At 40.0% G+C, this 66,822-nt stretch overlaps 1 long non-coding RNA gene across 1 annotated transcript; it reads left to right on the forward strand.

Moving 5' to 3' along the window:
• Window positions 1-38,487: 38,487 nt before the first annotated feature.
• Window positions 38,488-48,817, forward strand: LOC105378484 (uncharacterized). Its single transcript, XR_946319.2, has 3 exons — window positions 38,488-38,577; window positions 43,291-43,362; window positions 48,717-48,817. It is a non-coding gene; the product is annotated as an uncharacterized LOC105378484 (long non-coding RNA).
• The last annotated feature ends 18,005 nt before the right edge of the window (window positions 48,818-66,822 follow it).

Consider the following 66,822-nt stretch of genomic DNA (forward strand, 5'->3'; position numbering starts at 1 on the left):
TAAAGCGACTTCAGTGCACATTAAAGTTTAGGAAGCACCCAGATGGAACACAGGAATAATTTTTCCTCAAGTATCTAATTATCTGTCTCCTGGTCTTCTTGACTGTTGTAGTACACAGTACTAAGTGGTTAACCAGTTGCCCAAGCCATTGAGATTAAAAGATACAAATGAAAGAAAAGATTCAGAGAGTAATTAGGATCAGGAATAAAAGAAAGAGAATGAGAGTAACAAAGGAGAAAGCTATGAATACAGAAGTAGGCATAAACACACACACACACACACACACACACACACCTGCATTATTAGAGTACTATAATGGAGCCCTAATTAGCATTCTGAATCAAGTACAGTGCCCTGTACATCATTATTCTAACAAATATTTATGAGCCCTTACTGACTAAATCAAAAGTTTGCCTATGGTTGTGATTCAGCCTCTTTTCTTTTTTTCTTTCTTTTTTTTTTTGATGGAGTCTTACTCTGTCGCCCAGGGTGGAGTGCAGTGGCGGGATCTCGGCTCACTGCAACCTCTGCCTCCTGGGTTCAAACAATTCTCCTGCCTCAGCCTCCCAGATAGCTGGGATTACAGGTGCCCATCACCACAACCTGTTAATTTTTTGTATTTTTAGAAGAGATGGGGTTTCATCGTGTTGCTCAGGCTGGTCTCAAACTCCGGTGCTCAGGCAATCCACCCACTTAGGCCTCCCAAAGTACTAGGATTACAGGTGTGAGCCACTGTGCCCGCCCCAATCTCATTTTTAAGGAGGTAGAGGAGTTTGTCTCAAAATGAAAAGTGATGTCAAACTTAGGATTCAAATACTTTGAAACATGTTAAATGTGTGCTAAATGAATTTTCTCAAAATCTAAGATTGGCCACTTTATTCTTAGATAACTGGCACCTTACAGCCCTACCCATGCCCACACACCCACCCCACCCCACACACAAATGAGTAATTAAAATTTTATTTTAATTGACCTGAAACCTTTTCAATGATCTTAGAAGAAATAAGGGAGACAAATAGGGGGAAGAAAAACAACAGAAAAATATTTCTTAAAATATTGTTATCAGTTTTTGCTGTTACTTGCTGATCTAAATTTATGGATGAATATGATAATTGTATTTCCTAAATAGCTACATATTATAGACCATCTTGAGATAGTCTTCAATATTCTGTGGCTTCCTTGTCTGAGGATCAGGAAGCCTTGAACAATCAATAGACACCAAGCATTGTGGTCCCATCTGTCCTTGGAAGACTTTCAAGACCTCAGTTCCGTGTGGCTTTGGGGTGCAGTCTGCAAGGTCTGTGTTAAAAGCTTAGAGATAGAGTGCTCCTGTACACATATACGTAGACAATTCCACACAAAGAAGTGCCTCATTTGCCATTTTAATCTCCTTGCATAGCTAGTCACCTTGTCTCTTTGCGAGTGTGCCTTTGTAACTGGGGAACTAGCTCTATTTTTTATTTCAATATTACTGAGAAAATATCTTAGATAAAAGCTAAATAGTCCCAAAGGTTCAGGAAAGCTGCTAAATATAAAACCCGACTTTAAAAATTGAGGATACAAGACCAATATGTAAAAATCAATTGTATTTCTGGGATTTATTCCATTCCGTTGGTCTATGTGTCTGTTTTCATGCCGATACTAGACTTTTTTATTTTTTAAAATATATATAGCTTTGTAATATAGTTTAAAATCAGGAAGCGTAATGCCTCCAATTTTGTCCTTTCTCAAGATTGCCTTGGCTATTAGGGGTCTTTTTTGGTTTCATGTGAATTTTATGATTCTTCTTTCTGTTTGTGTGAAAATTGCCATTGGAATTTTGATTGAGATTGCATTGAATCTGTACATCTCTCTGGGTAGTATGGACATTTTAACAATATTCTTCCAGTCATAAACAAGATAAATATTTTCATTTATTTGTGTCTTTCTCAGTTTCTTTCATCAATGTCTTGTAGTTTTCAATATACAGACTTTTCACTTACTTGATTAAATTTATTCCTAGTAATTTTTATGCTATTGAAAATATGATTGCTTTCTGATTTCTTTTTCAGATAGGAAATTGATCTTAGCAATGATTTTTGGGGGGATATGACACCAAAAGCAGAAATTAACAAGTGGGACCACATCAAACTGAAAACCTGTGAGCAGCAAAGGAAACAATCAACAACAGGAGAAGGGAACCTAGTAAATGGGATAAACTCTGTGAATGAGATACATATGTGTAGAGGAAAATTGTGGGGACAAGAGAGAGTCCTCTGAACAAGAATATGGGACTAAGCTTGCCATCGGTCTACCAGCGGCAGGTTAGAAACAACTTACAACTTCAGGAGAATGTAACCATTGTGAAAACTCTCTCCTCAGTGCTTCAAGTGGTATAGGACGTACTCTTGGTGTTACCTCTCTTTTAGACAGACTAGGGGAGAAAACCTTGTGGCTGTCTCTTTGGACTTTGTTTAGAGATTGAGAATTATGGGAATTACCCAGTATGCTTTGCAACCATTGCCCAATCTGTGGGAGGGTAGCTTTTCCCTTCACTTACACCTTCTCAGGCTTCTGTATTCCTTAAGGTGCTTCTGGCTTCCCTTCATCAAAGATACTTTACAGGAAGCTGATTTAAGCAAAGGATGACAATTAGGTATTTTTTTTTGCCAATTCAGATTGATTGATACTGGCTGAGGGATGAGTTTGTTAATTAAGAAGGATTCCCGGGTTTGGTGTCATTTCATAAATAACATGTGTTTGCGGCATAGGCGTGAAGCATGTGTGTTAGATATTTACCATTCCTACTCTAGGCTTAGAAGGTGGAAGATCCCTTGACAGACTAGTGGGACACTGGTTTATTAGTCCTAAACCATATCACCACTAGAAGCAGCCCCACACACAGTTTTCCTCTTCCTCCCTTTGTTCAGCACCTCTATGTCACATTTGACAATGATGTGCAAGTTTTGGCCTCAACAGTTATTTCTAATTACCTCATCAGATATGATCTTGTTTGATGCCTTGTCATTCTTATCATCTATGCAGTGGGCATCTCTAAAAAGTCAGTGGTTTCCTAAGTAAGAAAAGAGCAAGATGTGTTAGTTTGCCTGGCTGGCTTTCTTTTGAAATAATCAGGTTGTCTCTTCCCTAAAGAGTCTCTTCCCAGCTGGGAAGTCATCACCTGCCACTTGAGTCAATTATTGAAAAACACTTTGTCCTGCTCATGTTGTGAACTGTGATATAACCCAAATTCCCGTGGTGTAGAGACTTTCCAACCTTTCAGTAAAATCCTCCTTTGAGATTGAAGCTATGGTCTCTAATTACCAGCTTGGGCCATTTTTGCAGGATTGTTTTACTTTGGCCTTAAGAAAAAGTGACAACCCTGTCTCTACTAAAAAAAAAAAAAAAATACATATACAAAAAATTAACAGGGCATGGTGGTGGGTGCCTGTAGTCCCAGCTACTCTGGAGGCTGAGGCAGGAGAATGGCATGAACCTGGGAGGCGGAGCTTGCAGTGAGCTGAGATCGCACCACTGCACTCCAGTCTGGGTGACAGAGCGAGACTCTGTCTCAAAAAAAAAAAAAAAAAAAAGAAAAAAAGTGACAAGACACAAAAAGATGAGTTAAAACCCTAATAAGTTACACAAGTCAACTCTAAAATGAGCTCCGGGTTTGCTGGCCTTCAGTGAATGGTTTTGTTTAGTGGGAATTGAACTGGTTCATCCAGATAGTCCTAGGTCAGAATTCTGTCACCAAGTGGTGACCTAGAGCAAGTCATTAGCCTCCCTAAGCCTTTATTTTCTCAGTTGTAAATTGGAAACAATAATAACTACTTCCTTGCGTTGGTGTAAATATTCCGGGTACTCAAGATCTCCCTTGATAGTTTTCAAACTCCTAATGCAATAGGTACCCAGCAAATGCACTTTACCTTCTTCTTCCCTTGTGTTTGATGGAAGGTCTTATTATGTTTTATTTTGATTTGATTTTAATCCTAATAATTAAATTGTTCTCAGGTATTGTACTGTTGCCATGAGTTTTTCCAGGTAAAAATCAAGTGTTAATAAAACTGAGGAGAAAGTGAGGCCTTAGTGACACCAGGACCCAGAGATCAGTTGGACAGAGAGGTGGGTACAGTTCACAAGGCTCCAGGTTGCATGAATCTTTAAGGGATTGCCAGATTATTAGACTCAGGGCCTCATTTAGGCAGCTGAAATATGACAAGAGAAAAGGTACTTGGGAATGTTTAGAAATATGTCCTCCAAACAAGGTTGGATTCAAGCCAAATTGGGATATAGGTGATATTGCATTCATTCATTAATCTATTCAATCATTCATGTCCCAAATATTTACTTAATGTTTCCTGTGTGCTAGGCACTATATCAATTCTTGTGTCAAAGAGCTCGTGATAGAGTGATGGAAGGGTAATTAAAATACCATGTGGCATGTATCTCTATTTAACTAAAATGGTGAAGATAAAGCCACTTTTACTAAGTATTTTAGGGCTCTAAAACCAGCCTTCTCTTATTAGTATTTGCCTCCCACCACCATCTATTCTCTGTTTTTTCTGGATGTAAAAAAAAAAGGGGGGCATCCATAGAGAGATTGCATGTTCCGACAGTGCTTTCAGGTTGGTGTCACTGAGTTCTCCCTACTAGAGTTTGAGCAAACATGATGAGTGCAACTTCTGTGTCTTTTATTTAAAAGGAAATCCCTGGCTACAGATTTCCACTATTTATTCTCCACTGGCTGGAAAGGCAATGCCAAACAACCTTGGAAAGCATATGTTGAGAATAACAGGGACTTCCTATTTGCCTGTTTCCCTGGATAACTTCGTGGAGCAGAGTTGGCCAGCTGCCCCGGCACATGAGAAAACAATGACCTTCTAAGTACTTTAAGCCACTGAATTAGGGGGAATCTCTTAAATAGCTTCTACTGTAATAGATTAATCATAATTTTTTGAGGTAACGTGGTAACTTAGAAGAATATGAACATCATTTGACTAGTAGAAACTTAGATTTTGTTAACCACATCAAATTCCTGGGTATATAGATGTCAAACTCTGGGTCCAAGCTCCAACTCCAGAATGATTTTATATCTAAGACTTTATACATTCCAAAACTGAAATAACTTCTCAAGTTTCCAGGGTATAAAAGGGTCAAGGTTCAGTCTCTTCCTAAGGCTTTATCTCTTCACTAATCTAAGATTTGTAAAAGCAGTGAAGAAACAAGTGAGCATGGATTCTCTTGGAGGGTTGGGTATTGGAGACAAACAATTTAAGGGTGACAATGGCAGCAACAAGAAAGCCAGGATCTGACAATTCAAAGTGATAGTTGAGAAGACAGTGCCAGTAAAAGAGGAACGGGGAATCTCTTCAGGGTTCATCTTGTGTTTTCAACCCAGGCAACCCAGGAACTACCACCTCTAGACATGAGCCTCATCCTAGCCCCATTCAGCTGAAGTCTCCTTGTTTGCACTATGTCATATCCTCAGAGTCAGCCTTTCTGTGACTGTCAAGAGTCAATGGCCATTGTAATCTGTATGAATGGGAGAAGATCCTTTCCCTTTATGCACCATTCATTTATCAAATAGTTACTGAGTGTGTATTTTATGTCAGGAATATTTAGATATCTGTTTTAAGAGGGGACATGACCAAGAAACCCTGTCCCAGAAATACATGACTAGAATGTGCAAGAAGCATAAAACCTAGGTACAAGGAAGGTAAGAAATACAGCAGTAACCAACAGGAACTATGCAGGAGTATGGAGGCACAGCACAAGGCAGGTGTCTGCGGTCAGTCAGCAGCTTGTATCTACTGTAATAAAGGCACATGATTAATTACACACGGAGACTGTATGTATGTTCCTTCACTTGCTAATTGCAATTAGCTGCAGAAGCAGTGAACATATTGCTCTTGGTGAATGTCAGGACATTTCACTGGATTTCCCTTGGTTCTCTGTGAAGCCACAATTAACTTCACTAATTATTCCCTTTACCACATGTGCTTCACTTAATGAAGAACCAAACTAATGAATGCTGATCTTTTTAAAAACTTTTTCTTTCCAAAAGCCAACTTGGCTACCATCCAACAATGGCTCCTTAGACAAAATTATGAGTGTCAAATTCATCCAAAGCTGGGAGGAGAGAGGAAGCAATTTTCAGTTTCTAGAATTTTGTTTCTTCAGGGAGAGAGAGGCTCTCTGCACTCACAGTAAGCCATGTTGCACTTTTGGCTGGATGTGTTTTAGAAGTTAATGTAGCTGGCCAGGCCGTCATCTCTGCGGCAACCCATCCTTAGCAACTGGTAGTGGTGGGGAGTTGACACACCATAGATCGCCAGCATGCCAAGGAGTAGGTTAGGAATGCAGGCCCTCTACAAATGAACAAAAATCCTGCTCTGATGCCAGCAATACACCCATAGTTGAGCAGGGTGCCTTCCTGTCTCTTATGGTATAGATAACATTGATTTAAATGTTTTCCTCCTTGAACTTTTATGACTTTTCTTAAGATGGCTGCAAATCTCTTCACCTGCCTCGTTTCCCTCTGTATATGTGTGTGTGTGTGTGTGTGTGTGTGTGTTTGTGTCTATGTATGTGTATATATATGTAGCAAATGGCTTGGTGTTTGGGTTCTTATGTCCACATATCTTGCTTTTATCCCACATTATGCTGATTCAGATGTGAAACTCAGCACCCTTTATGACTTACATACACATGTGCATGTGTGCCTGCACACACACACACACACACACACACACACACACACACACACACACACATTCTTACATTCCCAAAGCATTCATGAAAACCAGAATTTGGGAGCAAGAGAGTAGATGGATATATTAGTTCATTTGCACATTACTATAAAGAAATACCTGAGACTGGGTAATTTATAAGAAAAGTTTAATGGGCTCATGGCTCTGTAGGCTATACAGGAAGCATAGCAGCATCTGCTTCTAGGGAGGCTTCAGGAAGCCTCCAATCATGGCAGAAGGCAAAGAGGGAGCAGGTAAGTCACATAGTGAAAGCAGGAGCAAGAGAGTGAATGGGGAGGCGCTACATACTTTTAAAGGACTAGATCTCATGATAACTCACTATTGCGAGGATGGTACCAAGAGGGATGATACTAAACCATTCATGAGGAACCCACCCCATGATCCAGTCACCTCCCACCAAGCACCACCCCCAGCATTGAGGAATACATTTCAATATGAGGTTTAGGTGGTGACGTACATCCAAATTGTATCAATGGATTCTTAACACATCATCCCAAACCAGCTCAAATGGAACTGTTGGCATCGCTACCTTAAGAAATCCTTCAGACTCCTCACTCCATGGTGCTCTTTATCCCATTGAGTTTCAACTGGGTCCACCTTGTAAGGAACAGCATATTTCCTTCTTTTTCTTCTGCAAAGCAATTTAATAATTCTCCTCCGAAACCTTGGTGATTCTGCACCTCAAGTGTATTCATCATTCCCCCCCACCCCACCCAGAACAAGGAGGAAGAGAGAGAGGCAAGAGAACATTCTCTTCTTCAGAAATTCTTGTGCCAGTTGCTAGGACAATACTTCATTTAATCATTACTGCAGTGTATCCTCCTATTATTTAAAATCCCTGGAGCCCCAGAGAGTCTTCCAATACACCACCACCTCTGTTGAGTGTTGCGATAGCCTTGTGAGCCAGGCTGGGTAGCCACATTTTACAGATAAGGAAACTGAGCATTCAGATGATGAATACCCAAATGTGCATAGCTTATTTTTGGTGAAGTGTTCTTTCTCCCTTGTCTTGCTCTCAGATGGCTGTTTCCTGGGGGTGTTGGAGAGATCAGAAAGTGGTGACCCATCTAACTGGCCCCTTCTCTCCCTTGTTTTCCATCTTGCCTTGAAGCAATGCTCTGAAATATGATTTGTGAAGCAGAATGTGAAAGAAGCCAGCCTGCATTGGGTTATTTGCAATGCTTCTCAATCTTGACCCTATGGAAATTTTGTTGCCAGATGATTCTTTGTTATAGAAGCAGGAGGGTGTCGTATATGCCATGTAGATGTTTAGCAATATCCCTGGCCCCTACCCACTAGATGCCAGTATAACCCCTGCTCCCAACTCCATAGTTGTGACCATCAAAAATTTCTCTAGATTTTGCAAATGTCCCCTTGGTTGAGAGCCACTGGATTATTGTTACACACTCATTGTGATGACTGTTTACTATCTTTATGACTTGGACTGTGGATAGTCAGTTATGTTGAACATCTCAGAAATGAGATGCCAACCATGTCCAGCATAGAGAGAAAAAAGGAAAGTTGGAATTTTGTGTTTCCTTTTCACTGGAAAGAGGTGACATGCTTTCACTTTGGTGGGGCAAGTAAAGAGAAATACAATGACTCTTTCCCATGGCATGCGCTGTTCTGATGGGTTATTGCTGCTGATAGCCCTTGTTTTTATAACGAATAGCCAAAGCAATGTCAAGCACCACCAGTCAGTCCCTTGGGGGAAAGTCGGGGCATTTGAATAGCATACCACTGTGAAGGCATAAATTGTTGAAAGAGCAAATGTAAGCTGGACAGATTTGTAAATGTGGCAGACAGTAATCCTGGTATTTCATGTTAATTGTTCTTCCCAGGCAGGAGGCCTCCTGTGATTTACATTCTGGAGCAGGATGGGGGACTGAGCCAGATAGCTCTTACCTCCAAAGAAGACCAGTGGGGATGTGACAGCTGCCTAGCAAATGAAAGGGGAAGAAGGGTGCTTTGCTGCCTTAGAAGCTCTCATTTATTCTAGAGCACTGGGGTGCTGTCACATGCCCTAGGGGAGGCCAGGCAGAAGAGAAGAGAGTGGATAGCTGAAGGAGGACTGAAGAATAGGTGGCAAAATCCCTTCCCATCCAAGTGCTCAAGAACAACTTGCAGGCAAAGAGCAGGGAAGTCACCAGATAAGCACTTGAGGTTTGGCTTCCCTGGCTCTTCCTGTAGCTGGGACTTGGCCATACCTAGTGAGGACAGGATTAGGAATTAGGGAATTCAGAAAGTTATTTTTTTCTTTCTTAACTTTTATTTTAGGTTCAGGATACATGTGCAGGTTTGTTGTAGGGGTAAATTGCATATCACTGGGTTTTAGTGTACACATGATTTTATCACCCAGGTAGTGAGCATGTTACTTGATAGGTAGTTTTTTGATCCTTGCCCTCCTCCTACCACCCACCCTCAAGTAGGCCCTGGCATCTATTGTACCTCTCTTGGTGTCCATGTGTACTCAATATTCAGCTCCTACTTATAAGTGAGAACATGAAGTGTTTGGTTTTCTGTTCCTGCGTGACCTCCAGCTGCATCCATGTTGGTGCAAAGGACATGATTTCATTCTTTTTTTTATGTCTGTGTAGTATTTTATGGTGTATATGTATCACATTTTCTTTATCTAGTTTATCACTGATGGACATCTAGGTTGATTTCATGTCTTTGCTATTGTGAACAGTGCTGCAGTGGACATACAAGTGCATGTGTGTCTTTTTGGTAGAATGATTTATATTCCTTCGGATATATACCCAGTAATAGGATTGCTGGGTCGAGTGGTCATTCTATTTTCAATATTTTGAGGACTCTCCAACCTGCTTTCTACAGTAGCTGAGCTAATTTACATTCCCAACAGCAGTATATAAACATTCCCTTTTCTCTGCAACCCCACCAGTATCTGTTATATTCTGACTTTTCAATAATAGGGATTCTGATTGATGTGAGAGAAACAATGAAAAAAGAAAACTTCAGGTCAATATCTCTGATGAACATAGACACAAAAATCCTCAAAAAAATACTAATAAATCCAGCAGCACTTCAAAAAGCTAATCCACCATAATCAAGTAGGCTTTATTCCTAGGATGCAAGGTTGGTTCAACATATGCAAATAAATAAATGTCACTCGTCACATAACAGAACTAAAAAACCATATGATCATCTCAATAAAGGCGGAAAAGGCCTTTGATAAAATTCAACATCCCTTCATGTTAAAACCCCTCAACAAACTAAGCACTGAAGAAACATACGTAGAAATCATAAGAGCCATTGATGACAAACCCACAATCAACATCAAAGTGAATGGGCAAAAGCAGGAACCATTTCCCCTGAGACCCAGAATAAGACAAGGATGCTGACTCTCACCACTTCTGTTTGACATAGTACTGAAAGTCCTAGCCAGAGCAATCAGGCAAGAGAAAGAAATAAAAGGCAACCAGATAGAAAGGGAGGAAGTCAAACCTATCTCTTTTTGTAGATGATATGATTCTATACCTAGAAAATCCCATAGTCTCTGCCCAAAGACTCCTAGAATGGACAAACAACTTCAGTAAAGTTTCAGGATACAAAATAAATGTAAAAAATTATCAGTAGCGTTTCTATACATCAAAAATTCCCAAGCTGAGAGCCAAATTAAGAATGCAATTCCATTCACAATAGCCACACAAAGAATAAAATATCTAGAAATAAAGCTAAGTAAGGGTGGGGAGAGGTAAAATGTCTCTACAATGAGAATTATAAAACACTTCTCAAAGAAATCAGGACACAAATGGAAAAACAGGGCTTTTATACAGAACAGGGAAACTTTTGATCTGTAAAGAGTGCGATTTTTACCCTTGCTTAGCTGGTACATCTAAGGGATAGTTGTGAAGAGGAAACAGGAAAAGATTGGTTGTCTCCCAAGTTATAGGTTCCTTTGTCTTTGTTTCAGTCTTCCTTGGGGCACTTTGTCCAGAAGCTATTCCTCCTTTCTCTAAACCACAGGGATGAGATAATCCGCTTCTGCCCTTAGTGGGGCTCTGTCACTGGGTTACCTTTAAACTTAAGCAGAGAGGGACATGGTCAGAGGAGGCCCTGGCAGACAGTCATAGAAGGTAGGAAAAGAAGTTTATGTGTGGACAGGATTGGGCCAAGGAGCCATCAGTGTCAGCAGGACCCTTGGAGAAGCTGTAGCGTTGACAAGGCAAGGTTAGCTCATTAGGCAGTTTTGTGTCAGCTTGGCAAAAGCTAGAGCTATTTTCAGAAATCTCATCACTGTAGGGTTCTGGGTCAGAGTGGAACCAAAGATGGAAGCAAAGAGGACTTTGTGTGGATTTAGAAGATGGCAGTGAAACAGCTGCCATTCCTTGTGGAAAGTCATCATGGCCATCTGTAGTGACAGAGGGACCCTTGTGCTCATGGGTCGTGGCTTGGCCGTGCTGTCTTTCTCCCTGCTCGGCTCATCTTGCTGATGGCCAGCCCCTCTCATTGGTAGTGCCCCAGGTCCACAACCAGCCACTTGGTGTTGACCCCCAAAGGCAGCAGCTGCACAGACTTCTCTATGAGCTTCTCCTTTGAGGCCTTTGAGCCACGCATCCTTGGCCTCTTGAACTCCCCTGTCAGCTCCAACTTGTTCACCTGCGTGAGGTAGACTAGGCAGGCTGGTTAGTAGCCATCACTTTGATTCTCTGAGTTCACTTTCCCAGCTCCTCCCATAGCTGCATAAGGCCTAATTCTGTTAAAAAGACCTTTTCTTTTGCATACTATGCAGAGTATTTTGTTTTCCCACTTGAGCCTGACTGGCCCAATGGAGATGGCTCCTCAGTAGTTTGGTTCCCTGTTTGTTAGAATCAAATCTCATGTGGTCCAAGGAGAATAGGCTGCCTTAAAACTGGATATTGAGCAGCCCAGAAAAGAGTTCTGGAGAGTGAATGATCCCAGCATTCACTCATTCACTCACTCATTCCTTCACTCTTCAATTAATAGGAATTATTTCAATTAATAGGCTGTGCCAGGGAATGTACTAGAAATACAATTAATTGGTGACTAAAACAGACATGGCTATCTTCTTCAGAGAGTTTAGAGCTTAAAGCAGAGGATGGGAAGTTAACAAGTAATAAACATGATTATAAATTATTTTTATCCCATGGCACTTATCAGAAACATAACGTAATAGAGAATAGTGTGGGTGAGGATGAGACCCCTTTAAATTGGGGTGCTGTAGAAGGCCCCTCTTAGGAGCTGATGTTTAAGGGAATGCTTGAAGGGTGAGATGAATTCAGCTGCAGGAAGTGCTGATTCCAGGCTGATCAAACAGTGTGTGAGAAGGCCCTAAGGTACGGCAGATACATCACAGCACACAGATGGAGAGCAGCAGGGATTTTTCTTGTGCAATGGTGACAAGCTCTTTCACTGGAAAAATAACAGCTTCCAGCCAAAATAGAGTAGGACCCAAGAACCCCAGAACTCCTGAAGCCAATTAGTATAGGACCACATGAAAGCAGAAAACAGACATAGAAGTCAGAGGAGGCAATACTCAGGAAGAGAGGGTCAGGATTGTGTATAGGACCAGAGCTGTTGCTGGTGCATATACTGCCATTGTGCAAAGCAAAATAGATGCCCTTTCCTCTAAGCAGTCGAAGCCTGAAGCCAACATTATTGGCTTACAGGTGAAGCCTGGGCTGAATTTCGGCTCCTACTAAGCACAGTCTAGCCTGCATTTTCATATGCAGTGCCTGGATCAGAACTAGGAGATTATGTTAGGCATGAAGCTGCCTGAGACCAGAGGAGTTTCTGAATGTCTTGCTAAGGAGAGATTTTGTGAGTGAATATACTGCATCTAGTTATGTGAAGGGCAGCTAGCTGTTGGTGAACCTAAGCTAACTTAAGTCAATTGGCGCTTCTGATCTGTTATTGTTCATCTTCACTTCTTTGGTTATTTTAAGGGTTTTTTTGGTTGCTATTAACCAGGTGTGCAAAAACAAGATAATCCCCCTGGCCATCACCTCAGGATCTGGGTGCCAGGCCTCAAGGGGTGCACAGGTTACACAGCTGGGGCTATCTGAGGTTTGAGTGTAGCTGTCAGTTTTCTGTAGTGGAGAAGAGAGGGAAAGGGGAAGGACTCACATTTACTGAACTCTCACTGCATGTCAGGTTGTGCTGGATACTTTACCTACATTTGTCATTTAACTCATGTAACCATCCGTGAGACAGGTGCTTGCAACCCTATTCTACCTAGAAAGACTCTGAAGGTCAGATAAATGAAGTGACCTACCCAGAATCTCCAACAGTAAGTGCTAGAATGGGGTGTGGTCCCAGGTCTGTGGGTGTGGTCCCAGGTCATCAGGAGCCTGTGTGAGGAAATGAAAAGCACGTGCCTTTGAAGTTGCTGTCACTGATGCAGTTTTGAAATAGACTCAGATGGTGGCCTTGGGCATTGGCTAGATTCCTTTTGCCACCTGTGCCAATGAAGTACCTGTCTTTATTTTTCTGGGATGAGTAATCCTGCACTGGAAATTGAGAGGGATTTTCTGCTGCAAGTAGCCTTCGTCTGTTCTCCCGTGAGTAGATCAATCCAACCGTTCATCGTCAGGGGTCTCTGATGTGCTCTGAGGACATGGTTGCCTGTCGGGCAGCTGAGCCATGTAGGAATCCTAGTGTCACCTTGGGAACAATTCCTGGAGCTTCTCAATATAACATTTCCAATTGACATTGAACCTGGGCTTTGTATACCTGGCCTGAGACTAAATTCAGCTTCTTGGCTTTCCTGAGGAGAAAAGGGAGGCCATGTCTCTGAGCAGAAAATTCATCTTTGAGCAGGAAAGGCCCAGCCCTGCTGGATCCTCACCCTCTAGACTGTCAAGAGGAGAAGAGATACCTGTCTACAGTACACACATACAGAACCCTCCAAGACAGAGGGCCCCCTCCCTGAGCAGGCCCAGAGCTGGCATTTTGACTTTATGTTGGTTTTGATTGCTTTATCAAGCTGTGACAAAGAGTCTCTAGGGCAAGAATCTGAAAGTAGGGTTTCCTTGGTTCCAGGCAAACAAACTCAAGTCTGAGAAGTAAAATGTCAGAGAGAGAGAGAGAGAGAGAGAGAGAGAGAGAGAGAGAGTGTGTGTGTGTGTGTGTGTGTGTGTGTGTGTGTGTGTGTGTTTATGACAGTGGTGCATCCATGCAGGAGAGAACCATCTATATTTGATTTAAAAGAAGTCTGGCATTGGTACAAATCAAACACCCATAGGTTTCTTGTCCTTAATAATAATGCCTACCAGAGATCGGAAGCTTTAAAAGGCTGCCCAAGTTGTGAAGAGCCATGCTCTGTTTCTCATGGCTGCATATAGATGAGGCCAGGGATTCTCACTTTTCTTCTTCCTTTCCTAAGGTTTTGAAACAATGTCTACCTGTTGAGTGCCAGCTCCTCAGAGAGATCTTAAGCTGAAAGCAAGTATTCAGGCATGAGGAGAGCCTCATTTGGCCGGTCACTTGAAGTGATGAGCTATGTGACCCAGGGAGAGTGTTGAGTCAGGTTACTGCCTTTTGGTGAATTGAAAACATGGCAGCAGAGAAGGAGTGATTAACACAAGTTATAGCAGGTTGGCAGGTACAGAGGAAGAGTCTGACTTGGGAGAAAAAACTGAAAAGTTGATTTTATCTTAGTTATAATTGCTTATGGACATGGCAAAGCTTTTGCCTGGCACCTAATCAATGTTAGCAACCTTCTGCCTTCCTCCAAATTCTTCATCAGCTTGATGCTACTGACTCACAGAAACCTCTCCTTGCTACCTAAAATACCGGGGTTCCTCTACCTGTTTCTTTTCTTAACTCCTTGCTCCATTCCCTCCAAAGAGTATTGGTCACAGTGATAGAATCCAACTCAAACTAAACTGCTCAGTGAAGGGAACCCAAATCATGTAACTAGGAAATTCAGGGATGATTGGATTTAGAATTTAAGATAGCTCCATATCTACATCCCATTGGCTCCACAATCCTAGTGGAGTCCTCCTTCTCAATATTATAGCACCCATACCTGATGCCCTTGGCTCTGAACAGCCTGGCTTAGGTGACGTATATGCCTGGAGCCATAAATAATCACTGTGGCCAGAAGAAGATGTTGATTAAGAGTCAAACTCTGTAAAATATTTGAAGAGATTTATTCTGAGCCAAATGTGAGTGACCACGGCCTGTGACACAGCCCTCAGGAGGTCCTGAGAACATGTGCCCAACGTGGTCAGGGTACAGCTTGCTTTTATATGTTTCAGGGAGGCATGAGATATCAAATACATTTAAGAAGTACATTGGTTTGGTTCAGAAAGGCAGGACAGCTCAAAGCGGGGCTTCCGGGCTATAAGTAAATTTAAACATTTTCTGGTTGACAATTGGTTGAGTTTATCTGAAGAACTGGGATAAAGAGAAAGGATATGTTCAGGTTAAGATAAAGGATTGTGGAGACCAAGTTTTATTGTACAGGAGAAGCTCTCAGATAGCAGACTTCAGAGAGAGCAGGTTGTAAAATGTTTCTTACCAGACTTAAAAGGGTGCCTGGCTCTTAGTTGATTATCTCCTGCATCTGGAAATGAAGGAAGGAAAAAAAAGTGGGGGGAAGGGGGATTCTCTATAGAAGGTGGATTTTTCCCAACAAGGGATGCCTTTTAGGGTCATTTCAAGATAATGACAGAGAAACATGTTTTGGGGTAAAATAATTTTATTTACTTTCTTTTATGCCAGAGTCAGATTGGAAAGTAAGTCATGATATACAGGGTTAAATAAAAAACATCTGATGAGAATTTGTGGTTTGTAGGACATGACTCCTCAGACCCCTTAGATAGGGATTTGGGCAAGATAAAAAAAAAAAATCAGAGCTTAGTCCTCAAAGCTAAACTCTTTTTGACCAATCCTGGGCTTTCTGCCTACTCCTAGAATCTGAGAATAGAAGCCTCCCCAAATGACAGGGACTGAGAATGGGAGAGGAATGCAATTATCCAAAGGAAAAATTGATTTCAGGCAAAGGAAAACAGTAAATATTTACTACAATATCATTTTCTTAACAATTTATCTTATATTAAAAAAACAGACAAAAATGTCTATGACCTCCAACAAGTCTATAAGTTCCATGGAGGTACAGAGTTTGTCCATTTTGTTCACCAATAGACCGTTAGTGTCTCTCACGGTGTGTGACACATGGTAAATATTTAATAAACATCAGCTGGATATGTGGATGCATGAATGCATGCATGCTTGGGAACTTGGTATCCCTTGTCTGGTCTTAGAAGAGCACAATGATGAGCCTTATACAAAGAGGAGAAAGAGAAGGATCAATCAAGTTTGTCACTTCTTTAAAGATTCTTTTGTAATTTTAAATTTTTGATGGATTTTCTTGGCTTGTATCCTTATATGTTTAGAAGACTGGAATGTTCTTAAAGAGGCTCTTCAAAACAAGACTCTAGCTGAAAAACAGGAGACACCTGCCTACCTTTATTTTCATCTCTGCACATCTCTGGTTACTAGGGCTTCTTACACGTGTACTTCCCCTGCTCTCTCACTCCTTGGTAACTGTCTCTAGGGATTCTGTCCTTTCCAGCACAAAGGCCTGTAGGGAGGGGTGCAGTTAACAAAAATACCTCCTGTTGGCCCAGAAGGAAGCCCATAGGATCTTTTCTGATCAATGTAGGGGAGAGATGAGGTGTAACAAACTAATGAACCTGAGATATTCCAGACTTTTCCATGCTCTCAGACACGTGGTCTCTGAGCTGCACTTTTCAGGTTTTGAGAAGCTAAATGGCAATCAGAGTGTGCTCCACACTCCAGAAGTGGCTTCCTCGGGAATGCGAGTAAACTCATCTCCTCCTTCTGACTCTTCCTCTAAAAGAGCCCCTCTGCTCAGTCTGAAACCTCAATTAAGATGGTTTACTGGATGCTTTCTTGACCTCAGTGGGCATATATATACCAAAGATCTTTCCACCAGGGTGACATTTTCCCACTGAGCCTCTCCACATGTAGAATAGAAGGTTCTGATTTAGGGGTTACTTCCCAGAAACTCCACATCCTCTCTCATAACACTCTTCTGTGTCTGCCAATCCTCATGGTCCTCAAGATATTCTTGAGGTCCTGCCTCAATTTTTCTTGCTCTCTGTTGACCTCATGTCCTCCCTTCCCATTGGAAATGGAGACACAAGCTGACAATAATGCTTCATTAGCTGGTACTCACATCTTTTTTTTTTTTTTCCAGATGGAGTCTCACTCTGTTGCCCAGGCTAGAGTGTAGTGGCATGATCTCGGCTCACTGCAACCTCTGCCTCCCAGGTTCAAGCAATTCTCCTGCCTCAGCCTCCTGAGTAGCTGGGATTACAGGTGTGACCCACCATGCCCAGCTAATTTTTTTTTTTTTTTAAGTAGAGACGGGATTTCACCATGTTGGCCAGGCTGGTCTCAAGCTCCTGACCTCATGATCTGCACACCTCAGCCACCCAAAGTGCTGGAATTACAAGTGTGAGCCACCACGCCCAGCCTGGTACGCAGATCTTAAAACCTTCCCTTTCCTCTAGATCTTTAGGTCTGATTCTGGGAACTATTTCACAGAAGAACTACAGTTTTTAATAGAGTAGTAAGGGAAGACTTCATGAGTAATTCACATTTGTACCAAGATTTGAAGACGGTATATTAGGCAGTCTCTGTAGGAAATGGTTGACTAACTCAAATGAGTGTCTCAATGGAGTTTAATGAAAAGATGGTTCCCCAAAAATAAGAATACCTAGGAAGGAAATGTAGGAAGCAAGGTGAAGCCCTCAAAAACTGTAGCCACCAAGGCTTGAAGGTACTCAGTGACCATTATAGCCGTTGGAGAGGGTTTGCTTGGCATGAGCTGTGCCTTCAATGGAGCAACACAGCCACTGCAAAATTGAGGCTGGAAGAGAGGGAGTTGAGGAGGAAATGCCCCAACCTTCTTTCTTCCTTATGCCTAATTCTTGTCAATGCTTCCCATTGGTTGAACTCAACCAGAAATCAGAAGGCAGAGGAGCTTGATGATGCTGTCCATAGAGGTCAGCCTCTTGAGACTGAGCAGTGGAAAGTGATATGGAGGGATAAAGAACAGAGAATATCTAGCACAGAACATGAGCAAGCTAGCTCTATCCAAGCAGGGAGAACAATAAGTTCAATTGTTCTGAGATCCGAGTGTGCCTGGAGTGCTTGAGTAGCTGCAAGAAGGCGGATGTGCCTGGAGCAGAGTGAATGGAGGAGGAATTGTTTTTGAAGATTCAGAAGATATTCCTGGCTTTGACAGTGCCTTCAGTAAAAACTATTATGCAGCATGATTAATCTAGCCATTGCTACCTGGAATGTTATAATTAATAGAGATTTTGACTTACTGACAATTTTATTACATCATCCTTCATTTTCAAATTGCTAACTGCTGCATGTGAGTGTGGCAGGGTGAGAGGGCTGGGAGGCTCATAACTCCAGCTAGAATCACCTCCCTCTACTCAGCTCCAATTGATCAAAGGCAGAGGATCAAGGAGTGAGAAGTGGGTCACACCAAGGCACTATATAGCTGTTTCCAAACAAGTGAGCTAAGACCCCCCCACCCCCATGGAACAGAATGGGAAGAAAATGGTGTAGAGAGACAGTGCTTGGTACCTAAACTTTATATTTCTTTTGGTTTTTAATCCTTTGTGTTTCTGGTAACTCTTGCTTGTTAGTTTCTGATTGAAGCATTCTAGGAGCAATAATTTCCCTGGCATTTCTCTTGATTCTGTCCTCTTATTGCGCCAAGGTATTTCTTCTCTTCCCAGGAAACACACAAAAACTTGGCACAATTCTGTGTCAGTGACTATTTAAACCTTTTGTTGTTTTGTGCACACAAATGTCGTGTGTGTGTGTGTGTGTGTGTGTGTGTGTGTCTTTCCCGCCTCCTTATAGACAGTGAGCTGCTCAAGAAAGAGGCAATGCTTGTTACAGACTAGAATCTACCCAGTGTTTTCAGTTCTAGTTCTAGAAACCACTGGCTACTTAACAGAAAGCAACATGTTTTAGATGCATTTTTTAGGAAGTCAGTATCAGTAGGCTGAACATGGAGTTACTGGGAAGTAATTTGTGATGGAGGTTGGGATTAAGCTTCACTGTGAGGATAAATAAAATTTTGATAGATGAAGGGGAGGAAAGGGGATGTTTTCAGCCAGTGAGATAGAATAGATTGAGCAATGGCTTGCAATTGGGTAGAATTGTGATTTATTGGAAGAAAGTGTGTGGCTGGAGTACCGGCCATGTGCTAATGAGAAGCAGGAGGTACGTCTGGAGAGAAGAGTTGAAGATTTTCTACTCCCCTTTTTAGTAAGTGAAGGACATCAGATCAGGAATGGGTTTGACTAGAACTAAATTAGAGGTGATTCATTATGGTAGTTTATAGCAAGAGGGCAACCCAAGTTGGTGTTAACAGAAAAGTAGAGAGCCAAGGAGGTGATCAGGACAAAATATGCAATCAAATGAGCTTCTGTAATGTGGATTCCATCCAGAGAACATCACAAAGAGGCCTCTGATCTTAGGGCAAAGGAAGAAATCTGGTTCTGAGGCAAAGAAGAGAAGGACAAGATTAAATGGGTAAAGTGGGGAGTTGGAGGATAAGATTGGGGATCCACTTGAAAGGCAAACAGCAGGCAAAGTCAGGGTACATCTCTGAGGCTATGATTTCAGTCTGGGACTTTCTTTTATGGAGGACCTATTGATGCAAGATTTTTTTGGCACCTGCACCAGCTGGAGACTTCCATGGCTGGCTATGCCCCTGCCCAGGGCCTTACTCGGCTCTGGGCTTGCCACAGGAGGTACCCTTCCTACTTGGCCTGGTGGGCTGCCCTTGGCTTGCACTCCAGCCTGGATCCCATGCTGGCCACAGGATCCATGTTCAGCCTGCAGCTGGGGCAGGCGTGCTGCAACCTGCTTTTACTTTGGGCACTGGCATCTGGATGAGGGGAATGCAGTGGTGCCAGAAAAACTTGGAGCCCCAAACGGGGTATTATTACCTGCAGCTCATTGGACAGGGGCATGTTAACAGCTCTTTAAGTCCCATTGCCCCACTCTGGCCCATGGCTCCTGGGCTCGCTTAGCCCCACCACTTCTTCCCATCATGTAGGGCAGCTACCTGGCACTGGTGGAAGATGGAAAGCTTCAGTGTTACAGCCTTTTCCATACCCACATTGGGCAAGTCTCAAGTTCTTGTCCTGTATCCAAGAAGAACAAGGTTACACTGACAATCAGAGGGTAAGTAGAGTGCAGAGTTTTATTGAGCAATGGAATAGTTTTCAGCAGAGAGGGGACCCGAAGAGGGTAGCCCCCTACCTGAGGCTGGGTAGCTCTTTCAAGTGTGGCTGAGTCCAGGACTTTTATGGGCTCAGGACTAGGGAGTGTGTGCTGATTGGTTTGTGAGTATGCAAAAAAGGCCACAAAAAGGCACCATTTAATGATGGGCACAATAGTGTAAAAAAACAGTTAGGGGAGGGTAGGTAGGTATATGTAAAATAGGTGAAGGATGGGGATCAATCAGAGGAAACCATGCCAAACAGGAAGAGAGGTTCTCAATCTGGTTCATGGATTTATTAGAGACTTGTAGCTTGGTTTTCAGGCTTTAACCTCTTTGGTTTGAAGGTTGGATTTCACCAGAGACCTGCCCCCTGTCTGCCTTCTGACACTATCACTATGAATTTGCCCATGGGTAGTAAACAAGTAGCTGTTGAGGGTTCCTGGGCCTGGGTTACCCTGAATGCCAGGCTGAGATGTTTGATTATAAAACTCTTCTCCATTGAGCCATTTAGAAGCTCCAGAATCCTTACCAAGATAGAATTTCAGGAAACCATTGCCAATCCAACTTATCCGACACATAATCCTTGTGCCTAGGCTCTGTGCTGGCCACTATAAAGGACACAAAAATGGATGACTCATCTCTCATTTTTTAGAATTGTAATGCATTTTCTCATTCTCAGCTCACATCCATTCTGTGGTTATGGACTTTGCAGAACCGACTGCTTAATTCCCTTCAGATGTGTTAAGTCCTATGACTTAGATATGTGCATTTGGAAAGGTGTCCTTGTTTCTTTCCTGTCCTTATATGAGCATCCACCTTTCTGCAGTTGAAAGAGGAAAGTTGTAGATGTGGGTCCTGGCTCTGTCTCTTCTATTTCATATCATTTGGCAAATTACTTTAATCTCATCGCAACCTTGTGAAAGAGACATTATGATTACATTGAACATAGCTGGAAAAGGGGAGGTTGAGAGTTAACATAATCAAATGTGCCTGACATGAGGCCCAAAACATTGGTGCTCACTGTGTTAAGAGAAAAGAAGGTGGGAAGGAGACTAATTGAAGTAGACACTGTGCCTACATATAGGCAAAAATGAAACAAACAAAAAGTCTAAACCAAGCTCTATCAATCTAAACCAAATTAAACCAAACTGAAACAAACAATAACAAAAACCCTTGCAGCCAAGTCACTTTTCAGCTATCCATTATCCAATGAGACTAAACAGGACTTTTCCTGCTATTATCCTCCTCTGCCCCCATCACTAAATAGAAGACCTTCTGTTCTAGGTAGCTGTTCATTAATCAGCATGCAGCTTCTTCCCTTCAATTCTCTGTCTCCCAATTATCCAAAGAAATAATTTGGCCGAGTGATGAAGGCCTGCATGTTTGCTAACAAAGGGATGCTTCTGCTTCTGTGGGATATAAATGAATATTCTGTGAAATAGCATGTAAGCAGTCGCTGTGGCAATTTGTGACCTGAAGCCCCTATGATTCTCAGTGAATCTCTGGTGCTCAATTATGCCAAGGGTTTCTAGAATCAGCCTCTAGCAGTTTCCTCTGAAAACACCATCAACTACTGTATGGAATCTAAGTAGATGGATCAGAGTAATAACAATTCAAAGAGCTGATTGGAGCCTGGGATAATGAGCCAAGACTGGACTCAGGACTCAGGGCTCAGTTTAAGTCCCATAGGCCACATAGATTACATTTCCATTAGCACCATGGAGTATTTGTTGTATGGAGAAAGAGCAACCACCTTGATGCCAGAAAATATACCTGATATGGTTTGGCTGTGTCCCAACCCAAATCTCACTTTGAATTTTATTAATCCCCATGTGTCAAGGGTGGGGCCAGATGGAGATAATTGAATGATGGGGGTGGTTTCTCCCATACTGTTCTCATGGTAGTGAATAAGTCTCACAAGGTCTGATGCTTTTATGAATGGGAGTTCCCCTGCACAAGCTCTCTTGCCTGCCACCAGGTAAGACATGCCTTTGCTTCTCCTTTGCCTTCCATGATCATGAGGTCTCCCCAGCCATGAGGCACTATGAGTCCATTAAACATACTTTCTTTATAAATTACCCAGTCTCGGGTATGTCTTTATTAGCAGCATGAGAACAGACTAATACAGTGCTCCAGAGCAGTGTTTCAACCTCTACAAAGAGGGTCTGGGCTTTTCGAAGACAGTTCCCTGGAAGGAGAAAACAGGCCCTTCCTAACTGGCCTAAAAATTTGTTGGGTAAGCGGAACACCCGAGTCAACTCTGAATAGTCCATCTGTAGCTCTGCTTTCTGTGGTTCTGAGGAATGTCTTCTTGTGTATTAATGAAATTAATGGTAAAGATACCAATTACTGCTGGCCTCTATTGAACCTGTTGCAAAGTGCATGGCATGTGGAAAGAACTTTATATACATCATCTTCATAAATCCTTAAAAATGCTCTATGAAACATGTAAAATTTTTATCCATATGTCACAGATATTTGGGACTTGCTGCACCTGAACCAAAGCTTATGTAGGATAACCTGCTCAGGGCCTTATAGCTGGGAAGGTGTAGAGGTAGGATTCAAACCCAGGTTGTCTAACCCAAGTCTGTGTTCTTAACTATGAAGTCAAATTCCTTCATTTTAGACAAAGGGGAATTAATCTGTCTACCGACTATGTAAAGCCCTGGGGGAGGGTAGTGTAATTGGGCCCTGACATGGCTTACATGCTTGCTTTTTCTACTAGTAATTGACAGAAAACCTTTCAATCCACCATGATGACTTGGTGGGACAGGTCCTGAGGCTTCAGAATGTGTTTTTATGTCTCACTGCTCTGTAGCATGACTTTGTGTCATTTGGGGATAGGGGAAAATTATGATTTGTTTTGATTCCCAGTGCAACTTTCTATTTTACAACCACAATCAGTCTGAAGTGGGAAAGATATGAGAAACTCATTTCCTGAAGTTGAGGAAACTGTGGCACATGCCTTGACTAATGCCATACTGCTAAATATGGGCAGAGTTAAAACCAGAGCCAGACTGGTCTGTTTAGAGCATTCCAATACTCTTTTTAGGATGTCTGATACCCTCTGCTCCTCTGAAGTGAAATGGTCACTCACAGTATTATTTACTTTACTGTGGCAGCCTTAGAAAAAAAATAATTTGGAGTTTAGGAGAACCAGAGGGGTATAGGGAAGGCACGTGGTTAGTGAAGGGAAACTTGGAATGAGATGTTTGTTCATTTCTTCATTCATTCTTTCATTCATTTATTCACCTAACAAATACCGATTGGATATACTGATTATAGAACCTTTTTTAGTGCTAGTTGTTCCACTTATGTTGAGCTTCTATTTTCTCATCTGATAAATAAGGATATTGAAATACATCTAATAATTATAAATATGGAAAACTTGATCTCACTAGTAATCATAGTAATGCAATTATACATACTATGAGTCACCATTTTTGTTTTCACTTTTTAAAACAACAAACATTATAAAATAATGCCTAATGCTAATGAGGATATTATGAAAATGCAGTTTCAAATAAATATTTTGGAAAGGAGTGTCGTGGGTTAGTAAGAGCCATAAAAAGATCCATGCTCCTTGACCCAGGGATTCTGTTTCTGGGAATCAATTCTAAGTATATTTTAAGAAAGAATCTATGTACACAAAGATGTTTAATGACAGTTTTAATATTAGCAAAACATGGAAGCAATCTAACTGCTAAATCAAATGGACAATAGTAAATAAATTCTAGTGGATATGCTCAATGAAATGTTATGCAGCCAAAAGAGAAAATAACTATCATGAAGTTTCTATAGTAACATAAAAAATGGTTGATACAATGTTGATCATAAATAGAAAATATTCATTATTATCATAGAGATGAGGAGAGAGCCTCATAGGAGAAAAGAATCAAATGCTCAAAAGTGTGGTGATAGGGTAGATTAATGTGTTGTTTTGTATTTCCTGTTTTCTGAAGTTTCTGAAATATGTTTATGTTGCTGTTTTCCAGAGCCAGGCCATGATGTCAGACCTGATTTGAATCCCAACATCAAACGCTTACAAGCAGTGTGACTGTAGAGTCTTCTTCTCTGTAAAACGGGATTAATAAGTGAATACACTTCATTAGGTTGATGTGTAGATTAGAGAAAATAATGGATGTGGAGTGGTCCTACAGTGTCTGATTGGTTGAAATTTGTTAATGAATAGCAACTATTACCATCTTTATGAGGATTTTGAATGTATTGCTGAACATTAATGACAAAAATCTGAATAATATCTATGGATCTTTCTTGTTCTAAGTTTTAATATTTCTTATTTTTATTTTTTAAATTTTTTTATTATACTTTAAGTTCTAGGGTACATGTGCACAACGTGCAGGTTTGTTACATAGGTATACATGTGTCATGTTGGTTTGCTGCACCCATCAACTCATCATTTACATTAGGTATCTCTCCTAATGCTATCCCTCCCCTAGCCCCCCAGCCCCCAATAGGCCCTGGTGTTTGATGTTTCCTACCCTGTGTCCGAGTGTTCTCATTGTTCAATTCCAACCTGTCAGTGAAAACATGCAGTGTATGGTTTTCTGTCCTTGGGATAGTTTGCTGAGAATGATGGTTTCCATCTTCATCCATGTCCCTGCAAAGGACATGAATTCAGCCTTTTTACGGCTGCATGGTATTCCATGGTGTGTATGTGCCACATTTTCTTAATCCAGTCTATCACTGATGGACATTTGGGTTGGTTCCAAGTCTTTGCTATTGTGAATAGTGCCCCGATAAACATACGTGTGCATGTGCCTTCATAGCAGCATGATATATAATCCTTTGGGTATATACCCAGTAATGGGATTGCTGGGACAAATGGTATTTCTAGTTCTGGATCCTTGAGGAATCGCCACACTGTCTTCCACAACAGTTGAACAAATTTACGCTCCCACCAACAGTATAAAAGCATTCCTATTTCTCCACATCCTCTCCAGCATCTGTTGTTTCCTGACTTTTTAATGATCGCCATTCTAACTGGTGTGAGATGGTATCTCATTGTGGTTTTGATTTGCATTGCTCTGATGACCAGTGATGATGAGCTTTTTTTCATGTGTCTGTTGACTGCGTAAATGTCTTCTTTTGAGAAGTGTCTGTTCGTATCCTTTGCCCACTTTTTGTTGGGGTTGTTTTTTTCTTGTAAATTTGTTTAAGTTCTTTGTAGATTCTGGATATTAGCCCTTTGTCAGATGGATAGATTGCAAAAATGTTCTTCCATTCTGTAGGTTGCCTGTTCACTCTGATGGTAGTTTCTTTTGCTGTGCAGAAGCTCTTTAGTTTAGTTAGATCTCATTTGTCAATTTTGGCTTTTGTTGCCATTGCTTTTGGTGTTTTAGTCATGAATTCCTTGCCCATGCCTATGTCCTGAATGGTATGGCCAGGGCAATCAGGAAAGAGAAAGAAATAACGGGTATTCAATTAGGAAAAGAGGAAGTCAAATTGTCCCTGTTTGCAGATGACATGATTGTATATTTAGAAAACCCCATAGTCTCAGCCCAAAATCTCCTTAAGCTGATAAGCAACTGCAGCAAAGTCTCAGGATACAAAATCAGTGTGCAAAAATCACAAGCATTCCTATACACCAATAACAGACAAACAGAGAGCCAAATCATGAGTGGACTTCCATTCACAATTGCTACAAAGAGAATAAAATACCTAGGAATCCAGCTTACAAGGGATGTGAAGGACCTCTTCAAGAAGAACTACAAACCACTGCTCAATGAAATAAAAGAGGACACAAACAAATGGAAGAACATTCCATGCTCATGGGTAGGAAGAATCAATATCATGAAAATGGCCATACTGCCTGAGGTAGTTTATAGATTCAATGCCATCCCCATCAAGCTACAAATGACTTTCTTCACAGAATTGGAAAAAACTACTTTAAAATTCATATGGAACCAAAAAGAGCCCTCATTGCCAAGACAATCCTAAGCAAAAAGAGCAAAGCTGGAGGCATCACGCTTCCTGACTTCAAACTATACTACAATGGTACAGTAACCAAAACAGCATGGTACTGGTACCAAAACAGAGAGACAGACCAATGGAACACAACAGAGGCCTCAGAAATAACATCACACATCTACAACCATCTGATCTTTGACAAACCTGACAAAAACAAGAAGTGGGGAAAGGATTCCCTATTTAATAAATGATGCTGGCAAAACTGGCTAGCCATATGTAGAAAGCTGAAACTGGATCCCTTCCTTACACCTTATACAAAAATTAATTCAAGATGAATTAAAGACTTAAATGTCAGACCTAAAACCATAAAAACCCTAGAAGAAAACCTAGGCAATCATATTTCTTGTTTTAAACATGGCGTTTAAGTAGGTTTCTCGTGACAGAAATGTATTCATACATTAATGTGAGGCCAAAATATCGTGCCAAAATGATAGAGTTTTGAAAATAAATTTACCTTGGGGAATAAAATGAGATTATTTCTGTCTATTTAAAATCTGAACTGGTTCCTTCTTAGGGATGTGAGCCAACATATAGTTTTATATTTAGGGGATTTGGGAAGCTCTTAGGTTAGAAACTAGTCACTTCCCTCATTTTTTTTTCTTCTAATAGCTGCCCTTGGTTCTACATAAAACTAAAAAGATGGGTCATTATTTATGCACTTAGGAGTAATAGAAGAATCTTTGTGATGCTGTATGTTTAGAGCAGTCCCAAATTTTGCATTTCCCAAAGCTTTTGATATGGGGGGAATTTGAATGGTCATTTTCTTGGTACAAGAAGACTTATAATATGCTTATGTATTTCTAGAAACTGATGTATAAAGGCTTCCTGGGAGTGAAATGGTTCTTTCAGAATGGCTTTTGGATGATACATATGTAAGTGAATCAGATGGGTATTGATTAAATGTCCTCCCAACACAAAACAAATTGACTGGATGTATGAAGGGTTTCGCCAGCCCCCAGTGTTTGATATCCCCCAACAACATTTGGCTTCTGATTTCCAGCTAAGAGTTGAAAGGTGGAAATCTTGCTTGAAAATGTATTAGTGGAGCAAGGAGCAAGGCAGAAAGACAAGGAGTAATCTCTGAGGCAAGAAGCTTCTGGACCTTTTCATCATATCCATGTAGCTATTATTCAATAAAAGAAAACAAAAAGAACTTGGAAAAAGTTCTGAATTATATGTGCTAATTTCCCTCCATTCTGGTGAGATAGCATGACAGCCTTGTGTCTTGATTAGACCTGATTATGGAAAGGTTGGAGAGAGGCCAAGAGAAGTGGTTCCCCAAGGTGGTGGTGGAGATGAATAGGCAGTCCACCTTAATGTTGGTCTTGGATTTGGCAGGCCACCTTAAGATTGATAACACTTGACTCAAGAATGAGTATTTATGAGAGTCTTTGAAGCTTGGGTAATATTTTAAAACATGTTGCAGGTGTGAGACTCAACATCACCTGTTTGGATAAATATTCATTATCACCTTCAAACTCTATCAATATCCAGACACATTGTTGAAGCTTGTCTTAGCCAGCAGCACCCAGTTTGGTAACAGAAGTCTAAGAAACTTCAGAAGTAATGCATGAATTTTCTGCTCTAATATGCTTTTGCTTGACCAAATAATGCTATTTATGAACTTATGCTGGTGGTGGGAATTAGAGGGTTGGAGACATAAGCGTATAATATATGTTTTTTTTGTTTTGTCCTGTGTTTTGTTTCTAATGCTGGACAGAGACCATGTCAAAGTCCTCTGGAGACAAAACCCCATCTCTTCCACTGTCCCTGGCAAAGAATTGTCAATCTACTCCTCAGGATTTACGCCACTCAGCAGTATTTGGAGAACGTGGCAATGTTAGTCCTAATGGACTCCTCTTAAAACATTTTGGGTCAGGTGCCTCTGGTATTGAGTTTATTGTGAGGTTCTTGATTCCTGGTTTCAGTACTGGACCAAACACTCTAGGCCTCTATTATTTGGAATAATATAAACATTTTGTTGTGAATTGCCAGCTGGGGAATTGACAGCACCCTTTTCAATCCCTTGTGAACATATTCACTGATTGATCCAATATGAGCATGATTGGAAAATAGATGGCTTTTCTTTGAAGGTCTCCAACTAGGAAAACTATCTTTATATTGAATTGGTCCACAGATCTCTGATGACATAGAGAAACATGCACTGCCTCAGTTGGGATTAGAGGATCTGAGCAGTGGCTGGCCACTCCAATCACCATGCTGTGCTGCCTTCTTCCAAGCCCCATCTCACCAGATCATATGGTCACAGCAGAAGGTGAGTAAATGCTGGAACCTAGGGGAGCACAGTACACACAGGAAACTCTTCTCTCACTCCAACGATACAACTTTCCTAGGCCAGGTTATTGCCCTTTTGATCGCCTATCTTGGCAGAACCTATGCTTTTCTCTGATGAGGGACACAAAAGCTTCAAGAAGCACCAAGAAAACTTCTTATCTCTATTATTATTTTTTATGGAGATTATGTGCCCACAATAGAATGGAGGTGAGTTCTGCTGCAGGAAGTAGATTGCACTAAGGATTTGCAGATAGATCAAAGGGTAGGAGATGAGGAAATGTTGCCCAGGGAACCAACTTGCAAAAGGAAGATTCCCTTAGTATTTCTTCTTCTTGTCTTCATTTTGATGATGAAGGAGCTGGCCAGGGAAAGCTGATTTAGAGCCTTCTTCTCTGTATATATAGCAGGGCATGGTTGGGTGGTTGCAGAATGAGGATATTGTAGTGATCCTATTTACCAAACATTTATATTCAATCTTATCTTCTATTTTATCCTCCCCTCTCCCCGCTGATCTATTTTCCTCTTTGTAAACTGAATAGCACCCAATGCAAAAGGGCAGAGTGACATGAAAGGCACAAGCCCTCATGTGACACATAAATAACTGATCAGAGTGACATTTCAAGAACAGCATAATCCTTTATAAACATGGTTTCAAAGGTCAAAGCTAAAACAACTTGTGTACTGGCCATGTTACATTGGGCCTTTATATCTCATTGAACATGATTTACATGCAATCTTCCCCAAATATTCGATAACTGGAATGTCTGATTTTATCAAACTCATAAAATACAATGTGGTGTCTATGATGCTGTGGACCAGAGAGGGCTGGTTGAGAGTCCTGATTTCACCAGTTACCAGCTGTGTGATCTAGCGTGAGTGACCTCACTCTGCTCTCTGCAAAATGAAGGGAATCCTCATAACCATTCACAGAGTAGACACCGCTGATAAGTAAGATAGGGTGGGCAACCACTTAGTTCTGTGCTTAGCTGAGTCGATGTCAATTTATGTTAAATGAGCAATTAGCAAATGCCTACTGTATCCAAGACTTGTGTCATGCACAAAACTCTCTGGAGCATCAAAGTCTGTCTTAAAAATACATAAGGCTTTTGTTGCCACTGTTGACCTGAGCAGCTAGTGAAAGAAACCAGACAAAAGCCTTTTAATATTTATAACAAATTCAAGCCAATTTTGTGGACAAAGTTCTTTGTGAGCAATTTCTCCAACATCTGTGAACGTTTTTAGTTCATTGAATATTCCATGGATGCCTTTCCAAATGACTAATTTTGGTGTCAGAATTTCTGTTTATTGCTGGTGGGGTGAAGCTCCACACCCAACTCCCATCCAAAGGTGCCTCCATCTCTATCTTCTCTTTGTGCTTCTTGTTGGCTTCTTAGTGATGCTTGCATTAAGATAATGGTTTTTTTTTCTTTTTTTGCAAAATTTAACTTGTAATAGATGATGGAGTGAGAGATGGGTCACATAACAAAATTAGGCTCATTTTTGGTGCATTCAAGTGCTAGCCTCTACCCCAAATGGTAAATTACAAAAAATGAACAGGATACCCTGAAGAGTTGATGGATTTCCTTCCTCAAATTGCTAAACAGTAGATGGAGTAAGGGTGATTTTCCTAGTGTTAAAAACTATTCCCTGGGGGTAATTTTAAGCACCTTGGGAAGATGCATTAACTACTTTTGGTTACCAGACAGCCATTGCTAAGTAGAAACTTAAGTATTCACATGAACATAAAGAGGCACCCTAGTAAGAATAATTAGCAAATATCTTTGTGGGATGAAGACCTGGGTAGTTTTATTGGAAGAAATGTTCTGACTACAGTTTATAATGCTCTTGAACATGAACTTTTCCAAAAGTAAAGCTTGTAGGTAAGAAATGGCTTGGTGTTTGTGCTGATCTTTAAATTCCCCTTATAGAAAATAAGGCTTTATGAATTTCAAAGATGTTTTGTGAGCATGAACACATTGATTGTTCACAACAACACTGCCAAGCTGGGCTTGGTGAGGAGCTTAGGATGTTGACTTATTAGCAGAAGACTTTATTTAAAGAATGGTGAATTTAGAATCAAGGAAACCTGACCAATGACTGGACTTGGCTACTTCCTACTCGTGTGGCTTTAAGCAACTTATTTTCCCTCTTTGGGCTTCAGTTCTACTGCTTGTGAAACAGTGGGAGTGGATTAGATCAGGGATGGCACATTCTTGGCAAGTGTACTACCTCCTTCTCAACCAGCATCCTTAATGTACATTGTTAATTGGCCAGGGCATGTTTTCACACTGAGCACCAGAGGCTTTAGAACAACTTCACTTCTGTCCACAGGCCAACCACAATGTTGACCTACGAGTGCAAGGCATGTGTAATGGGATCAAGCAAGGTTCTCTGAGATGCTGAAATGAGATACAGAATACAATGATTATATTCAGGTAATTTATGGGTTGAATTTTTCCATGTTTATGACTGAAATCTAACATGTATTATTTCACCAGGGGCAAAACGAGGTAGTGGTAAAGAGGGTGGATCCTGTGTTCACATCCCAGCTTCGTATCTTATTAGCTGGGTCATTTAACTTCTCCACTCCTCTGTTTCTACCTCGTAGAATGGTTGTGAAGTTTAGCTAAGGTAAGGTATCTAAAACACTTAACAGAGCGACTGAGATATCTCAAAGATCTTAGTAATTGCTAGCTATGAATATTCAACTCTTGTTTTCTGGTGAGCCAATTAAGAGTTAATGAAGAAAACATTAGCTCAGATAATTGCAAATCGTTCCAAAGTGCTCCAGCATTGCTAATAACCTTGCATGCCAGAAATTCCATTTTAAGAATAGCTCTTACAACACTCTGAGATTTTATTAGTGGCTATTAATTGACAAAATCCTAAGAAATGCTTTTTGTTTTATTTTTGGAAAGCAAACTTTTGGTGTAGCTTGTGGTAATTTGTAAAACTCCCTCCTCCACATTCTGCATCTTTTTTACATTCTAGGGTAGCATCTGCAAATTTTCACCCTGAATCATAAAACAGTCAAAATTTAAAAACAGGGAAAGGATGACTTGCACTTTAGGAGCCTGGATGGCCTTCTGCCTGTAGAATCCTTCGTTGTGCTGATGTAGTTTTTTCTAGCCCTTTTCTCAGTTTGACATGGGGTCCAAGATAGTGAGACAAAAAGCAGAATCTCTCCTACTTGTGGCTCTAAAAGTTCTTCCCCTAATTTCTTGCCTGGTAAAAAGAGTGTGTATAAATACACAAATTACTGTTCAAAAGCTATTTGTGAGCTGTTTTCATGGACCTCATTGAGGGGACATTCTGAGAACACTTCTCACTGAGTTTGAGCATTTCCATCACATAGGGCAGACTTCATTGTAGAAAAACAATGACCCAGACACAAAGCCAGTTGATGAGACTTGGACTTCCTCCCTTCTGCTCCCCACTGCCAACCCTGCTCACAGCCGGCCAGACCCCAGCAGCTCTGCACATTCTCCAATGCTCAGCACCTGCCGATCAGGCATCATTTGAAATAACAGAGATGCCTTCTGTTATATAGGAAAAGCTGACATCTTTCAGGGCAAAGGATTTACACTGGAGGCTCCCTTCTTAGGTGAAGAAATGCAGAGGAACTTAGGGAAAGCTGTGTTGCTGAGTTCTGGAGCCCACTAGGGAAGAGTCTTCTACAGTAAAGCTTTGACTCTAGGCTGCTGGTGCTGCAGTGGGGGAGCCCAGAGGAGCTCCCAGTTTTGACAGATTTATTCCCAAAGATGTGCTTGCCCACTGACTGAGCCTTTGTTGTCTTACTCCTGCTCAAGCTCCTTTCCCTTGAGTTCCAGCCTTCCTTTATGAAGCAACACTAAGGTTACCCCGAATATAACATCCTACAGATCGGATAATGAGAATGGCCACAGAGCAGCAGGGATTTGGGCTTTTATTTCCCCCCCAAGCAAGAGCCACAGTGCACTTGCTGGAGAGTAGAATAGTTCCACAGAGATGTGTTTGCCTGCTGTTCACAGTAAAGTTCCTGATGTCTTTACCCCAGAACTTGTGTAATTTTTATTTATTTATCACATAGTTTCTTTATTTATAGCTCTAAGTAGATTTATTTCATCTTGGATATAGTTCACTGTAGTGAACACCTCTTACGGCACATGCTTGATTTGGGGGTCTGATATGGTTTGGATCCGTCTCCCCACCCAAATCTCATGTTCAATTGTAATCCCCAGTGTTGGAGGTGGGGCCTGGTGATTGGATCATGGGGGTAGATCCTTCATGAATGGTTTAGCACCATCCCTTTGGTGGTGGTCTCATGATAGAGTTCTCACGAGATCTGGTCGTTTAAAAGTGTGTAGCACCACCATCCACCGACTCCCGTTCCTCTTGCTGTGGGCCATGTGAAGTGCTGCTCCCCCTTTGCCTTCAGCCATGACTGTAAGTCTCCTGAGGCCTCCCCAGAGGCCGAGCAGATACCAACATCATGCTTCCTGTACAGCCTGCGGAACCATGGCTGATGAAACCTCTTTTCTTTATAAACTACCCAGTCTTAGGTGTTTCTTTATAGCAATGTGAGAACGGACTAATACAGGGTCTTTTTTGTTTTGTTTTGGTTTAAAAATGCACATTGAGATTTCCACCTACATCCTCCCATCTATCTTTCTGCCAATCCAAATTCTTTATTTTCTGACCCTGCATCTATTCAATACATATTTATTGAGTACCTACTATGTCCTAGACACCACTTAAGTGCCAAGTATCCAGCAGAAAACAAAATAGAGAAATCAAAGGCAAAAGCTTTTCCCTCTGTTGTGGCCATTTGCAGATGGCTGATGGACTCCCAGTCAAATTTGGATTTGGATATAGAGACTAATGATAACATACACACAGCAGGAAGGTATGAAAAATTTGTTATTCACATAAAGAGACTTTCTGGGAACAGTGGGGAGGCACCCAAGCAGGTCCAAAAATGACATGAAAGAACCAGGAATGGGGACTGGCTCAGGTTTGGTTTCTTCTGGTAGAGCGTGGGTGGAGCTGGGATACTGATCCCCACGCTTGTGCAGGGGCTTGTGTGATTTGAAGCTCTCATCAGCACCACAGGAGGGAGCACCCAAGCTTTCTTATCATCTTGCCTAGACATGGAGCAGAAGGAGAAGAGGGAGGGATGGTCAGCAATAAAATGTCAAAAATGGCTTACATTCTTTTTTTTTGAGATGGAGTCTTGCTCTGTTGCCCAGGCTGGAGTGCAGTAGCACAATCTCGGCTCACTGCAAGCTCCGCCTCCCGGGTTCACGGCATTCTCCTGCCTCAGCCTCCGGAGTAGCTGGGACTACAGGCGCACGCCACCACGCCCGGCTAATTTTTTGTATTTTCAGTAGAGATGGGGTTTCACCGTGTTAGCCAGGATGGTCTCGATCTCCTGACCTCGTGATCCGCCCGCCTCGGCCTCCTGAAGTGCTGGGATTATAGGCGTGAGCCACCGTGCCCGGCCGCTTACATTCTTTAAACGTTTTTATTAGTTGTAGTATAACACATGCACAGTAAGTAACAAATCTTAGGCATACAGCTTATGAGTTTTTAGACCCATGTCAACATAATCCTGGAAAGATACAGAATGATTCCAGCAGGCATATCGTTTGCTTGTGTCCTCCCATCCAGTCAATTCTTGCCACTCCAAGAAATAAGCGCTATTCTGACTTCTATCATCAAAGATTAATTTTTCCTGTTCTTGCAATTTTTATAAATGGAATCATAGCATGTATGTCTGCAGTGGTGCCTTTGTATTAAGTCAGGTGAACACATGTATTTACATGGATCTGGGACTGCGCTTTCTATTCTGTTGTATCCTGGCACCAATCTGACACTGTCTTAATCACTAAAGCTTTATAGGAATTTCCATATTTGATAATGAAAATCCTCTAACTCCAACTTTGTTGTTCTTCAACACTGATTTTCCATATCCTTTGCATTTCAACACAAACATTTTAGAATAAGCTCCTCAATTACACACACACACACATGCATGCACACATGCATACCCTCTCTGATGGGCCTTTTTTCGGAATTGCATTACATCTAAAGACCAATACAGACAGAATTGACACCATCCAATTCATATTGAGAATTTAAATCAATGTGAAATATTTTCTCATTTATGTCTTTTAAAATTTCTAACAACACTGTTTTTCAGTTTTCATTCTAGAGCTTTCACCTCTACAACTGGATTTATTCCTACCTATTTGATGTTTTTAAATACTGTTGTAAATGATACTTCAAAATTTTATTTTCCAATTACTTGAAGCCAATGTATAGACACGATTGATTTTTGCTACTGACCTTGAGTCTTGCAGCCTTGATAAATCTATTTAACAATAATAGCTTGTATAACTTTTGGAATTTTTGATGTGCACAGTCATATCGTACATGAATGTAGCAATATGTCTTCTAACTAATCTTTATACTTCTATTTTTCTTGTTTTACAGTGTTGCTAAAAACCTGTACAGTGTCAAAAGATGTGGTCATGTGCATACCCTTTTCTTTGTTTCTAACCTCAGGGGGAGATTCTTCTATATTCTACCAATAAGTGTCTTTTATTGGCTACAGATTTTTTATAGCTATTCTTTAATAGATGAAATACTTTTCTTTCTATTCTTATTTGCTGAAAGCTTTTTTCCTTAATCAGGAACAGGTGGTGAATTTTATCAAAGGCTTTTTCTGCCTCTGTTAGGACAGTAGTGTTTGGCTCCTTTATTCTGTTAAGGTGGTGATTTATGTTGATTCATTTTCAAATACTAATGTACCCTTACATGTCCGTGATGAACTCACTATATCATGATGTATTATACTTTTAAATATTGCTGTAGTCAATCTGCTTATGTTTTGTTTAGAATGTTTATGCCTGTGTTTATGAGAGATAATTTCCTATAATTTCCTATAATTTTCCTTGCTTGTAATGTCTTTGTCAAATTCTGTTATCAGGGTTTCTCTGACCACAAAAACTAGTTGGAAAGAATTCTTTTTTTTTTTTTTAGAGGTCGTATTCAATTCTTATTATTTCTTCCTTAAATATTTTGATTCATGTTCTTTATTACCAGAAAACCCTTGTGCATTTCCATGTTGTAAGAGATACCTCTGTTTATCCTGTCTCCAACTCATCACTCAGAAATTGTGTTATTATTGCTGATGAGATGCTTCAATACAGCTGCTTTAGGATATGTGTGACATCTTCTTTGAGTTTGGAACTGATAATTAGTTTTTGATGATAATCATCGTTCACATTTATTTAAAGCCTGTTACTAGGCGTTTTCTGACTTCTTTTCCTTCTACAAATACAAGAGCAGATTTGAGACAATTGATAACTCAATTTTACTTTCTTGAAATTTAAACGTTGAGAAAGTGTTATTTAATTCAGGCTTGGAAGTTGCAAGCCCCACAATGGTCTAGATCCATCCCAATTAACGAATTCATAAATTAATGGAAGGAAGAGAGAAATGAAGGGAAGGTGAGAGGAGGAAGGGGAGGGGAAAGGAAAAGTAGGAGGGGTGGAAAGAAAAAGAGTAAAGTGAGTGAGAGGGAAGAAAAGGAAGAGCCTAAGGGTGAGGGAGGGTGGGAAGAAGGAAATAAGGTGGGCTTAGTATGGCAGTACGTTCTTTGGGCGTTACAAGAAAATTAAGCTAGATATTGTTTCTAAGGAATCTTTAGCTGAGAAGAGATAAATGATGAGAACATAAAATCCTGCATATTTTCAGAGCTAGCAGGGAGTTAGGAGCTGCCTGGTCTACCACTCATTTGCAATTGAGGAGACAGAGGTTCAGGTAAGAGAATGCACCCGCCTCACGTCATGCTCTTCTTGGTCATTGGCAGAGCAGGGTCTAATACCACCATTTTGTAATTCTTATCAGGAAATAACAGGAGGGCATTTCAAGAGCAAACCAGCCAATGTGAGGAATTCAGAGAAACCCTCCAAAGGTCAGACCCTCCTGCCCTTTGGACTGTCCTTCCCTTTGTAGAGTGAAACAGGATATCAGAGGGTTTGGGGAAGGAAGTGCTAGCCTCTCTCAGTGGGACATAGGCAAGACTAGCGCCATGTGACTGGATCTGACCCTCTGTGTTGACATGTGTGTGGTCTGCCTTCCTGTGGCCTCTGCTGCAAGACAGGCCGGAATATTTGTATGTCCATTCTATCTCGAGGCATGTAGGAGGCAGGAGGCCTGGTTACCAGACCAGATGACAGGAAGCAGAGTCCTAAGACCAAAGGGAAATGTGAGCCCAATCCTTCAGGTTGGTCACCCACACTGATTGACAAGTCCTGCTTCTGACTCTAAAATGGGAAATAGCTCATGCCCCTGCAAAGGTTACATATTGGTAGGCATCATCATGAATGATGAAAAGATAAGCAGCAAGCATTTTATTTTGTTTTTACTGTACACTAATAATGATGGTGTGAAATCAAAACCTAGGAGACTCGGAGACATTTATTAGTCTACGTTGCAGGAAAATGCCAATGTTATGAGCATTAAAAAAAGATCTGTATGCCAATATATTAGGATTAAGTTCTAGAGGGAAGTAGAATCGAAATATGAGTTTAAGAAGGTAAATCAATGATAACATTTCTATTAAAAAAAAGAGATTGTTCATGCATTTTTAAAATAGACGGTGATGGGGCCTAAATCACTATGGTATTAAATCATCAAATTGATTTTTAAAAGGGATCTCGTGGTTTTACTAGAAAATTTCAATATTTGCAACATGCTGGAAAAGGCATTGTTACTACTTAAACACATAATGACAAATTTTAAAGGTCAAGTTAAATTTATGAAGTCTTTTTGCCTACAGGCCCTCTAGCAGAATTTTGAAAGAGTTTTGAACACTAGCCTAGACAAAATTGGGACTCCGAAGGGAAGTAATAAGTGAGGAAATGATGCTGGTGTTCCCCCGGTTGTTCACCACATCTCTCTAAGAGGCTCATGATCCATTACTGAAGAAGATCTCTCATTGCTTGATCTGTGTCCAAACCAAATCTCATGTCGAATTGTAATCCCTAATGGTGGTGGTGGGGCCTGGTGGGAAGTGATTGGATCATGGGGGTGAATTTCTCAAGAGTGGTTTAGCACCGTTCCCTTGGTACTGTGATTCCTTTGTGATTGCAAGTGAGTTCTCCTGAGATCTGGTCCTTTAAAAGTGTGTGCCACCTCCCCATTCTCTCTCTCTTTTGGTACTGCTCTTGCCACGTGAGATGCCTCGTTTCCCATTTGCCTTCCCCCATGATTGGAAACTTCCTGAGGCCTCCCCAGAAGCAGATGCTGCCATGCTTCCTGTACAGCCTGCAGAACTGTGTGCCAATTAAACAATTTTTTCTTTATAAATTACCCAGTCTCAGATATTTCTTTATAGCAATGCAATAATGCACAAATGCTCCGCACTGCTCCTGCCCAGTGGAGTTTTTGGTTCTGTGTCTGGATTCAATGTATTCACCTAACTCAAGTTGAATGTAGTGTGTGTTCCAAAAAAGATCTTTAAAGATTTTCTGGTCCAATGTACTTCACAGTTCTGAGAGAAGAGAATGCTTATGTAGAAATGTCAAGATGTAATATTGTTGTTCAGTTAAAATGTATAAGAGAGAAAGAAAATCTTGTATGCATTTGAGGTTGTGAGTGTTTGTGCATAAAAATATTTGAAAAGCCACCATATCACCTCTAGTTTTCTCTGATTGATTTTTATTTACTTTTTTCTTATTAAATTTTTCTTATTAACCTACTGTAAAGTTAACTTAACTTGGTGTATATTTTATGAATGTTAACCCATGTATACATGCATCTAACTACCACCACAGTCAAGATACAGAACAATTCTATCATCCCTACAATTCCCTCCTGCTGCCCATTTGTGGACATACCCCTCCTCCAACCCTGACCCCTTGTAACCACTTCGCGTTCTCTGTCTTTATAGTTTTGCTTTCTCCAAAATATCGTATAAGTAGAGTTATAAAGCATGTCACCTTTTGAGACTGGCTTTGTTCACTCAGCAGAGTGCCTTGAATATTCATCCTTGTCATTGTATTTATATTGTTTGTTTTCATTGCTGCATAATATTAATTGTATGGATGTACCAGAGTTTGTTTATCTGTTCACCCACTGAAGGACATTTTGGTTCTTTCCAGGTTTGGGCAATTGTGAATATCACTGCTGTAAACATTCATGCACAGGTTTTTATGTGAACATAAGTTTTCATTTCTCTGTGGAAGACAAATAGGAACAGGATTCCTAGTTCATATGGTAAGTGTATACTTTACTTAATAAGCCACTGCCAAATGGCATTTAAGAGTGGCTGTGCAATTTTTGGTAGAGCAATGTATGAGAGTTCCAGTTGTTCAATATCATCTCCAGCACTTGGTATTGTCCATATTTTGCTTTTGTTTTTTAGTTTTAAAAAAATTAACCTCTTCAAAGGTGATTTTAATGAGGTTTTAATTTGCATTTTCCTAATGGGTAATGATGTTGAACATCTCTTCATTGCTGATTTACCATCAGTATGTCTCCTTCAGTGAAGTGTCTATTAGTCAAATCCTCTACTCCTTTTAAAATCTGGGTTGTATGTTTTCTTATTGTTGAGTTATAAGAGTTCTTTATACATTGTGCATGTAAATCTTTTTGCCTAAGATGTGATTTGAAAATATTTTCTTACTGTATGTGGCTTGTCTCTTTATTTTTCCTAGCAGTGTCTTTCAAAGAGCAGAAATTTTCAATTCTGATGAAGTCTGACATCAATTTTATCTTTTATAGATTGTGTTTTTGGTGCTGTATGTAACAAACTTTCTGCCTAACTCAAAGTCATGAACATTTTCTTCTGTTTTCTTCTAAAGGTTTTCTAATTTTAAATTAAGACCTATGATCCATATTGATTTTCTTTTTGTGTAAGATGTAAATTATAATTCAAGATTCACTTTTGGCATATAGATGTTCAGTTGTTCTGACACTGTATGTTAAAAGGCCATCCTTTCTTCACTGAATTGTCTTTGCTTCTTTGTCAAAATCACTTCACCACATCTGTGTGGGTGACTGTCTATTCCATCCCATTTGATGTATGTGTCTATTCTTTTACTGAGGATCACACTGTCTTGATTGCTGTGGCTTTATAGTAAGTATTTAAATCAGATAGTGTTAGTCCTCCAAATTTTATTCTTCCTCAAGATTGTTTGTATCCATTTTAATTCCTTTTCCTTTACATATAAATAATGAGTCAGCTTGTCTGTATCTACACAAAATTCTGTTTGGATTCTAACTGGAATTGTACACATTTATACATATGTTTAGGAAGTATTGACTTCTTAATTATTTTAGATATTCCAATTCATAAATTTGATATGTACGTGTATTTACTCAGGTCTTTGATTTCTTTTGTTACAATTTTATAGTTTTCAGAACATAGACTTTGCATAAATTTTGTTAGATTTATGCTTAAGTATTTCATTTTTGGAACTATTGAAATTTCATAAAATTTTTGTTAAATTATTTTATTGAAATCTTAAATCAAGTTTCCAATTGTTGGTTGCTAATAAACAGAAATATACTCGCTTTTAAAAAATTGATCTTTCTTGGCTTCATTGCTGGGCTCATTTATTAGTTTCAGGAGCTTTTAGGTAGTTTTCTTGGGATTTCTGTACACAGACAGAAGATAACATAATTTGTACATAGGAACACGTTAATTTATTCTTTCTGAATCTGTATGTCTTTCCTTTTTCTTAACTTATAACAATGGCTAGGACTTCCAATATGCTGTTGAATAGGTGTGGTGAGAGTGGGCATCCTTGCCTTGCTACCAGTCATAGGAGGAAAAACATTCAGTCTTTCACCATTAGGTATGATGTCAGCTGGAAGTTTTCACAGATGCTTTTTATGAGAGCAAGGAAGTTTTCTTCTAAATTTGCTGAGAGTTTTTATGATGAGCGAATGTTGAATTTTTTTTTAATATGTTTTATTTGTCTAGTGGTCACCCAAGAATGATCATGTGGTTTTGCTTTGTTAGTCTGTTAATATGGTGAATTACATAATTTGATTTGCAAATTTTAAGTGAGACTTGCATTTTTGAGATAAACCCAGTATTTGTAGTCATAATACATTTTTTAATATACAGCAATGCTTGAGGTGATAGATACCCCGCTTACCCCGATGTGATTATTATGCATTGAATCCCTGTATCAAAATATCTCATAAACCTATAAATATACACACTTACTATGTAGCATTACAAACATTAAAATAAAAAATTAAAAAATAATAAATAAATTGTTCATGTTTTGTTGGAGACTCTCGCATATGTGTTCATGAGTTATATTGGTCTCTAACTTTCTTTTTTGTACTATATTTGTGTAGCTTTGGTATCAGGGTAGTGTGGCCTCATAAAATGAGTTAGGAAGTAATCCTTACTCTTTTATTTCTTGTTAAGATATTGTGTAGAAAAATATTCATGCTTCCTTGCATGTCTGGTATAATTTACCACTGGTACCATATGAGTCTGGTGTTTTGTTTTTTAATTGTTTTAACTATGAATTCAATTTATCAAATAACTATAAACTATTCGGATTATCTTTTTTGTTCCTTGAGTGAATTTTCGTAGTTTCTGGCTTTAAGAAATGGTCCATTTCATGTAAGTTTTCAAATGTATGTGCACAGAGTTGTTTTAATATTTTCTTGTTTTCTTCTAATGTCTGTGATGTCTGTACTGATAACACACTTTCATACCCAACACTGATAATTTGTGTCTTCACTGTTTTATTTGTCAATGTGCCCAGAGGTTTATTAACTTTTATTGATTTTTTTAAAAAGCAGCTTTTGATTTTATTTTACTTTTCTGTTTTCTAGTTCATTGATTTCTACTCTTATCTGTATTATTTTTCCTTCTATTTGCTTTCCTATTTTATTCTTCTTTCTTAAGGTAGAAGCTTTTAGTAACTTAAGATCTTTCTTCTTTTCCATTATGAACATTTAATACTGTAGACTATTTTACAAACACTGTTTTACTTACCACAAATTTTGATACACTGTATTTTTATTTTCATTCAGTTCAGACTATGTTACATTTCACTTGATACTTTCTCTTTGAACAATAGATGTTAAGTAGTGTGTTGTTTAATTTGGATATTTTGGATTTTACAGAAACTTTTTTTTTTTTTTTTTTTTTTGATGGAGTCTCCCTCTTGTTGCCCAGGCTGGAGTGCAGTGGTGCAACCTTGACTCATTGCAACCTCAGCCTCCCAGGTTCAAGCAGTTCTCTGCCTCAGCCTCCCAAGTAGCTGGAATTACAGGCGCCCATGACTACACCTGGCTAATTTTTCATATTTTTAGTAGAGACAGGGTTTCACTATCTTGGCCAGGCTGGTCCTGAACTCCTGGCCTCATGATCCACCTGCCTCTGCCTCCCAAAGTGCTGGGATTACAGGCGTGAGCCACCACGCCCAGCCTCCAGAACTTTTTTGTTACTGATTTCTAATTTAATTCCATTATGATCAGAAAATGTACTTTGTAAGATTTCAATTGTTTTAAGTATGTTAAGGTTTGTTTTATGACCCAGTATGTGATCTATCTTGGTGAACATTTGATGTGCACTTGAAAAGAATATGCATTCTGCTGTTGGTGAACATATTATAGAATAAATATTAATTATGTCCAGTTGATTGGTAGTGTTAAGTTTTTCTATGTTCTTGCTGATTCTTTCTCTCTCTCCCTCTCTCCCCACTTCCCCCTCTCTCCCCCCTTCCCCCTCTCTCCCCCACTGCCCTTCTCTCCCCCACTCCCCCTCTCTCCCCCCACCCCCTCTTTCTCTTCCTCTCTCTCTCCCTCTCTCTCTCCCTTTGTCGCCAGTCTGGAGTGCAGTGGGGGGATCTCGGCTCACTGCAATCTCTGCCTGCCGGGTTCAAGTGATTCTCCTGCCTCAGCCCCTGAGTAGCTGGGACTACAGGCGTGCACCACCATGCCTGGCTAATTTTTTGTATTATCATTATTTTTTTTAGTAGAGACGGGTTTCACCATGTTGGCCAGGATAGTCTCGATCTCCTGACCTTGTGATCCACCCGCCTTGGCCCCCCAAAGTGCTGGGATTACAGGCATGAGCCACCATGCCTGGCTGCTGATTTTCTACTTGTTCTATTGTTTAGTGTGAGAGGAACGTTGAAGTCTCCAACTATATTTGTGGGTTTGTCCATTTTTCCTTTCATTTGTCAGTTTTTGGTCTACATATTTTGAAATTTTGTTTTTAGGTGCATACATATTTAAGATTGTTATGTCTTCTTGATTAATTGACTCGTTTATCCTTTTGTAATTTCTCTCTTTACCTCCAGTAATTTTTTCCTGCTTTGAAGTCTGCTTTGTCAGGTACTAATACAACTACATCAGCTCTTGAATACTTATTGCTTGCTTTTACCACCTTTTTATATGTAACATATGTCTTTATATTAAAAGTGGGTTTATGGAGACAGCACAGAATTAGAGCTAGAGTTCAACAATTTGTCTTTTGCATTGGAGACTTGGAAGGGTGAGAGAGGGGTGAAGAATGAGAAATTACTTACAGGTACAGTGTAGACTATTCAGATGATGGCTGCACTAGAAGCCCGGACTTCACCACTAGGCAGTATACCCATGCCACAAACCTGTGTGTGTGTCCCCTAAAATCTATTTTTAAAAATAAAAAAGAGATTAAAAAATCGGTCTTTTAATCTGTGTGTTTAGGTCATTTCATTTAATAACCATTATGTTTGCATTTAAGTCTACCATTTAAAGTTTGTTTTCTGTTTATCCTTTCTGTTATTTGTTCCTCTGTTTCCCCTTTTTGCCTTCTTTTTGGATTATTTAAATACTTTATTATTCCATTTTTCATGTATCTATTGGGGTTTTGACTATGCTGTTTGTATAGCTTTATGTTTTCCTTTATATATTTTTTACTTGTATTGTTTTATTTTTTTCCAATGAATATGCATTATTTGGACAATGAAGAAAGGCAAACCACAAAAGACAAAAAGAGAAAGAAGGACCTCCAGAGTGGGAGAATAACTCCTCGCCTGTCAGGTAGGTTACACTCACTGTGTGCATCCCTGATATAAAATGGTGAAACATTTGCATAACCCATCCTCCCATGTACTTTACATCATCTCTAGATTTACTTATAATAGCTAACATAATGTAAATGCTATGTAAAATAGTTGTTATACTGTATTGTTTAGAAAATAATGACCAGAAAAAAATTCTGTACATGTTCAATATAGAAGCAACCATTCTTTTTTTTTTTTTTTTCAAATATTTCTGATCTGTGGTTGTTTGAATGCACAAATGTGTGTAACCCACTCCTATGGAGAGCTGACTGTACTTGCTTTTCCAGACTCCTTCGCATGGAGGGCATGGACATGTGACCTAGATAAAGATGGCCTCAATGTTGAATTCGGGGCTAGTGGTGTGATGTAGTTGGTATTGCCCAGAATCCAATTTGTTGACAGGTAGTGACAGTGGCAGCCACTGCTCCTGGTTTCTAGATGTAGGATGGATTCCAGTTCTGGGATCAACATCCAGCATCCTATCACTGCTGTTGGCTGTACAAGCTTTGGTGACAGCCTGGCAGTGGTGATGACTGCCATCACAAAAATCATTCTGATGTGTGATTTGGGGCATTGTTAATATATGCCCGATTCATTATCACTTGTTCTGGAAATTCTGTGAGGTACTCATATTCTTTCCTTCTTTCTTTTTTACTCTTTAATGATACCTTTTAATGATGAAATAAAAGCTTACCCTCCTCACAATGCTGAATAGGAGGAAGTTTCCAATACAAATTCACTTGCCTTGCAGTTTTTAATTTTTTAAGTGGCAAATTAAAATTGTATACATTTGTGCTGTACAGCATGACGCTTTTATATGTGTGTACATTGTGAAATGGTGAATTCAACCTAACCAATGTATCAATTACCTCACATACTTTTTATTTGCGGTGAGAAAACTTAAATCTCCTCTCTTAGCAATTTTTAAATATATAATACATTGTTATTATTAGTAATTATATAGTCACCATATTGTACAATAGATCTCTGGAGCTTATTCCTCCAAACTAAAATTGTGTGTTCTTTGACCAGCATCTTCCAAGTCTCACCTCTCCCCTCAGCCCAGAGCTACCATTTTACTCTCTGTCCCTATGAGTTCAACTTTTTTAGATTCCACATATAAGTGAGATAATAAGGTATTTGTCTTTCTGTACCTGGCTTATTTCATTTATCCCATAGTTTTTCAAGGGATTTATTTCTACTTAAATCATCCAAACTCAGTTTCCAATTCTCGCAAGTAAGGAAGCTCACTAATACAAAATAGACCAGATTTGTAAGGGAAATTAACTGGGCAATTGTGCATTTACTATGCACCTAATAGTGTGCTAAGCATTTTATTTGCATTATCTTGGTGAATCTTCCCATTCATACTATGAGATAGATACTACCCTATTTGTTTTACAAAGAAGATAACCAAAGGGCAAAGAAATTAATTATTGTGCCCAAGGTCATGACTTCATTGGGACCTGGACTGGACCTGATAAATACTGCTTTAATATTTAATAGTTGCATACAGTGGGCCTCTAGGACCATTTCCCAAAGCCTGTCTTTGGGTATAGTGTGAATAGAGTTGATTTGCCTGATCCTTAGCGTTCTTGGGGATACGTCTTTGCCACCTCTAAAATCAGCCTTGAGTTGAGAGCATGAGAGACAGAAGGCTATGGGTAACCTTAAGTCACTGCAGTGGCTAAAGGTGGCTCTGCACTCAGAAGTCAACTAGAGCACTAGAAGCCAACTATAACAACCTGGAAAGAGAAAACACGAACATGCAGCAAAGATACCCTTCTCAAAATAAAACAAATACAGTTGTTTTCTTCTTAAACATCAAAGCCTCTTATCAAAGAGGAAGTTCACACCTTCTCATGAGGTTAGAACAAATGTGATGGCATAAAATAAACCACATTTATAAATGCTATGGGCCAGGCACAGTGGTTCATGCCTATAAACCCAGCACTTTGGGAGGCCGAGGTGGGCAGATCACTTGAGGTCAGGAGTCTAAGACCAGCCTGGCCAACATGGTGAAACCCTGCTGCTACTAAAAATACAAAATTAACTGGTTGTGGTGGTGCATGCCTGTAGTCCAAGCTATTCGGGAAGCTGAGGCAGGAGAATCGCTTAAACCTAGGAGGCAGAGGCTGCAGTGAGCTGAGATCGCATCATTGCACTCCAGCCTGGGTGACAGAGTGAGACTCCTTCTCCAATCAATCAATCAATCAATCAATCAATGCATGCATGCATGCATACTATGAACACTAAGGCAGAGATTGCTTTGTGTCCACCACAGGCTATTCTGTTCCTTCTGTATACACCACTAGAGTTCCATCACTCCATCTCAGGTAAGAGGCACCATGAAATTGAGTGTTGATCCATGAGACTTCTAAGTGCATCTGATGCCATTCCACACTCTCTTTCCTCTGAAAAGAGAAACTCCAAAGATCCAGAGGAGGTGGAGCCACAGTTAGAGGGAGTCCGCATCCCTAATCTGTCACACAAAAGAAAGTTACTCAGGAGAACTCCCGAACAAGGAATATTCATGATGGACTATTGTATAAATGAGAAAATAAAGTGTTATTGTGTTAAGTCACTGAAATTAGGTAGTTGCTTGTTACAGTAGTTAGCTTGCCTTACCTGATACAAATGCCTAGTGTCCAAAGTGTTGTTTTACGGGGGTAGCTCCCTTTTCTTAACTCTAAAGATGCCTTATCCTGAAAAGCGAAGTTTAAAACAAATTTAAATACCAAAGGAACTCTTGTTTTTGGAAGCCTTACTCCATAAAATATAAAAAATATTAAAATACGCCATCATTCTATATGAAATATAATTTTTATACAGTAAAGTTTACAGTAGTCCCTTCCATCTGAGGTTTCACTTTTCATGGTTTTAGCTCTCCACAGTCAACTGCAGTCCAAATATATTAAATGTAAACTCCAGAAATGAACAACTCATAAATTTTAAAATATATGTTGTTCTGAGTAGCGTGAGGAAATCTCATGCCTGAGACATGACATCTCCCTTTGTCCAGCATATCTGTGCTGTATACACTACCCATATATGGGGCAGCCATAGCCAACTGTTTTAGTCCATTTTCTGTTGCTATAACAGAAGACCATAGCCTAGGCAGTTTATAAAGAATAGAGATTTATTTAGGTCATAGTTCTGGAGTCTGGGAAGTCCAAGAGCATGGCACTGACCTTCTTGCTGCATCATAACATGGTGGAGGGCATCACATAGAGTAAGAGTGTGGTAGCTCAGATCTCTCTTCCTTTTCTGATAAAGCCACTAGTTCTGTCGTGGAGACTCCACCTTGATCACCTTATCCAATCCCAATTACCTCCCCAAAAGTACTACATCCAAATTCCATCCACATATAAATTTGGGGATTTATTTTCTAATACAAAAAAATTGTGGGACACCTGCTCATATCTTGGACAGCCACCTGTTGATGGCATCAACAGTCACTATTGATTATAGTGGGAAACTAACAAGGCAATACAAAAATCCTCTGGGGTGAGAAGATGAAGGAAATTTGTGAGCTGACTGTTTAATCTTAGGCTGTCTCTCCTTAACTTCCTCCTCCCTTGGCACCCTAGGCAAGGGTGTTAAAGTTGAAGAAGACACATACTGCTTGTCTCTGAGTTGAAAAATGAATCTATGATCAGAGGAATTGATTAATATAGAGGCAGCAAACGGAAAGGGCCCACATGAGTCTCCAGTGGTTGAGGCTCTCTATCTTCCTTCTCCTTTACTTTGTAGACTAGGCCTGAATTTCAGCCCTTCCCTTCTACACATTATTGGACACAGTAGTTGTTATTGAGGGGACATGAGCTCTCAAGCTGAAAAACTGATATCCATGAAGCATAGTCACTTAAAAAAAATAGAAAATGGAATGGCATATATCAACCAAAGCAGAATCGTTAGAATTGATGATGCTCCACAGCCTGTCTCTGGGGCAAGTGCTCTTAACAGCTGTGTGTACTGCCCAGAGTCTGTCTACTGTACCCTGCAGATGCCAACTTTATGCCTGGATGCCTAGGTGCAGCTGAACCTAGATATCCCACCTCTGCCCCCCACTCACTAACTGATACCCCAAAATTTTGTCTTAGATTCACTACCTTTTGTTTTGTTTTGTTTTGTTTTGTTTTGTTTTGTTTGAGATGGAGTCTCACTCTGTCACCAGGCTGGAGTGCAGTGGTGAAAACTTGGCTCACTGCAACCTCCACCTCCCTGGTTCAAGCGATTCTCCTGCCTCAGCCTCCCAAGTAACTGGGACTACAGGTGCATGCCACCACGCCTACTTAACTTTTGTATTTTTAGTAGAGACGGGGTTTCACCATGTTAGCCAGGATGGTCTCCATCTCTTAATCTCATGATCTGCCAGCCTCAGCCTCCCAAAGTGCTGAGATTACAGGTGTGAACCACTGCACCCGGCCGATTCACTACCTTTTATGGTGACTCTGCCCAGACTGATATATTTTAATAAAATGTTTCTTGTCCCCTGCATAGATGTGATGTCACTGTCAGTTGACATCCATCCAGGGGACAAGAAACATTTTATATAAGCCTGATCAAAGAAATTTTATAACAGCCTGGGCAGGTTCTCTTCACCTGCCCTGCCTTGAGGAGGAGTCTTGCCCCTGGAGGGCAAGGCTACTCTCTTCCTACTTCCTCCTATGCTATGGCTGGCCTTGTTACCCCTCCTTGCCCTCCAATCAATCCCCTAGTCTTGAGAGACAACAGTCTTGTCTGCCAAGGACATGAGCTTCTTTTAAATCGGGTCAATGCCAGCTGAGATAAAAGCTGTTTTACACTAAATAAATCTGAAGCCACACAGTGTCATGGTAAATAAAGAGAATTTCTCTTGCCTACCATGAAAACAGCCTCCACAGATGCTAAGAACGAGCATCACCCTATATATACTTCTCACAACAAAAGATCAGCGAACCCAAGCTGAGGATCGAGATTTCCCCTTTACTTTTCTTATCTGTTTTATGTGGTAGCTCTTGATTCAGAGGCTAGCCTGGTGGGTGAGCATAGAATATGGGGATACCTGATCAGCCTGGGCCAAGGGTCACTAAAAGACTGGTGAATGTGTGACAAAGTGCTGGGGGCTGCTATCAATGGGCAAGTGGATGACAGAAGAGGGTTACGTCAGGAGAGCCACACTCAGCTGTCCGGGCAGGCAGGAGTGTAAGGGGGGGTAGGGCAGCTGCACTTGCTCTGAGGGCCTTTTTAAAACCTTGCCCTGCTGAGAAACTTAGTTCCTGATTCCTCCTCAGCTGTAGGCTCTCAAAATGGGAATTCACTCTCTGAGGGCCTCTTTGCTGTCTGCAGAACTTAAACGGAGTTCATCTCATCAAATAATGTTTCCTGAATCGCTGAGATCTTTCACATGAAGAGTGGGTCGCTGTGATGAGAAAAGATGTTTAAAGGAGTCGTGGAGGAAATCAGCTGGTATGTACAGTGATAAATGACGAGGGTGAGTGCTGGGAACTCTGTAAAGCTTGTCACAAATTAATCCTTGGAGCTGGCACAGGATTAATGACATTTCCAGAGAGCATAACTTGAAGTTGATTGGGCATCTCACATCCTTTGAAAGTAAGCTCTTCTCTTAAAACATTAAAAAATAAAATAGAGAGGATCTGACCAAGTGAGAGCTGCAAAAATGGTCTGGCTGCTGACACACCCATCTAGCATCACTCAGGATGAGCAATGTGTCTATTCGAAGTGTTTTTGAGACACAGTGAGATGGCCAAACCGGTAGCTGACAAACTGGATAAGCATGTGATTCTCCCTCTTGAGAGGGATGACATACATTTGAGTACATGTAAGACTTGTTTATTAAAATATTGAGCTGGCAGGGCTGCTGAAATTACTTAAACAGAAGATTCACTAAGCTATGGAGCAGCCAGTTCACCTCCCAACCCACCACCCCTTCGGCTACCAGAACCCTCTGCTGTGGGCCACCAGGCAGGCCAGGCTCTGGGGCTGCCCAGTTGTCATGAGAAATCCTGACACATGCAGTCTATGGCTATTTCCAACCATGGTCTTCTTTCTTTGCTAAAGAGTGATAAAAGAGGTAGCCAGGACCATTTCAAGGGCAGATGCAGATTTTGTTGCTCCTGGGGCTAGGTAAACAAGAACAACAGTATCACCACTTACTACTCAGAATAACACTCCCAATGCCATGAGCCAGAATCAAATGTCAGTATTCACTTGCCCAATTGAGCATTTTCATGATGACAGCCTTTTATCATTCTTGTGAAGATTTTAATGTAGCCAATTTTAAAAGAGCGTTTTTTAAAAAAAGTTTTCATTTTGAAATAATGTTAGGTTTACAAAAAAAAGTTGTAAAGAGAACACAGAGAGTTCCCGTATACCCATCACCCAGATTTTCCTAAGGTAAACTTTTATATGACTGTAGTTCACTTGTCAAAACTAAGAGATAAATATTGTTACATTACTATTAGGGAAGCTCCAGACTATTTAGATTTCAGTTATTTTTCCACTATTTTTTGTTTGTTTCAGGACCCCATCCAGTACACCACATTGTCTTTATGTTGTATATTTTCATAATCTCTGGACTGTATCAGGTTCCCAGTCTCCCCTTGTTATTTTATGACTGACTTTGTCATTTTTGAAGAGTAATGTCAGATATTTTATAGGATGCCCCTCAATTTGGGTTTCTTGGATGTTTTCCTTATATATAAACTGGGATTATGAATTTGGAGAAGAATATCACAGAGATGAAGTGCCTTCTTGTCACAACCTATCAGGGGATACACGCTAACAACACGACTTAACCACTGAGGGTAGTAAATATGCTTACTTAGTTAAGTTGGTGTCTGCCAACTTACTATTTTCCTATTTCCATATCCTGTTTTATAGAAGTGTCACTAAGTCCAGTCCATATTCAAGGTTGGAAGGGAATTAAACTTTATTTTCTGAATACAGGAATATCTACCTATATTATTGTCAATTTTGTAAAGAAGATATATGTCTTCCTCTGTTACAAAAATATGTAATATACATACACATATTAGTATGTGTATTTATTTTATACTTTGAGTTATGATCCAATGCTATGCTAGTTATTTTGTTGCTCAAATTGTTCCAGCGTTAGCCATTAGAATCTCTTTCAGGTTGATGCCTGTGTCCTTTTGACAGCACCCCATCCTTTTGTTTTTTGGGGGCACTTCCTTGCCTTCTGGTATTATACCATGTTCCAAGATCATACTGTATTTTGTCTTCCCTAGTTGTAGAATCAGTCTTTTCTCCAAGGAACCCTGGTTTCTTTTATTGGAGAATGATATTAGAAACCAAGACCTGGGCACGAGTATGCTTATGGCTATTGGGATGCCATTTCTTCTAGGCCTTCACAAGAACAGAGCTAAGAAGACTCATGCATGTATTCTAACGTATGTATACATAATATCTATACTTGTTTCTGTGTCTATCTGTATCCCTATGTCTGTTTCTACCAAGCTACATGTGAGTTGATACTGATGTCTAACTAATCAAGTAAGGTTCATTCTCACATTTCCCCCTTGCTGGTTTGTAACATCATTCTCTGAAAGAAACCTGGTTTGGAAGATGAAAGATTCTGATATTCTCTTATTTTTGTTTGTGTATGGAATAATTGGATCCTTTTCCATCTATCTGAGCATTCAGGCTTATCCAAGATAAAGCTGTCAATGGTTTATCCAAAAGTGCTGACCCCATAAGAAAAGTATAATCTGTATACATATTGATGACTAGAGATACTAATGGAGTCCAATGTGCCCTCTGACACGTCATAGGAAATTTTATATTCTGTTCAATGTTATCTGCAACACTATTTTCTTATTTCCAAATTCCCTGCAAATGAGTAAACTCTCAAAGGAGTGTGCAAATTTCATTCCAGCGTGGTAGGAGGCACGTATTAATATTGATTGAGCCTCTAAATATTTGAAAACAGTTTTATGGATATCCAGTAAACCATGCATATTTAAAGTGTAGAACTGAATAAATGTTTACATACATATACCTCTGTGAAACTATAACCACAATCAACATTGTAGTTGAGTTCACACATTAATTAAGCCAAGATAAGCTCTTCCATTCTATAAATGGGGTCCCACTGGGTAATGTGCCTATCTCTCTCTTTGAGAGACACAAGCCACTGGTTTCTGTCACCTCTGTCCAGACACAGCTGTTTTCTGGCTACTTATGGGAGCTTCCTGGTATTCTCTAGAGGAAATATGTTTCATATCACAGTCAGATTGAAGCTTCAGAATAGCGAAGAAAATTGACTCTTAGATGAGGAAGCACTAAAACAGAAAAAGAAATTTAAGAATTAGAGCTTCTGGGAGGAGAAGGACACAACAGGCAGTACGGATTCCATTCTTCAGTTTTTTAAGTGAATTCATATCTAGCCCAATATCTGTAGTTAAGAACTTATAATTTTAAAAGTAGATAAAAAGTATATTTCATTAACTCAGTCCCTGAATATTTGGGATTTATGAAACAGATGTGGAGTTTTAAAGCCATGTCTCCTTAGCTAAGATGCCACACATAGCCATTTTCTTCTTTGTTAGCCTATAAACCTATCAAGGTCAAAAATGGTAACAGTGTTTCATTCTCTAATATGCCAAAATAATGGATTGATCTTGGGAAATTATACAATTCTTCTAAGTTTTGATTCCTTCATTCCTAAAATGAGGACATTAATACCTGGCTAACATGGACTTTGTGGGCAGTGAATTAAATTACATGTGTAAGATTCAGCACTACATAAACATGAAGTAGTATAATATCAGTTGAAGGTAGACTACAATTAAAGAAACATACTATCAACCTAAAACAACCACTAAAATGACAACAAAAACTTACAGCTGATAAGTCAATAAAGGAATTTAAAAGGAACCATAAAAAATATTTAATTTTTTTTCTTTTTTTTTTTTTTTTTGTTTTGAGACGGAGTCTCCCTCTTTCGCCCAGGCTGGAGTGCAGTGGCGCTATCTGGGCTCACTTCAAGCTCCGCCTCCCGGGTTCATGCCATTCTCCTGCCTCAGGCTCCCAAGTAGCTGGGACTACAGGCGCCCGCCACCGCGCCCGGCTAATTTTTTGTATTTTTAGTAGAGACGGTGTTTCACTGTGTTAGCCAGGATGGTCTCGATCTCCTGACCTCGTGATCCGCCTGCCTCGGCCTCCCAAAGTGCTGGGATTACAGGCGTGAGCCACCGCGCCCGGCCTAATTAATTAAAAAGGAGACAGAAAAAGAGAAAGGGGGAAACAAAGAACAAAAGGGCAAATATAGGAAACAAAACAGTCAGATGATAGATTTAAACCTGACTACAACGATAATCACATTAAATGTAAATACTCAAAATGCCATGTTTAAAAGGTAGATTGTCAGACTGGATTTTTAAAATATCAAGGCTCAACTATAATCTGCCTATATGAAACACATTTCAAATATAGATACGCAAATAGCTAATATGGCATAGTAAAAAGGTGAGAGATAATATATACCATGCAAACACTAATCAAAAGAAAGCTGGCTTATCAGTATTAATATCAGACAAGGTAGATTTTACAGCAAATATTATCAGGAATAAATAAGGTCATTTCATAATGATAAAGAGATTGGTTCATCAGGAGTACATAATCATTATAAATATTAATGCAACTATCAAAACACATAAAACAAAAACTGATAGAACTGTAAGATAAAGTAGACAAATTTACAGTTTTAGTTGGCATAATTCAATATAAGAATGTGGGGTTTAATATATCTTTTTCATAATGAGTAGAATAAGTAGACAAAATCAGGAAAGATGTAAAGTATTTGAAAAACACTATCAATTAACTAACTTGACTTCATTGATGTTTATAGAATTTTCTAACCAACAACAGCAGAAGAGCAGAATACACATTCTTCTGAAGTAAACATATAACATTTATCAGGATCAATCACACTCTGGATTACACAAAAAAGTCTAAAAAATTAAGTATTTAAGTCACCCAAAACATCTTCTGAACACAATGGAATTAGAGATCAGTAACAGAAAAAATTCTTGGAAAAAAATATTCAAATAGGCAGAAATAAAAAAGTGTACTTTGAAAAACACATAGGCAGAAAAAGAAAGCAAAAGGGAAGTTAAAACCAAACACCGCATATTCTCACTCATAGGTGGGAATTGAACAATGAGATCACATGGACACAGAAAGGGGAATATCACACTCTGCAGACTGTGGTGGGGAGGGGGGAGGGGGGAGGGATAGCATTGGGAGATATACCTAATGCGAGATGACGAGTTAGTGGGTGCAGCGCACCAGCATGGCACATGTATACATATGTAACTAACCTGCACAATGTGCACATGTACCCTAAAACTTAAAGTATAATTAAAAATAATAATAATAATAATAATAATAATAATAATAAATAAAAAAATTTAAAAAAAAGTATTTTGTGCTGAGGGAAAATAAAATACAACATATAAAAATTTGTGGAATACTGCTAAGACAGTCCTTATGGGGAAATTTACAGCATTAAATGACTATACTAGAAAAGAAGAAACATCTCCAATTAATGGCTTCAGATTTCCCCTTTAAAAATTATTTAAAAGGACTGTAAAGTATGCAGAAAAAAGGAAATATTAATGATTGGACCAGAAAACAATTAAAATCAATGCCAAAAAAATAGACAAAATGATTTACAGGTTCAAGGTCATCCTAATCATAATTCCAACAGATTTTTTTTGTAAACATTGATGAGCTGATCCTAAAATTCATATGTAAATTCAAAGGCCTTAAGATCGCAAAAAACTCTGAAAAGAACAAAGTAGAGAACTAACATTAACCTAATTTCAAGATTTAATGTAAAGATACAGTAATCAAGACAGTATGGTATTGGTATAAAAATAGACAAATATATTATCAATCTCATTTTTCACAGATTCTGTATTTACAAATTGGCCTACCTGCTAAAATTTACAAGGGACCATGAGGACGTTTTTGAGATAAAAGGTATTTTTATTATGTTGATTGTGGTTACAGTTTCATGGAGGTATATGTATGTCAAAACTTCAGTAAGAGTGGTTTCTATGTGAAGAGACATCCAGGACCACTGCTTTTATGAAAGAGTTTAACCATTTAACAATGGGAGGAAGTCTAACCAGTTGTTATTATTAACTTGGGGTTCTTAGAACCCCTAGAGGTCCATGGATGTGCTATAGGAGATTTGCAGGGAGATAAACAAGCAGTACATGGGCATACATACATTTTTAGGGATGAAAGTCCATGATTTTCATCAGATTCTTAAGGGGGGCTGTAGGTCAAGAGAGCTTAAGAACTTTTACATAAATAAGCAATCTCTAATTATATAGGGAAAATATTCAAAATTTCTCAAGGTAACAAGATTTAGTCATTTAGTATAATTCAGGCACTGTTTCTAACATAGCCATTTGGGACACTAAAATGGCTGAATACGGACTTGGACTTGACTGATAAGGGTTTTTATATTAACCAGATTTATATAAGCCAGTGAAATAGAAAAAAATTGATTAATTAGAATATTTAAATAGCCAAACTGTTTCCTGGCACTCAGTTTTTCCTGTGTAAGATATAAGTGATAAGAAAGAAAAGTATTATTCATTAGACAAAACAACTCCTTGGGAATGTTATGAGGTCATGAGGCTTCTGTGTCTTTGGTTCCTCTTGCGCAGAGTTACAGGTGGTCAGAAAGGTGACTCTGAGGCATAATGTGGTCAAAGTCTTCAAAGATTAAACTTTCTAAGGCAGCAAGTTGGGCTGATGCATGTTAGAAAGATTGCAACAAGGATGGAAATAAAAAAGAGGTTTCTAGTTAACTCTCAAAAAGTGAGAAGGTTTAGTCTTTCACTTCCTAGCAACATTAGCTGGTCAAGGTTTTACAATAAGAGGGTCTATTTCCATAGTGTTTGTAGCTCACAGGATTCTTCACTGTTTTTTCCAGGTCTTATGTTGGCCCTTTGAGGATAGATGGCATTCAGATGAGGAGGGGATGCTCATTTAAGGATCCAAGGCTAAAGATTCATGGTGGTCTCAATGCCAAGAGAGGGAGAAATGGTTCCTAAAAACAGCAGCAGCAGTAACACAATAACGATTATTTCAACACAACCACCGTTTCTGAACCACTTACTCCATGCCAGATACCATGCTCTGCCCTTCTCCATCATTCCCGATAGGCAGCTAGGATGTCATCTCCTTCTGATAGAGGAACAGGGATTATCATCCCACACTTTTTAAAAATGGGGAACACAGGATGTGTGCTGAGCAATTGGAGTCTCATATTTAATTACCAGTGTCCCCCTCAGATGCACATGTATAGCACAGAGTTTGCTGTATTTTCTTTTTCTTCTGAGCATTTCAAAATATGTTAGGCGAACAGAATCACAGCACCACTGTGAGATCATTTTGTCCCTGAAATTCTCCCTCGTGAACCAGATTAGGCCTGCTCACTCTTGCCTGCTGTCTGGACATGGAGTTCTCACAATCATAGTGTAGTAGCTAACATTTATTGAGCACTTGCTGTGTGCGTGACCAGTAAGGTTGGCTATTTGAAAGTGCAACAGTGAATGCACTCTCATTATGTATATATTTATTCTAGGAAGTAGGTTCTTTTTCTTTTACTAGCTTTTTTTTTTTTTTTTTTTTTTTTTTAGATGACAAAAGCCAAGAGTTGGAGGCTTGGAGGGGTTCTTTGCCTTGCCAATTTAGTGGAGCCAATATTTCTGATTCCAGGAACTTTGCTTTTTTTTTTTTTCTTTCTTTCATATCTTGTCTTCCTCTCTTCCTCCATCTTTCTCCTTTTTTCTTCTCTTTCTTTTTAACTTTCTGTTATGGTAAATGTTAAACATTTACAAAAGTAGACAGAATTGTATAACAAACCCATATGTACCCTTTACCCAGTTTAAGCAAGTATGAATTCTTGGCCACACTCGTTTTATCTATACCCTCATGCGTCCCCTCCACCTTACCAATCTCAGGCATAGAGTGTTTTGTCTGTAATTATTACAACATGAATCTGTAGTAGAAGTTCCTGTGTCACATTTGCTGGTTTATCTCTGATTTCACCTGCAGCTGTAGCAAAAGTTTCTGTAGAGGCCAGACTCTCTCTGACAGTGACAAAGTCACTCCTAAAATGTGTGCTATGGGCATTTTCACTTTCTGGCTCAGGGCTTTCTCTGAAATGTGAGGAGTTATCAACTCATCCAATGGGGGATGGGAGACAATGTCCCAGACTCTCATCCTTCAGATGGACAATTCTGGGAGCGTTCTGTGTCCTTCTTAGAGGTATGCATGGAATCAGATCCCCGATGTCCACTGCTTTGACCTTGATGATGCACACTTTGATTGGCTTTTGCTACTTCTCTGTCTTACTCTCCCTCATACTTGACTCATGCTTCCTGGGATCATCTCTCAAACTACCTGAATCCAAGTCTTTGTCTCAGGCTCTGCTTTTAGAAACATCCAAGCTAAATCAGTATCTATAAAAAAATAAGAGTTTAACCTCCAACCCCACCCCCATCCCAATATCATTATCATGGCAAAAATAATAATTTCTTAATATCAAATATCAAGTCAGTGTTAGTTGTATTAATATCATAAACTAAATTGGGGGTTTTCTTTTCTCGTTCTTTCTTTTTTAAAGACAGGGTCTCACTCTGTTGCTCAGGCTGGGGTACAGTGCAGCCTTGAACTCCTGGGTTCAAGTGATCAGCCCACCTCCGTCTTGTGAGTAGCTGGGACTACAGACATGTGCTACCACGTTCATTCAATTAAACTTTTTTTTGTAGAGATGGTGTCTGACTATATTGTCCAGGGGGGTCTTGAACACCTGGCCTCAAGTGATCCTCCTGCCTCAGCATCCCAAAGAGCTGGGATTACAGGCATGAACCACTGTACCTGGCCCCTAGTGAGTTTTGATGGTAAAAAAATCTATCTGGGTTGACAAGATGTTTCAGGTTCATCTTGTATATTTCATTCCCTTGATCTTGAATTAGCTCCTAGGACCTTTCATTTCCTTTGTGGGGAAAGAATATTTTAATACTAAAATCTAGGCACTGGAGATGCTCAATATTTCTAGACTTTTCTATGTCTTTTAATTGCATACAATTAGGAAATTTGTTCTGTTTCTTTTATATGTTTTAAAATAAAATACATAATGAATTCATAGTGATACTTCTTTAAATCTAGCACTAAATGTCTTTCTGTCTCACAACTTTATCTCCTTTTTCCCACACGGAGAATCCCAGTTTTCAAGGACACCTGGGATGAGAGAATTTGAAAATCACATAATTGCTTATTTGCTTTATCCCACAATACAAATACTAATCTTACATAAGAATATCAACACCATCACTAACACTATGATAACTGTAAACATTTTCAGATTTGGATTTTCATTTTTTGCCTTTCTTTTTGTCCTTAGGTTTTATCCCACCCAGGATGTACCTCATAAAAGGCACCTGGGTTTTTTCTGGATATGGGAACCTGTGGTAGAAGGAAGCCATCTGTCTCACCAGAAAACAGGTCTGTCACACACTGCCCTGTCCATTTGGAATTTAGGACCTTCTATTCACAGCAGTAACAACCCAGAGAATCTTATTATGATCTTGATCCAAGTTTAGGTTCCAAACTTCAACTCTGGCTGTCTCATATTGAGCCTAAGGAATTCACTTCAGTGTTGTGGCCTCTCTGTCCCTCTCTTGAATTGACAACAGATGCCTAACTAAAAGAATTAACAAATTCCTTGTATCAGAAGGTGAGAGGATGTTCTCTCTTCATCTATTAGTGCAGAGAATATTCAGTCTGCCCTTGGAAAGAGAGAATCTTTGGTCGGAAAACAAGGTCCATGCCTCACACCATTATGCCCACTGTCCAGGCCCAACTTCTGGAATCAGGGAGTCTAGAAAAAGCTTCATCCATCAAGTGGCCAGACCTCCTGGCTGAGGTCTGTGCCACCAGCATCTCTGGTCTTCCTGTCTTCTTTATGGCCTTCAGGAACCAATCAGCTCTGCTGAAGTGGGTGAGATCCCAGATTCAAAGAAGTGGGCACAACTATTGGTCATCTGAACCTCTAAGGAAGAAGGAAGTGTGAATCACATGTCATTAGAAATAGCTCAAGCATCTGACAAAGAACTGTCTGACTGGGTGACTCAAAATGGCATGGGGCATGTGCCTAAATATCTCAACGGTATTCTTATCCCTGCATCCCCTGGTGTTCTGTTCTTCTCCTGCTATGGTGTCACTCTAAGCATCTCTGGAAAGTCCTGTGGAGGTTTATGCCCATGACTCAGGCATCCAACATGGATATGGTGGTAAGAAAAAACATTGAGCTCAATTTGAGACATGACATTAGCTGGAGCAGATAATGGAAGGCAGGGAAAGAGAGGAAATATGTGTGAATTTAGGCACAAAAAGAAAGAATACAGGATTGGGATTTGACTTATCCTTCCCTTGTGGCTGGGCCAAGGGAAGGCCATGAGTGCATGCCGGGTGCCTGCAAATGCTTAGCTGTGGGCACAACTTCTCACATTCTGTGACATCCTCTGTTTCCTGGCCTGTTCCCATGGGACTCTTCTGTCCTGACTTTTCATCAGGGATGGTCTCTGGGTGACTATTGAAGTGATTAAACCACTTCCTTAACTCTGATATAGACAGAGCCAAAGGACAGACTTGGATTTGCTGTCTTTCTCCTCCTCCCCGGCTTGTGCCTTTATCTTGTCCTGTATTAGCTCAAGAACCCATATGAGTCTCCAACTGCCAGAAATAGAAGTCCAGGCTCTGCAGTCAGGCACCCAAGACTGTCCCATCCTGACTGCCTTTGAGGGCCCTGTATGATCCTCCCAGGCCAGCCAAATGGTGGGTCTGCCACCCTAAGATTTCCTGCCCACATTTTCTTCTGCCACCACACCATGACCTTGGCAGTGCTCCTTCAGAGCCTAGTTTCATACTTACCTTTTCCCAATCTACAGGGATTTATTTTCCTTCTCAATCACAATAGCAACAGTCTACTCCATGTTCCTAGGACTCCCTAAGAACTTGTATCCTATTGAGATATCTTGCTACCATTTCATGCACGTGTATGTACATGTGTATGTGCAAGTGTGTATCTTGACTCCCAACTGACAAGCTCTCAAAGGTCAAAAGCCATTATTATCCTTCTTTGGAAAATCTCTGAAGTCACTAACACTATGTTTGTTGTAAAACAGAATGTTAAGGAACTTTTCCTATTGCTTGAGTATTGACAATCAGGATCTACAAATGAGGACAAAGTTTTGCATCCCAAATTTTGTGATGAGCCAAAAATATTTGGAAGGCAAGTGCCTATCTGGGTTTTTAATAGCTGTGCTACCATATCTACCACCTTATCGTCTCCCTCTGTTGCTTATTAATTTATATAGATCTGACAATTGGGTGTGGGCTGAGGAGTGTGGGATGAGGAGAAGGATTGCTGGAAAATTATTTGAGTGGTGAGTTGTCAGCCTTTCTCATCTCAGTGGGGACGGAGAGGTCTTTGTTCCACAGGAAACATTCCTTAGATGAGGGTGGTTCCTATAAGAAAAGGGAGGGAGATATTACATTTCCTGGCTGGAGGTCTTAATTAGCACAATTGATTAGCTTAATTAGCACAATTGACGATCTACCACTTGTACCTATTTTAGTAGTGAAGAAGAAAGGTGAGTAGAGATGCAAGTGCGGAGATTGGCCTCAGCAGCGGAACATGGCCAAGTATGTATGCATTTCACATAAGTCAAGTAGACCTGGAAGGTTCCTGGGATTGAGCTATCTTGCTGGTACCTCCTGCTGTCTGATGGATGTGATGACACCTGGCATAAGAGACTGGATATGAAACCATTAAGAGGTTTGAGCACACCAGAGGAGAAAATGTCCCAAAAAAAGGAGGAATGAAAAGGTGGAATATGCTCCCTCTCTCTTCTGGCCGTGGCTGGGTCTGAATCTGGGGAAGAGCAGGAAGTGAAACGGGAATTCATTTGGAAATGAGACTGAGGATTTAAATTGAGATTAGGAAGTTATAGAGCATATCCAACATATAAATAGGGGACAAGAGAAAGATTTGAGAGAACATCATTTAATACATCAATGGAAGAAAAACTGTTTTATATTTGAACTCTACTGAGTACAGATAATTTAATAAACATGTTCCATTGACTACATGACACTGATACAATTAATTTAATTATAATCTACTGATCTTCTCTCCTGACCACCACTCCCCACCACTTATTTCCTTATGGAATGCAAAACTAGGGTAGTACTAGATTCCATTATATCATGAGGCAGGGGGTTGTGATGACAATGGGCTGAGCATCACCTGATGAGCTCATCAATCTCATCAATAGAGAGGACATTGAATGAAAATATGTCTTCAGGGTCGTGACCTTTAAAAATTCTGTTACATGATGTTCAATATGTGTCTTGGAGCATCTTTAAGGGCTGTAGCAGTAGGTTAGAAGAGGCACTTGATGTATTTGGCTCTGGGCCCCAGTCCTGGCTTAATCAGAGATTTCAAATATTATGTTTTTTGTATTTTTTGGGAAAAAAAATACTCCTATGGTTAAAAATAATTAAAGTTCATTAAAATTCATTGGCCTAACATCTCCTAACTTAATGTGCACATCTACATTCCCATGGAGCTGTCATCATTCAAAAGACCTTCAGTGAAAAAAACAACTCCTATATGCCAGACTCTATGCTAGCCTCTGGATACAAAGAAGAACGCATAATTAGCAGGTTGATTTTTGGAGATTTTTCTCTTCTCCCTGCTTATTACCTGAAGTTACACAGGAAGTTCAGAGAAAGAAAATTATAAAAATGTTTGGTGCAGATTAATGATTCCATCTTCTACCCTTGATCTGCAACATGTATGCAACTAGGAGACAGGTGGAAGGAAAGCAGGAATATTTCAAATTATCCAGATACTCCCGGATTCCTATCTTAGCTGTGCACTGATAAATAGCTTCATCGATAAATTGGCATCTCAACACATTGTGTAATACCTAGAGGGAGCAAATAATCAATATTTGCCATATTTGATACCAGATATGAGTTCTTGGAGGCTTTGGAGTTGCCTCAATGCTGCCCCAACTTTTTGTGTTCTCTCCAAACACTAAAAGTGCCTACAGTAAAGCTGCTCTGCTTGATAATGACAGAATTTCTTTTTGCTGCTTGAAATTTATAGCAGGTGAGATTGCAGGACATGGAAGACTTTATCAATTTAATTTCCCATGGAATGGTAGCCTTGCATGGGTGAGCAAAAACCAGTCTTGGATGAGCTTTGGATCATCAAAGGAAAAGTAAGATCCCCCAGCCATACATCTTGAGCTGTAAAAGAAATGGGCTGAAAAGGAAATAGAGAGTCTCTACTGGGAACAAGAAATATTGATTCATTAGTGTGATTAAAAAAAGAAAAAAGACAAAACGAACAATCCAGTTTTCCCCTTTGGCACATAATGGTTACCTTGCCAAGGAGTAGGCAACAGGGAATTCAGGATTTGGGAAAATGCACAATGAACTTGCCAACATCATCTTGAATTCTTTCCTCTCTCCCCTTTCATGGCTTTGTTTACAGAAATTCAGAAAATGTCCCATGTCTACTTTGCTGTGCTTTTCTTCCACTCTTCCTTGCACTGAGGCCTACATTTTGGTCACATTAACTCCTTGAGGTGTCCCTGAAATTGTGCTGCTGTCTTGCTTGTCTCCGGGTCTTTGTTCCTGCTTTTCCCTCCTCCTGGAGCACCTGTCCTTATTTCTAACCTGGCTAATTCCCCCTTATCCTTCAGTTTTTGCTCAGACATGATCCCCTCTGAGAAGATTTTTCTCGCTAGGCTGGATTGGCTGTCCTTCTTGGCTCCTATCACAATGTTCCAACACAGTTAGATAAAGATCGGTTTAGGAGTCCATCCACCTCCTTCTCAAGACCACAAGCTCCTTGAGCACAGTCAGAGCCAAGTTTGATGCTCTATGTGTCTGGTCAAATCCTGCACCTGGAGCAGGAGGTGTTCAGTTCACAATATTTGAATGAAAGATGAATGATGAGATGAATGAGTGCATTTTAGTTTCAAAAAAGGCCTCCCTGGAAACAAACTTTGATGACTGTGATTTAGCCATCTTCCTTGAACATCTGCCTATTGTCTTTTATATAATTCATCAGATAACTCAGTCAGCTAAGTGTCTGCCAGACAGTGGGTGTTCAGTGTTATCTGGCAAAGAGATGAACTGGTCAGACCTCACTTTTCTTCCTTGGATTTGTTGGACAACCAGTCTCCCTGCCTTAAGCTGTCACCCATAGTGATCTTTCCAGTACAACAATCTGGTCATGTCATGCACCAGCCTGTCATCCTCCCATGGCCCCTCACTTCCAGCTGATTCATGTCTCAATGCCTTAGCAAGATATCCAAGTCTTTTTGTGGTTGGAAACCAAGTGGTCTTCCAAACCCCATTTTGTGCCATAGCCTTTCTGTATTAATTGGCATTCTCCAGAGAAACAGAATCAGAGATTTATTATGAGGAATTGGTGATCGTGGAGGTTGAGAAGTCTCATGATCTGCCATCTGCAAGCTGGAGACCCAGGCAAACCAGTGCTATAATTCAGTCCATGTCCAAAGGCCTGAGAGGCAAGAAGCCCAGGATGTAATCTTAGTCCAAAGACCACAGAAGATGAGATGGGATGTTCTAGCTCAACGAGTAAGGCAGAGAGCAAAAAGGGAAAATTGCTCCTTCCTCTAGCTTTTGTACTAATCAGGCCTCCAGAAGGAATTAAGATGGAAAGGAGAAGGGAGAGTGGAAAAAAATAGATATTAAAACAAATTTGGCTCCTTTTTATGATCTTAGACTTGGAATTGCAAGGTGGTCATATTAGGTACATATTATCAAGAAAATATGTGTTAGCTTAGTGAGATGGAGACGCAGATATTGTTCTTAACTAGCTACTAAGGCCCAGCTCAAATGTCACCTCCTCCATGGCCATCTCTGATCATTCCAGCCTTTGTTTTGCTTTTTCTAGTCTGAATAAAATTGGCATCTCTAGCTTGAGCCCTTAATTGATGACTATCTTAATTAGTGCCTTTTTTCATGTCTCTGCAGTAGGCTCTTTGCCCACTCTGGACAGATGTCCTGCCTTATGATAAATATAGCCTCACAGCAGATAGCACCAGGCTGGGCACCTCATGTGATAATTGACTGATACCAAAGCATGTAGACACCCGTGGCAACACTGTTACATATGTGATCTCATTTGATTCTTTCAACAACCTTCTACACGTAGATACTATTTTTCAGGTGAGAAAATTGAGAGGTTAAATCACCTGCCCAAGGGCCACACAGTTCATTACAGATAAAACTAGAAGCCTATCAGGATTTAGCCTGTGCTATTTCTCCTGTACCCCTGACTTGAAGAATGTGTTCCTGGCAGAGGAATACTCAGAGCCAGGCTCAGTGGCCATTGATGGTGGACATGGAATCCTGCTTCTGAAACTGTTTGCATTCTCAGGATCATACATATGATACTGCTTCAAACTGACTTCCAAGTATGAGCAGCAGGTGCTTCTTTGCCTCAGAGGCCATTAGGAGGTCATGATGGGGAACTCTGGGTCCCATAATTGCATCAAAGTTTACTGGATGGTAATAGGACAGGGTTTTTTGCTCTTCTGTGCTGTCTTTTTGGACACAGAACAGCTGGGGGAAAAACAGAAAGAAGGCAGGCAAGGAGTGTGATGTTCTCACCAGTGGTAGACCTGATGTCCCTTCCCTTGAGTTCATCGTGTGTGGCAGATTAGCATTCTAGAGCAAAAAATTGCATGTCCTCCTTGTTTAAGGAAAAACTATTTATTTCCATACATTTACATTTATTTATTTATTTGAGAGAGTCTCGCTGTGTCACCCAGGCTGGAGTGCAATGATGCGATCTTGGCTCACTACAATCTCTGCTTCCCAGGTTCAAATGATTCTCCTGCTTCAGCCTCCCGAGTAGCTAGGAATACAGGCACCCGCCATCATGCCTGGCTAATTTTCATATTTTTGTAGAAATGGGGTTTCACCGTGTTGACCAGGCTGGTCTTGAACTCCTGACCTCAGATGATCCACGTGCCTGGGACTCCCAAAGTGCTGGGATTACAGGCGTGAGCCACCGTGCCCAGCCCAGATATTTACATTTAAAAGTTCTTTCTTGATGAAAAAGAACATCATGGTTTTTGAGATGGTTAATATTATGTGTCAACTTGACTGAGCTAAGAGATGCCCAGATGGGTGGTGAAACATTATTTCTGGGTATGTCTGTAAGGGTGTTTCTGGAAGAGGTGGGCATTTGAATTGGTGGACTGAATAAAGAAGACCCACCCTCACCAATGTGGGCAGGCATATTCCAATTCATTGAAGGCCCAGATAGAACAAAAAGAAAAAGAAATGGAAAATTCTCTCTCTTGTTGAGCTGGAATATCCATCAGCTCCTGCCCTCAGACATCATTGCCCCTTGTTCTTGGACTTTTATTTATTTTTGTTGCTGTTTTCTTCTAAGTTTTTATTTTGAAGTGAGTCTAGACTTACATATGTGCAAAAATTGTAGAGAATTCCCTCACCCTCTTCACCCAGCATCCTGTAATGATAATCTTATGTAATCATAGCTTAATTATAGAAACCAGGAATTTAACCGTGATTCAATAGTATTAACTAATTATCATTTAACCCTTGGCAGTCTTCTAACTAATATATTTTTCATTTTTTTCCAAGTTTTATTTTAGGTTCGGGGTAAAAGTGCAGGTTTGTTACACAGGTAAACTTTTGTCATGGGGGTTGTTTATACAGATTATCTCATTACCCAGGTATTAATCCTAGTACCTATCAGTGATTTATCCTGATCCTGTCCCTCCTCCCACCTGCCACCTTCCAAAAGGCCCAGTGTGTGTTGTTCCCCTCTATGAGGGTCTTTAGATTTAGGTTAGGGGTTATATCATCAATTCTCCTGGTTCTCAGGCCTTCAGACTCCCTGGAGAACACTGACTAATATAGTATTTATTTTTACATTATTTTTTCAACACAGAATTGTAAAGAAGATAAAAGCTGCTTATATAAAAAGAGGCTAGAGGAAACAAATGTTACTATGTAACTAGTGGTTATCTCTGTCAGAGAGGATTTTATCTCTTAAACATACCTGGGATCATGGTTTATTTGTATACAATTTTGAAACTTGTTTTATTCATTTAATACTTCATATACTTACTTCTTATGTCCTTAAGTATTCTTTGTGAGCATAATTTTTATTGACAACATTATAATTACTTTGTGGACATGCCATCATTTGCTACCATTTCTTTCACATTGGACACTTAAATTGCTTACAGTGGTGTTTCACTGAGTGCCTAGTAGCTGTGGTGATGGTTTTTGCTCTCATGGTGGTTACTGGGAGGTTACCCAATGTCAGTCACCTAAGGCCATCTTGAATAGTCATTGCCCAACGGCATTCTGAGTTTCTATGTATTTGTCATGCAATGATACCCCATGAGCTCTTGCAAATCTCCCCTGGGAGGTCATTATAGCTGAGCAAGAGTCCATGAGGATTTCAAACATAGTCTTCATTACATTTATGCTTCCAAGGAATCAATTGTCCTTCTCCAACTATGTTTTCTGAATTAATGCAGTTCTCCAGGCCTATGGGGAAGTGAGATCTCTTATTTAATGATGTGCCATCCTCATGTACTGCTGCTTTCCACTTCACCCAACAGAGGTTTAAAAATAATATTCTCTTTTGTGTGTTTTCTTGTGGATTGTACTTGTGGAATAATGATATGCACACCTCCAGGACAGTTAATATCGAAGCCTGAAATGGAGGCTGCATTGTTGAAAACATTGTGACTATGTAAATTGAATCAAACTTTCCTCTCTGGAAAAGTTTGTTGCCATCCTTTTGCATTAATTCAGTGCCTTGTTCTTACCACCATCTCAGTAGAGTAGGCTGGTAAAGTTACTGCTGTATTTTTATGAAATGAAATTGAGGCCGGGTGCGGTGACTCACGCCTGTAATCTCAGCACTTTGGGAGATCGAAGCAGGCGGATCACTTGAGGTCAGCAGTTTGAGATCAGCCTGGCCAACATGATGAATCCCCGTCTCTACTAAAAATGCAAAAATTATCTGGGCATGGTGGCAGGCTCCTGTAATCCCAGCTACTTGGGAGGCTGAGGCAGGAGAATCTCTTGAACTTGGGAGGCGGAGGTTGCAGTGAGCTGAGATCATTCCATTGCACTCCTGCCTGGGCTACAGAGTGAGACTGCATCTCAAAAAAAAAAAAAAAAAAAAAAAAAGGAAATTGAGACATGGCACAGAGGTGAGAAAGATTTTCAAGGACACAGCTATGAAATCGTTCTGATTCAGTTGAGGTGCTCATCCACTTGGCTC

This window comes from Homo sapiens, chromosome 10 (assembly GCF_000001405.40).
Source record: "Homo sapiens chromosome 10, GRCh38.p14 Primary Assembly".
NCBI classification, from domain to species: Eukaryota; Metazoa; Chordata; class Mammalia; order Primates; family Hominidae; genus Homo; species Homo sapiens.